This window comes from Panthera uncia (assembly GCF_023721935.1).
Source record: "Panthera uncia isolate 11264 chromosome A1 unlocalized genomic scaffold, Puncia_PCG_1.0 HiC_scaffold_16, whole genome shotgun sequence".
In the NCBI taxonomy this organism is placed as follows: domain Eukaryota; kingdom Metazoa; phylum Chordata; class Mammalia; order Carnivora; family Felidae; genus Panthera; species Panthera uncia.
Window position 1 is genome coordinate 50,584,036 of NW_026057576.1, and position 72,089 is coordinate 50,656,124.

Consider the following 72,089-nt stretch of genomic DNA (forward strand, 5'->3'; position numbering starts at 1 on the left):
AGGGACCCTGAAGCGTGCACAGGAGACAGGATTTCAAACAGCGCAGGTTAGGTGGACCTCCAGAGAGCGAGGCCAGCCCCTGAGTACCGGAAGCTCATCTCTGCTCACACTACCACCCTGGGAGGGCACCAGGAAATCCAGCAGGGAGACCCCCTGACGGAGATCAGAAGTTCACCGCTCCCACCCCCCAACCATCTCCTAGTTCACATTTCTTTGGACACCTTTCTTAAGACAACACCTAGGGGTGGGGCCAGACCTCTGCCCAGATTATCTCAGCTTTTCCTGGGGTTAGAAATAGGAGGGCTATAGGTTCAATTCCCAATCCAGCCCCCAACCAATGGACTGGAAGCCCATTTAGGGCACATCTGTGTCCACCATGGTACTTAGCAAGGTGTTTGTCACAGAGTAAAAACGCCCCATGAAATAATATGTGTGTCTGGGAAGGAAGAGAAGGCAGATGGAGGGGCAGGAGTAAAAGCCAGAGAATTCAACAAGCCAAGGTTAATGGGGTGGGGGGGAGAGCTAGAGGAAGATCACTGAAGGGTCTCCTCTCCTCCTAAAAAGGAGATGAAGACTGGGCCAGAGGGGTGTGTTGTCCCCACACAGAGCTGTAAATCTGGATAGCAGCTTGTTCTTTTTTTGGAGTTCAATTATTTCATCTCTCCCTCATTTACTTTCTACTTTCCTTTCCTTCCTCAAATGCTTGGTAATCACCAGTCGGGGCCAGGGCAAGACACTGGAGAGAAAATGAGGTATAAAATATGGGTATCTGCCCTCCAGGAGGTGGCAGTCTAGGAGAGTGGGGCAGCCCTAGGTGAAGAGGTGTTTGTGGTATAGGTGTGACAGGTACAACGAGAGGGCGTTGTACAGAAATATGGGACAAGTTGGGAGATGATGCTGGGATACTTATCTTGCCACATCCCTGCCGGGCCTCAGCTCCAGGCTAGAGAATGGGGCATAGTGGCAGGTCTGCAGGCAGTTCCTTGGTCCTTCTCTACTTACCCCAAGGCTGAAAGAAAAGGGTGGTGGACTGGGGCTCACCAATATGTTACTGCTTTGTTTTCCTGGATTGGCAAGCTCAGTAACTAGCTGGCCCCTGCCTGTGCTAATGATGCCCACATGGGGTCTGAGCCTTGGCATAGATTCCTGGAAAGATTCCCCCCACCTTCCTTCTCCTTGTTTAATGACCACCACAGATTCTCCCCTCCCCCTAGCTCATAGCTTTGCATTTTATCAAGAGGGGGATAATGAATGCACAGCTATTGATTTCCAAGGAATTTCCGCCCCCAGGGATAGGGAGTCTATCATCTGGATCAGAGACACATTTCTTTCCCTCATTAATTAATTTTCTCCTCCTCCTTTGGCAGGCCCCACTTCACATCTCCTTTGGCAGCTCCTTCCTCCCCCCCCCCCCCCCCCCACCAGCTCAGAGAGCAGAGATTCCTTGGTTGGAGTGAGGGCCAGCACTGCTGGGAGTGAACTCTCCTAGCCTTGGACACCCACGCACCCACCCACCCACCTCTCCAGCTCTGGAGAGAACGCCTGACAGCTGCTGCCCGCTGGGGCTACCTTTCTCCTTCCAAAGGGGTACGGGGAAAATTAGCACTGGACTCCGCAGCCACTACCTGCACGCATACACACACCTATGGGATTGGACCCGAGTTATTTGTCCGGATTCAGGGACAGGGTTTTGGCCCTGAAGAATGTCTACTTAAGTGCGTGGAGGTTGTGTGTGTATAGGGAGGAGAGGATCGGGCCCCGGGTTCTAGCGTGAACCCAGAGATCTGGCGCTACCTGCAGGACGGCCACCTCGGGTTCTGGCGCCTGGAGCAGGAGCTCTGCACCTGCCAGATTCGGGGAGCCACGTTTCCCGCGGGCACTTGCCCAGTTTTGAAACTAGGCACATTGCACAGCGCAGTCAGCACTCTGCTCGCAGAGAAAGCCCCCAGAGCCCAAAGCTGGCCGGTTGCAGAGGCCGCTTGGGTTGTTTTTAAGCAGTGTGAAGGGGCAGGCAGGGGAGGAGCAGGCCCAGAGTAGGGGCGGGGGTCGGTTCTCCGAAGAGGAGCTGCACTTGGGTGGGCCCTGCACCCTCTTGCGCCGACACTTTCTGTCTGAAGGGTAGAATGGAGGAGCTGCTGGTGACTGTACTTTCGCTTCCTCTCCCGGCCGTCTTCCCGGGCCAAGCCTGGGCTGCCTCTCAGCGCTTCCCTCGCGCACGCCGGTCGCGTCTCTCCTGCTGGCAGGGGCCCGGGATCCTCGCGGGTCCTGCCGGCGTCCTCAGACCTCCTCCACGCAGACCGCAAGGCCGCAGCACCCACCGGGGCCGGCGCTTGGCGGTGGCCCTACCCTCTCTGCCAGCTCCAGGGCCCAGCTCTGCCCCAGCAGCGAGTTCAGAGTCACGTCCTTGCTGGCGGGAGCTCGGAGATTTCCTGAAGGCCCTGTCCTCCCTTTCGCGCCCGGCCCGCGCCCGGCCTGCACCCTGGGCTGCTTGTCTTACCCCCAAAGCTGAAGGGGGCGAGTTATTGAGGCCCACGGTGATCTCCCGTAAGGATCCCGCCCCGCGTTCAGACCGGATTCCAGATGGGACCTGAGGAGAAGGTTCTTGAGGGAGCCGGTCGAAAACCTACTGTTTTCTTTCTTCTGGCCGTTTAATTCAAGTGCAACTTCCGTTGGGAACATTTTCCTGGATGTCGACCACCCCACCCCGAGATGATGCGCCCCCAGTAAAGTTCACTGCCGGTCACTATCACTCTTGGCGTTACACGTGGAGATTATCTGTGTTTCTCTGTATCTATCTATCCATCCATCAGCTCCACCTTAATCTTAATCTCTCTGTGGACTTAAAACCAACCTACCTTGAAAGATCTGCGGGTGAGGCCGGACAACTACATCTCCATCCTAACAGGGGCATGGCCTCCCCCGCCCGCTAGCTGCCAGAACCAGTTACGCTGTCCGTGTGAACAATGTTGTATCACTAAACGTGGCCACGCGCCCATGTGGTCTAGATCCCAAGAGGAGGCAAGTCGCCCCCGCCCCACCCAGGCTCTTTCAAAACTGGAAGAGCGCGCTGGTCAGAGAAGGGGTTCGAGGTCCCCGGGTTAAAAACCACAACGAACGAACCAACTCTACAGCAGGCACTCCCGCCAGTGACCCTATGCGACGAGATGGAAATTCTGTCGCCTTCCCTCTGCTCAGCCGCCTGCCCACCGCTGCGACTCGGACGCACGCAGGCCCCAGGTGGAGGGAGCTCCGCTGGCGCAAGTGGACAGCAGAGGACCCCCGGCCCTCCACGAGTGCGGTTCCGGGGACCCGGAGGCTGGCGCCCATCGCCCTCCGCAGGCTCAGCTCTGCCTGCTGGAGCAGGATCCCTAGGAGAGCCGGGAGCCGCCGAGGAAAGCGCGAAGCCGCGAGTCCAAGCGCCAGAAGTGGGGAGTTGGGTCCTGTCGCCGGGCTCCAGCGCTCGCCGGCGCCGCCGCCAGCCGCCCCTCCTCCTCGCCGCCCGCACAAATCAAAGCCCCTTGCGAGGGACTGGGAAATAGTTGCCTTGTCATGTAACACATTGCCCTGATTTATTATAAAATTTTAACGAAATCATGCATATTTTAACAGCCTTTAATCACTGCATGAAAATTTAATTCATGGACTGTAGCGCGTTTAAATAAATGAAGTGTTAATTCATTAGGATTAATTAATTTGTTAAAGGATTGTGTGCAAGGTTAAGGTGGAAAGAAAACTCTTTGTTGGTTTCGCGTCTTAATCGCCAGGTTTCGGGAGTGGTAATAAAATGAAAGGAAACCTCAAAGCAAGTCGTTTCTTCGGGTGGGGTCTGGGCGGGACCAGCTGACAGCGCTCTCGAGAGCGCGGGATATTCCGGCCCGAGGGGCCTGGGCGGGTGGGTCCCCCCCCCCCCGGGGCACTGGGGGGCCGGGGGTTGAGGGAAGAGCAGCACTGGCTGCGGAAATCCCGGAAGGTTGGGTTCCTTGGAATCAGAGAGAGGAAAGGGGGCTCAGAGCCGAGGCTAGCGGGCTAGACCTCACCTCCCCACCTTCAGCACAAAGATGACCCTGTGAGTGAAGCGAGGTCGCGCCTTCCGGCCCTCGAAGCGCAAAGCCTCGGCTTAATGGACAGATGATGGGCCAGCCCTGCCACCTCCTGAGCCTTCCAGCGCCCAGGGAGTCACTGTCTCGCCATCAGGCCGCCGGCCCTGGCGGCGAGGGCGAGCTTAGAGCCTCAGGAGACGCTTGGAAAGAGGAGGCGGAGCAAAGCCAAACTTGCAAGCTCAGGCTGGAGCAATCTAGAAACCTTTCTCAATCAGGAGCCTTGACATCAGAGAATGGGTCCTTCAGCATCTCTTCTGAGACGTCTGCTAAACAGGTGCTCCTTCAAGGATAGCGGACGAGCAAGGGACGTTCTTTTCCGCACCGAGCTCTTATTCATCCTTAAAGACCCAAAGCTAACAGCACTTCCGGTAAGATGCCTGATTTCCTCCCTGCTCCAACCTACCCCCAACACCGACTTTTTCTACTCACCACGTTATTAGAATCAAAAAGGGACACAACTAGCTCCTGTCCTCATAGAAAGTCTCATTTACATGCCTAAATTATTGCCCTTGGGAACTGGATCTTTACACCCCCGAATTACAAGTGTCACACAAGGCACACACTTCTTTCTCCACAGTTGGTTGATCCAAGGACCATTTCTTAGAGGGGGGTCTGCTCCCTGATAAGACACAGCAAGCCTAAAAATCTACCGTTTCATGAAGTGGAACTTCAAGGTATTTCTAGGCTGCATCTGTCACATAAAACTGAAGATCACCCTAGCTTGAGCTCCAGAAGGGTTCTTCTTAAAAGAAATCTGCATCTTAATAGATGTTTCCTCACTCAGAGTGGGGTTCCGAGAATTAGGCAATAAATGTTCACTATGCACTCTGAGATCATTGCTTAAAAGGTTTTCTCTCTGCCAAGTATTATTAAAAGGGTAGGGTTACATCATCACAGGCAAAGACAGTGTTGTAGGACTCGCACAAATAGGAATGAAAGACCTTATGAGGCTTTGGGAAATACTTTTAATCTAATAAGCCACATTCCATAAAAGTTAAACTGTTATCTCAGTTTGATGTTCTACAAGTGTCATTCACAGGTACAAAATCTAGTGTATGTATTACACTTTGAATAACTGAAAACCATTCAAGTATTAGAAACAAGTTTCTGAAACATCTTAGGGTGTAAGACCAAAGTTCTTCCCTTGTTCAGTGGTACCTTTAGTTTTGAACCAAATGTAGATACAAAAGAGATTATAGAAATACAAAGTACATTTGAAATTTAAGGGACTATAAATCTTAAAGTCTCCCATTTTCAGTTTTAGTCTCAACTGATCCATTAAAACAGGAAAAAGACAGTCATTATGGATAGAATTAAGATTTTGAAAATTAAAAGATGAACACTAAAGGTCATGTCAGAACAAAATCTAGCATCATGTCACATTTCCTTAGCCATTACATTTTAGGTGAGCAATCAAAAGATGCTGTTTTTATAGACATGAACTGTGTCTGCTTCTCTTATCAAGAGTGCATCTTTTTCTAACATCGCCTCTCAGTAGGGAGAGGCTACATGTCAGAGTTAATGTGAATCTTTCTACACTTAAAAGTGGCACACAACTCCCATCCTTGAGCTTCTACCTTAGTAGTGGAGTTAGACCCTGGAACACTGGCAGGAATTAAATGCTACTTGAAAAGAAACATGCTAATACTTCTAAAGTAGTACTTTAAAAAGAATCCGTGGAAATTTCAATTCCATTCACCCTTTGGCCTACAATTGCGAACTCTCATGCATGGGGGAGGAAGAGTACAAGGTCTGGAGTCAGAGGCCCAGCTCTAAGACATGGTTCTGTCCCATTCCAGCCATGTAATCACTAATCTTCAATTCACTTATTTGTAAGGTGGGGATAAGAGTTCTTGACTCACAGAGTTTGAAAAGAGGATTATTAGGAAATAAAATTTAGCAAAGTACTTGCTTTCAATAGAAGTTTTTGTTTTGTGTTTACAGTGTGCATATAATAGATGTACTTGAAAATACAAAACCACTGTACTTATTATGATATATCAGATTATGGTAAAAGAGTACAAATGAGAATATGTGATTAAAATAAAATCCTGCAGGGGTGGCTGAGTCGCCCAGTTGGTTAAGTTTCTGACTTCAGCTCAGGTCATGATCTTGTGGTTTGTGAGTCTGAGCCCCACATTGGGCTCTGTGCTGACAGAGCTCAAAGCCTGCTTCAGATCCTCTGTCTCCCTCTTTCTCCACCCTCCCCCTCCCCTCATTCTCTCTCCCTCTCTCTCTCAAAAAAAAAAACATTAAAAAAATAAAATCCTGGAGGTTATTACCTTCAACTGAAAAAGTCACAGGTTTAATTTAATACATGAAATATTGTTTTAGGAAGGATGGAGCAAGGTTTCTGAAGCAGCTGGGAAATACTCTGGTCCAATATAGACACTAACCCTGATTAGGCATTAGTAAATCAGGTTACACATTCTGGATTGCCATGGCACACTGTCAGTTTATACTGGATTAATGAATTAAAAACTGACACATTCATAGTAAAGAAGAGTTACAGACAGAATTAGAGTGAGGCTTACCCCCAAGTTTACTCTGTGATTACTGAGAAAAATTGTAGGTTTTTATATTTAGTGAAATTTCAAATATATTTACCACATTGTCAAAGACACCTAAACTATTAATATCTCTAAGAGTATCATTAACATATCAAAAGAAAAAATACCACACAAATACTTATTGGAAAACATACATGATAAAATAAAAATGATGCTTTACATTAGCTTTTCTTTTTGGCCCTTATTATTTCCAAAAGTGGAGGGCATGATTCTTCAAATCATAAAACTGATTTGTTATACTTTTATGGTTTTATTGAATCTTTAGAATCTATTATAACAGGGGTCAGCAAATTCTTCTGTAAAAGGCCAAACAGTAAATATTTTAGGCTTTGTGGGCCATACGGTCTCAGTGGCAACTATTCAACTCTGCCACTGCAATGCAAAAGCAGTTACAGATATTACGTAAACAAATGAGTGTAGCTATGTTCTAATAAAGACTTTATTTAGAAACACTGAAATTTGAATTTTATATCATTTTTCTGTATTAGGAAGTATTTTGGATTTTCAAAGACCATCAAAAAGCGCAAAAACCATTTTTATAGTTCACAGAACTTCCTTCCACAAAAAACAGGTATAGGCCAGATTTGGTCCATGCTCCATAGTTTGTCAACCCCTATATTATCATGACCAATTAAAAATTACAAGTTTTACTGGTCTTTATAGGCTAATTCAATATCTGAGACACCATCAAGGATTACAGTGCTTATGACATCCTTTATTCAATTCACATAGAAAAGCATGCAGTATTAATGTAAAACAGTACAGTATTAATGTAAAATGTTCAGTGCACATTAGATAAACAAGTCATTAGCATACAAACCATTTTGAAAGGCCTATATAGGCATACCAAACATGTTTAGAATATACTTTTTCGGAGCCCAAATTAAAAATTGTGCTTAGCTCACCTATTCTCATCTCCTTAACATTCTTCATGAAAAAAATTTTTATCCTACATAAAAGATATTCTATTAGCCAACTAAAACTTTTTTTTCTTAAGGAAAACAGTGCAAGCAAGAATGCTACCATGCATACAGAGTTTCCACAAAGAATAGTAACATGCAAACAAGAACTTGATCACTCCAAAAAAAGCTCCACCAGGATAAAAGTGGATCAAGAACTTGGCAAAGGGCAGTTCCGCACCTGTGTATCTGGAACAATAAAGCTACCATGTTTAGGATCCTCCAAACCCAACCGTTCTGTGCCTTCTTTCCAAAGTAGGCTCAATTTCTGATTTTCGACGCACACAAAGAGATGAGCAAATGAAAGCTACCCGATATAAAACAAATATTTTCATATACAAAATGTATTCTTTCATACTAGCAAAATGTTTTCACAAAAACTGGACAAAACACAATGTTAAAAATGCAAACATACATAAAACCTGAAAAAAAAAAAAAGCAAATGAATACTGGACTAAGCTTAGAGTGCTATTTTTCCACCATGGCCTTGCCTAAAAGTTGGGCCATCACTAAACATAAATAAAAAGGGGCAGGCAAAATAACTTCCACCCAAGGAAAGCTTTAAAGAAACTCAAGTGTCTTATAAGCAGTGTGTAGACAATATGAAAAGTTTTATTTAAGAAATCCACGTTCTGAAGACAACTGAGGCTCATTTACAGGCCACTGTATCTAACAGCTAAATCAAGACTCAAGAAAACAAAATACACCCAAACCAGATACATACAATATTCATTAAAAGAAACCCTCTCCCTACCTCTTCTGATTAAAAAGATCCCCAAATGAAAATGAAAAAGGACAAATTCTTTAAAAGTATTCTGGGTACAGGCTAATTCACCATTCTGACTTGACACTTGACTACAGATTATCAATTCAAAATTGTACAGAACTTTTATGAGGGAAAAAGTAACTTTAAAAACTTATATTCCTCTCAGGACGAAAACACAAATGACACCTTTCTAATGAGTCAACTTTTCGTTGCTTTTGATGGGCTGGCATTGGAAAGACTGCTCTGGATTTTTCTTTTCGTTGACTGATTGATATTTTTATTCCTCTTTTCAGGCACAAAAGAAGTAGACCAAGGAGACTGAAGGTGGTTATGAAGACCATGCATCTCTGAGGTCATCTTAAACAAAGATGATCCAAACCTCTGATCTTCAAATAGCCGGTGTGAACTGCTTAACAAAACACCCTGGGAAAACTCAGTCTGAAACAAACAGCTCGGTGGTTTGATTTCATTAGTTCCTGGGTTAGAACTGGTATGGAGTGAAAAATCTTCATTCATTTCTTGGTCAGATGGAGAGAGGAGAAAAAAAGAAGTGGGTTTCCATTCATTTCCATTTTCTAACTGATCAGTAGTTAGAGAACCTTTGGAAAGGTTTGGCTTAGTTCTTTCATCCAACTTATCTGGTTCCTCAAGAAATTCACTGCCTTGAGAGGACTTTGATAACCCATCCAAATCTACTGACTTAAAACCGTTATTACAAGGGCTCTTGCTGTTGTCTGACTCCGACATCATTGAATCCAACTCAGATATTTTGTCAAGGTAAGCTGCGTCCATTGATGCTTCACTGGATGTTCTTGTCCGATTCATTTCAAAACAGCGAATAGAATTCAACCTCTTGGATATGCATGAGCCTGATTTCTCACTTAATTTTAAAGAAATTTCTCCAACAGAATTTGCTATTGTGTTTCCCTCTGAGCTTTCAAAATCCAAGCTCTGGGCATAGCTCGTGGAACAACAATCCCAAAACCCTGTCTTTGAGGAAGTAAAACATTCTGATTTCTTTTCATTTTCACTTCTGTCATCTTCTGATGAGTCTTTAGTACAAACATTCGAAGAATCACAAAAATCATCAAACACCAATTTTCTGAGATGGTTTGAGTGCTTTTTGGAACCCACTGCTTTGACCACAGAGCTCTCTCTATTTTCTGGAGTACTGAGCTGAAGGCAACTAAGGGACAGAGGAGTACAAGGAGCTGGAAGATCATAAAGTTCTTCATCTTTGTAGGGTATACAATCACTTGGCTTATTACCCCATTCTCTTTCCAAGTAAGTATCCATACTTGTATCTGTCACATCTAACATTATTTCCACCCGTTTCTGATACAGGTCTTTGTTCTTAGAACAATTTGGTTCTGTTTTGCTGGTGCTTTCCTGCCTGGCAGAACTGCTGGAAGGCTTTGGCAGGTGAGAACTTGAGGTGGATGAGCCAAGCTGCTTTCTGGCACCATCACCTTGATTCTTTGATGCCATATCCTCCTCACCGCCTAGGCTCCCCTTGCCATCTGTAGAAAGTGCTCTCTGGCAAATGGAATTTATAGCTTCCTTCTCTTCGCTTGAATTTTTTAGCTGTGCAATTTGAGATTCTAGTTCCTCTATATATTTATCACTTCGTTCCAGGGCTTTCTTGAGGCGATTGGTTTCACGTTCATGCTGTTCTACTTTGGACTGAAGAGCAGCTACTGTAAACCTTCCAAACCTGCAAGGAATGGAAGGATAGTTAACTTTACAGTTCAAGCTTTTTTCTTTCTTTTTCAAAGTTAAGGGTGCAAACTATGTCAGCCCATTCTAATCTCACATACCAGTGACCTTTCAGACCAGTCGATGGAACAGTTCAAAAGCAATACCAGACAGATGTAGTATCTTCAACAAAGAGTTTCTGCACTGTATGTAATAATATGCATATGATAATACTGGCAAAGATCTCGTAGGATACTTTTGTGGTCAAATAAGACTAGTAATGGCAGAGAGGCAGAAACTTCACTGCTGACTTCCCTTCCAAGAGCTAGCTCTATCAATTCAGCTCATATATGCATGCAGGGTTATCCCCTAAAACAATGGCAAAGATTTATGATAACATTTGAACAGTGGTCCACATCTTGAAATATTTACATTCAATCATTTTCCTATCGTACAGCAGTGTTTTACAATACATTTCTTGTACAATGTCACCTTGTCAAACATAAAATGCCAATTTGAAATTCAGAAATCTTAGCAGTCCCAGCAGGGGTGGTTTTAAATACTTATTTGGACCCTTTCAATTATAGCCACCCTTGATCTGAAGCTTTTACTTGGCCTTCTGAACACTGGGCTTTAATTCATTTCATTTCTACTTATTTTTGGCATTTTACAACTGTGTGGGACATCAATCTCATTTCTTCCAACTTTGAAATACAAAGGCAGTACCTGTGGTTCCAATATATTACGCATAAAAACATTTTTACATTTCCTGGAAAGGAACATTTTGGAGAGTAAATGAAAAAGAACACATCAAAAATTCACTTCTTTTACTCAGCATTATCTTGTTTTCATTATTCCCTTAAGAATGGGTACTGGGTTCAGCTCAGAAAACGCTTCTGAGCACCTAGTATAGGCTCATGGTATTATCCAGAGTGGGGGATACAAAGATCAATAAGACTGTCCCAGCTCCAATGGATATAAAATGCCTACCTTAAATTCCATCTGAACACCAAAGAAAATTCCATCTTTCAAGAAAACTGCTTCTTACAAGCCAATAAACGTAAGCCTTACATTCTAACCCCATGAAAAATATTTCTTGCCACAGAAGTTTTTAAAAAGCCTCCTTTTAATCATCTTTTTCATGACTTAAATATTGATCCGTCTTGAAGAATTCACGGATTGTCTGGAGGGAAGTATTTGAGAAGGTAACAACAACTCCTCCCCCTCCCCCTCCCCCTCCCCCTCCCCCTCCTCCTTCTTCTTCTTCTTCTTCTTCTTCTTCTTCTTCTTCTTCTTTTCAGTTTACTTACTTATTTTGAGTGAGCGACAGAGAGTGCATCTGCATGCGAGCAAGTTAGGGAAGGCCAGAGAGAGAGGGAGGGAGAATCCCAAGCAGGCTCCAGGCTGTTAGCACAGAGCCCTATGTGGGGGCTTGAATCCACGAACTGTGAGATCATAACCTGAGCCAAAATCGAGTCAGATATTTAACCAACTGAGCCACCCAGGTGCCCCAACAAGGTAACTTCTAAAAATTGTTTCTACCTATGGGTTTATCTTTTTCTTCCTTTTCCCCCTAATTATAAAAGTATTACAAGTAAGAAAATGTACTAGATATTTAAAAAAAAAAAAAAAAAACATAAAGGAGAGGAAATCCACAGCAACTACCTTTTAGAGTCAACCACTACATGTTGTATGCCTCTCACTCAATGCCCAACACCTTCTCCTACATACAGCCCAATTCATGCTGTAGTTCACTCCGACACAATCCCTGCTCTGGCTGGTCACTAAGAGTAAAAAGTGGGTGGGGCGCCTGGGTGGCCAGTCGGTTAAGCGTCCGACTTCAGCCAGGTCACGATCTCGCGGTCCGTGAGTTCGAGCCCCGCGTCAGGCTCTGGGCTGATGGCTCGGAGCCTGGAGCCTGTTTCCGATTCTGTGTCTCCCTCTCTCTCTGCCCCTCCCCCGTTCATGCTCTGTCTCTCTCTGTCCCAAAAATAAATAAAAAACGTTGAAAAAAAAAAAAAGTGGGGCAAAGGTAAATATAGATTCATAAAATCTCAGAGTTAGAAAGGGCCTTAAAAGACACGGTACTGAATATTGATCTACTCATTGCAACTAACTGAACTCCCGGAAAGAGCACACTCCCTTCTAAAAAACAAAGCAAAAACCACAGGTATAACAAAAACAAAACCAAATACAATAATAAGCCTCCCTATTTTAAAGACAAAGTTTACTACTATGAATATCTGGTTAAATGAATGCTAGTAGTTTTTCTTTCTTTGTTAGAGACAAATGTTTGGTTTGTAAATGCTATAGTTGAAAGAGCTGTAGTTTCTGTGAGAGAATTTTAAAGAGTGAACAAAGATCTTAAGGACATCAGCAAAAATGTTAGTGAGTTCTTGACTGTAACCACTGTGGCATAATCAAATAACCCACATATTTTTAAATGGAAAAATTGTGTATCATGTTTTTTTAATGCGAACGGCAAAAGTGACAGCCTTAAAATTAGCTTATCAAAAATTTTTTTCTTAAGTGCAACTTTTACAATAAAGGTAAACTCAAATGAAAAAAATCAAATGATTTAAAATCGAATAATGTTACTAGATAGTAAGTCAGCTATTACCAAAGGATGTCCTTGGGAACTCAGAGGCTTACCTAAGGAAAGACAAGTGACAAATAAGAAATATTTCCCAAAATATTTATAGTTTCTTATTCTAGGTTTCAGCCTGGAATTTCAAATATAATGTCACTTTAAGACGCTACATTTGCCCCTCTGTTTATTTTTAAATTATGTTTTGAAAAGAAGCAAGTTAATAAATGGTTCTGAGTTGAAGTCAAAAGGACAGCCCTAACCATGTATTGTGTTACTTCAGAGAGAAAGCTGAAGTGCCATGAGAACCAACAACAAAGGCCAGCAATGGAGCACATATGACAGGGACAAGCAAGCAGAAGTCACTGATGGAGCTGGCGGTTTTCTAAAAGGTCACTGCCCTCAATTCCCCAAAGTTCCATTTCAATACTTTACAAGTCTATAATACTCTGAGTGATCAGACCTTTTTACCATGCTAATAAGAGGCTTGTACTGGTGGGCAAACTAACAGAAATGTACAGTGAAAGCCATGGAACTGATCAATTAATTAATCAATCAATGTAATTTGTTTTTGTCTCTCTCTCTCTCCAATTAAAGTATAAGCTCCAGGAAAGCAGGGAGTTTGGCCATCTTATGTTTACTGCTAGTCCCCTAGAACAACTCTTGGTATACGGTAGTCCTCATTAAATACTTCTTGAATAAATGTTATTTTCTTACTTTAAGATGCATCAATGCCTGACACAGCAAGACAGAGCCAACACCGCAGGACAGGATGGGCCGAAGGGTCCATGGGCCTCTATTACATGTAAGTATTATGAGTTGTTATATTACTAAATTGAATGTTTCATACTTTGGACTGTTTTTCTTTTTTTTTTTTTTCACTGACACCAAAGAAAGCAACAGAGGACAACATATACACAGTACAGTTTTGTGGGTTTTTTATTTTGTTTTTTACTACAGGTTTGCCATCTTATACTGCTCCTTCCAAAAACAAAAACAAAAAAAAAAACTTGCACTTCAACCTTAGCAAAAGAATGGAAACATAAGACTTTGACATAGTTATTAGGAATTTTTAGCTCACAAAGGTATCTATATTAAATTTGGCAAAGAGAAATTAATCAAGTCATATAGAAATAACAATTAGGACTGCATATCTGATGCGATAATTCCATAAAAGAAGACAATGAAGATAATGGCTTATTTAACTTTGGGTTTTAATACTCTGATTCACACTAATTCCAGATATTTCCAGAGTACATAACATTAAATGAATCAATGCCAAGGCAAGCCAGAGGGAATTCTAACATCATTTACCATACTTCCTTTTCCTGAGCAAATTTCAAAATGGAGTATTTTTATAAACATTCCATTAGAGACCAAAAGGCTTTGATTTTCAAAGTAGCAGTGATGGCCAAAGGCTTCATTATGTCAGAGAAAACCTCGTAAAGCAGTGTGGGAGCTGCAACTGATATACCAGAAGTATGTTCTGCTAGAATCTAGGAGAAGCTTAAAGGATTTTTCAGCTTGCAATGTTAACTGATATATACATTCTGGATTAGGGCTCCTTGTCCAAAAAGCTACAGAGGTGCAAGATTGTTCCTGTCCCTATTAGCAGTAAGAGAGATGAAAGTCCTATTGGTTTGACCTCTGAGGTATTATAGAGTAGAGCGTCTTTAACAATGAAAAGTTCCTCAGTCCGCATTTTCTCATAGCCCATCACACAGGAGTAGTAAGATGTGCTCAAAGTACCAAAAGACCTAACCTCTAGTGCTATGCTGCCATTAACTATTTGTGAAAACTTGAGCAATTAACTTTGTGTCTCTAGTTCTCAATGGCATCCCCACAAAAGGGATAAATGCATCAAGCCCAGTGGGTTGCTGAGACCACTAAACTTCAGAAACATCTTCAGGACACAGGGTGACACCAGGGAGGTGAATCTACCTGCCTCCCATGTATCTGATTTCACATCTTTCCCTTACTTGCTCGCTGAGGTAGTAACTGTAAAAGAAAGTGAAAGCAATCTTTGGATCTGGATCAGCTTTTATAATCTGGCCTACGTGACAGTTTTCCAGCATAGATATCCTTGCTGTACATGGTTCTTATATGCGTAAATTTCAGTTGCCACAGTTCAGTTAAGTAACCCCAGTCACTTAACAATGTGGTTCACACTTACCACATTATATCAGCTGTGACTAACTGCATGAAACTGCATAAAATAAAAATCTCACTACTCGCTTTTCAGTTCACAAAACACTACATAAATAACAGATGTGCATCAGTGACCAATCAGGTCACTTCTTTCAAAGTCTGAAAGTGATTGGTCAGTCTGCATCTGTTATTCAGTTCACAGACAGACAGTAAAACATGTAGTGCTGCCACATACATTTTACAAGGATGAATAATCAAAAGACAGAACTGGCCAACAAAAACGGTGGACCAAAGAAATGTAAAGTGATCAATGCTAGAAGTAAAACTGGATCCATTTGTAAATGTAGTTACTGAAGATCTGACCACAGAAATGTTGAAACTGTCACTATTTGAGAGACCCTAGCAATGCCAGAGGAACTTGGGAGCGGCAAACTTATTGACATAAATAAGAGAAGTAGTTGTGATGAAAAGAATAAAGATGTCTAGAGGAAGTGACAGGCTGGTAAAAAAACTTCACATTAAGGCAATATGGAGATATTTCATGACATTGAAAACATTAAGGATAAAATGTTGGGAGCTGATGCAAACTTAGGAGTATGGCAATTCGTCAAGGCATCAGAAAAGATACTGGCTTCATATCGTAAGTTATGATACAAAGACAAGCACTATTCAGATTATTCTCCACAGGTTTTTTCACAAAGAAATACCTTAATTTGCAATGTTTCTAATGTTTTAAATTGTACTGTGTAAATATTAACACACTAATTAGTTTTACTGTTTATTTCCATATACATTTATAACTGATAACAAGAGATTTAATGTTTTGACAAAAATTATCAAAGTTTATAAAGCAACTTGGTTTACTCATTGATGATTAAGATTGCTTTTCATGGTTTTAACCTGAATAGCCTTTTTAGGGTCATACACAACTGTGCAAAGTGAGGATCACCTATACTAAAGGAACAGTTGATATGTAAGAAAACCAAGTAAACTTATGAGTCTTGAAATTTTTTTTTGATTTATTTATTTTTGATAGAGAGCACAAGTGAGGGAGGGGCAGAGACAGAAGGAGACACAGAATCTGAAGCAGGCTCCAGGCTCCGAGCTGTCAGCACAGAGCCCGATGTGGGGCTCGAACTCACAAACTGTGAGATCATGACCTGAGCTGAAGTCGAACACTCAACCGACTGAGCCACCCAGGCGCCCCAGTCTCGAAATTTTTTTAAAATAACTACCACTTACTTACCCTAAAAAAGAATAACCCATTCACAGGGGGAATTTTATTGTAGAGTTGCCTGTCTATATAACTGCCAATTGCATATCTGCTCATTCTGAGTTTTAGATATTAGAAAAATATCTTACTTTAAACAGAGGAGAGGTAGGGTTTGGAAGGGAAGAACATCCCATTATTTCTTTCCCATTCCTAAGTATTTTCTTCTAAAGCAAAATTCACCAGTGAGAGATTCCTTAAATTTGCAAACTCCTGTTTTTGATTACACATAACTTAAGTGAGTAGCTTGTAACATGAGCTCTTCAGGAACATGAGTTTTGACAGGAGTGGGAAGAACAGGGAGAGGCCCAAGTACTGTGTTCTGCCTTGTGCTTATGTGTGCAGGGTGGGTAAAGGGGCATATTTCAAGGAAAGAGGGCAGAGAGGACCAGGACTGTAAGAAGCTCAAAACTGTATTTGGTGGTAGGGGCCTTTGTCTCATCTGCTTCCAAAGGGTCATCTCTGTGTTCACCCATATCTATCTAACTCTTGTGTATGTGTCAGGAGGACGGTGGGGAGCATTCGGTCTTTAAACTACTAGGGATGGTGGGGGGCGCCTGGGTGGCTCAGTTGGTTAAATGTCCGACTTCGGCTCAGGTCATGATCTCGCAGTTTGTGAGTTCAAGCCCCGTGTCAGGCTCTGTGCTGACAGCAAGCTCAGAGCCTGGAGGCTGCTCTGGATTCTGTCTCCCTTTCTCTCTGCCCCTCCCGTGCTCACACTCTGTCTCTCTCTCAATAATAAATAAACATTAAAAAAATTTTTTTAAACTACTAGGGAAGGGGCGCCTGGCTCAGTCGGCTAAGTGTCTGACTTCAGCTCAGATCATGATTTCATGGTTTGTGGTTCGAGCCCTGTGCCGGGCTCTGTGCTAACAGCTCAGAGTCTGGAGCCTGCTTTGGATTGTGTGTCTCCCTCTCTCTCTGTCCCTCCCCCACTCGTACTCTGTCTCTGTCTCTCAAAAATAAACATTAAAAAAATTTTTTTTAAATACAATAAACTACTAGGGAAGCTCTGGGAAGTGGCCTATGCATTTTTATCTGCTGCTGAGCTGTGTGACTTGCCAGTATTTCTTCAAGAGTTTTCTTTTTAAAGTTAAATACTCCGTTATGAAAATGCTATATTCTTAGAGAATTTATTCATCATAAAAGTATGGTCTATGGCCAATCCTAGACACACAAGTTGGTCCCACAAAAATACATTAAAAATATGAGGCAGACTGAGAGAACAGGAAGCATTCTTCCCTCCAGAAGACTCAAGACAACATTTCTGTTTTCTGGACCATCATCAAATAAAGAAAGAAAGAAACAGCCCATCATCAAATAAATAAATAAATGAAGTGAACTTTTATGATGGAATTTACCAAGAGTAAATGTAATTATAGTAATTATTTAACACTAGCCTGATGACTACTGACAATGATGGTGACAAAAATAACAGCAGCAGCCACTATTTACTAAATGTTTACTTGCATCAAGCACATTGCTATATGCTTGTTATAGAAGATCTTTTTTTTTAATGTTTATTTATTTATTTTGAGAAAAAAAGAGAGGTAGAGAGAACATGAAGTAGAGGGGCAGAGAGAAAGAGAAAGAGAAAGAGAAAGAGAGAGAGAGAGAGAGAGAGAGAGAGACTCCCAAGCAGGTTCTCTGCTCTCGGTGCAGAGCCTGATGTGGGGCTCGATCTCATGAACTGTGAGATCATGACCTGAGTCAAAATCAAGAGTCTGGCACTTAACCAACTGAGCCACCCAGAAGCCCCAATCTTTTTAATTGAATTGTTATGTCAACCTTGTGAAAAATGATGTTATTTTGATTTTAAAGATAAGAAATGAGAAGCTTAAAAAGACTGTCTCTTGTTCAAGGATAGGATTTGAATTCAAGTCTGAGTCCAAATACCATGTCTGAAATCACATGAAGTGCTTGAACATGAGATTCCTTCTTAAGTAATATAAGCACCTGTTTATGTTATAAAGTAATGTAAAACACAAGCTAGGTTTGCTGAGCAGTTTGTATGTACAGTTAAGAACATTGCTGTAATATTTATTAATACATGCATTTTCTAATAAAACATGGTGACGAAATACGGAAAGATACAGGAAGTCATGCAGATATGTATGCACAAAATTTATAAATATTTATCAAACACCGACCATGTTCTAGATACACGCTCAAGAATATTTTGTAACTTCCAAAGATCATTCGTTAAAGTGGCCTTTCAGGAAACTATAGCACAGACATCACCCTGGCAAATGCCAACCCAAAGACAGTGGCTATTTTTTTTTTTAAGTTTATTTATTTATTTTGAGAGACAAAAAGAGAGACAGAGACAAAGAACCCCAAACAGGCTCTGCGCTGACAGCGCAGAGCCCAATGCAGGGCTCAATTTCACGAACCTTGAGATCATGATCTGAGGCGAAACCAAGAGTCGGACACTTAACCGACTGAGCTACTCAGGTTCCCAAAAGAGGGTGGCTATTTTAACCTGAGATGTGAAGACTAAGTCTGAACCAGAACCACAAATTTAAAAGCTCCATCTTTAAGTGTGCTAACTACAGAAAGTATACATGATCATCTTTCTACCTCATGCATAATCAGCAGGCATCTTCAACTGTAAGGAAACAATGCTACTTATGTGAAATGAGCAAAATTTTAAATGAAAAATTTTAGGGCCCAAACATCACATAGGTACTGGTCTCAGGGTCTAATATCGAGGCATTAAAAAAAAAAAAATACAAACTATATTATTCTGCATCTTAGTTTTAGCACAGAATAGAAAGTGCTTCAACATTTGCAAGAATAAAGAAGTCACAATTTCCCCCTTAAAGAGGTGACATGGAAAGTGGAACCAGATAAAGAAATAAGGCCTGTGCAGCCATCCTTCTTCCCTTTACCTCCCAAAAGTACTGTTTAAAGATTAAGGCACAGTCTGCTTTGTAAGCTTTCAAACAGAGAGCAGAGTTTTGAAATAACAGCTCATATTATTAACACAATTTTAAAGGAAGTTTCGTGTGTGCATGTTTATTAAACTAACCATGCATTTGTAGTTAAAAATCGTGATGCTGAAAATTCTTGCTGAGATACCTAGAAATTCTTAACACAAACAATCCTAGTGTTGAGCTGCATACGTAAATTGAAGAGGAACAGAGTCCCTTTTGTAGTCTTTAGAAAGGGCTGACCCATATATATTTAACTGCCTGTGTTGGATAAAACTACTCTTTTTACTGTGGAGTAAATTCCATTTTATTTAGCAAATATATTTCATTTCAATTCCACACAGAAATGCCCCAATTTTCTGCCCCAAAGGAAAAGATCAGCCTTGAAGTTTACGGGACATCAATGGGGATCCCAATCTTTTGTGGAAGGAAACAACCTACGACATGCTATTTCCTAGCTTGTTACAGTTCTAAAAGGAGTAAAGGACTTATATCTTTTCTCAAAATGTAATAACCTTAACAACAGCAAAATTTCAATAGTATAAGAGAACAACTATTGTTACATGAAAAAAGCATAATCAAAAATCTCTGGACTAGTCTATACATTTTTCACTACAGTTAAATAGTTAAATCATTCTCTCACCAGGAGGAACAATCTAAAACAAAATAAAACAACACAAAAAACTGTGATCCAGCCGCCTTGTAATTATTATTCATTCTGACGACAGTTACTGAGGACTAAAGTATGCTGAAGGGCCACGAGAAAGGAAAACAAAAGGAGCCGAAGACGTTCTCCTTGTTCTCAAGCATTTCACAATCTTCCTGACAACCTTACTGCTTAGTCATTAGCATGCATTGCAGGCTCCTAAAATATCTTATCAATACAATAAAGACAAGTTGACAGAAAACTGCAGTAACTGTCCATCCCCAATTAGCTGAGTACCCAGAGAAGGGCCCCTCAGGCAGCTGAGGGGCCTGAGCACACCTGGCTGTCACAGTCTGGCCCCAGGGTATCATCAGGCTCCCATGACAGTCTACAAGCTCCCCTTCCGGGAAAACCAAAGGGCATAGCAGAATCAGTCATCAGATCAGGCTAGGGTCAAATACCAGGAATCATGGTGTTTGTCAGAGCAGAATCATGAGAAGCAAAAAAGGCCAGAATAGGTCAAGAAGGGACAATAGCCAAGGCCAATAAGACCAGAGGTGTTGCTGAGGAAGCCGAAAGGCAGGAGAAATCTGAGTGGTACTGGCATGTCTGGAGACAGTTTAGGAAGAGCAGAACTGTGAACCAAAAAGGAGCCTCAGCTCAGAGTCAGCATGGAGACAGGTTGGATATGCTCAGTTCAAGTTCAGAGACTCAAACAAATCTTGTCCAGGAGCCCAGCAACATGGCCTCCTCCTTTCCCCTTTCTTACTCCCAATCTCTAGTACAACTTTGGAGAACTTCAGGAAATCCTTCTGCTCTCCCCATTTGGAGAAAATGCCAAGAATCTTGGATTTCCTATCCTTATAAACTCTTTGTACTTTAAGCTTCAAGAAAGCTCAAAATCTTAATTCCCTGGTTAGTTCCCTCCAAGATGCAGATGGAATATTACAGTATAAGGACTCCTTCCATCTGCCAGGCTCCACAGAAGGACACACACACACACACATACACACACACACACACACACACACACACACACACACACATCTTCACATACATGTATTTTACACAGATACATATATGCGTGCATTTTTAAAAATATGTTTTAGCTTTAAGAAGCTAAGCAGTAGAGGGGCGCCTGGGTGACTCAGTCGGTTGAGTGTCTGACTTTGGCCCAGGTCATGATCCCGCACTTCGTGGGCTCTACCCCTACGTCAGGCTCTGTGCCTACAGCTCAGAGCCTGGAGTCTGCTTCAGATTCTGTGTCTCCCTCTTTCTCTGTCCCTCTCCCACTCTATCTATCTGTCTCCCCAAAATAAATAAACATTAAAAAAAAAAAAAAAAAAAAGAAGCTAGGTGGTAGATTAACAGCATGCCAGTCATGGAACTGCTTAGTACGCCATGTGATCCCTAATAATATAAGAAGAATGGGAATATGTTAGGAAATCATGGAGGGCTTCAGAGACAGAGTGACAACTGGGGAGGAATTAACCAGGCAGAATGAAAAAGGAGAGACTAATGGGAAGGACCAGTGAAGGTAAAGGAAAAGGCATGAGCAAAGCTGCAAGGCTATGTCACACCATGGTGAATCTGGGCCCGGTGAGTAATTCAGCATGGACAAAGGCTGGAGAGGACAGAAAAAGGCCAAAGCTCAAGTCATATTGTAAAGAGCCTCACATACTTACTAAGAAATTTGAGGACAATGGGGAATCATCAAAGGTTATTACGCAAGGGAGTGAGGTGATCAAATTTATATTCTCGAATTCTAGCAACAAAAAGGCAGATGATTGAGAGTTGAGAGTGGAAAGAAGAGCAATCAGTTGGAATGTTGTTTAAAATAGGCTAAGCAAGAAATCAGGTGGATCTAAACTAGCAGGATGAGGAGATGGATTACATAGACATTTAAGAGGTAGCCTAGAAAGAATATACTGAACAATTAGGCGTAGGATGAGGAGACAGGGTAGAGAAACATAGAGGGCTGAAGTTTTTATCTTAGGCTACCAGATAAGTAGTAAAGCCGTTAAGGAGGATAGGAAGAAAGTAAGAGGATAAACCATCTTTTGAGTGAATGGATAATGGATACAATTATCTAGACACATACCTCTATTAGTTCTTGGTGCTACATATTGTTTCAAGGCCATAAAATTATTTCTGTTAATCCTCCCAAGAACACATCACCCACATTTTACATAAAGAAAATGATGGCTCCAAGGGATTAAGTAATTTATTGAACGTTATTTACCTATTCATTTAATTATTCAACAAATATTTATCAGGCACCTTTTAGGTGCTGGCGTTTGCAAGTGAAGGAAATAGGCAGCAGAGCTTAGAGTTTAGAATGGAGGAGACAGACAACAAACAGACCAAGCAAGTAAACAAACAAGATAAATTCAGGCTGATAAGGGCTAGGAAGACAAAAATTCTATAACCTTGGTTCAGCATTAGCTGTGGGCTCTGTTACAAGGGCATTTCAAGTTTTAATTCATTTAACCCTTACTACAACCTATAAGATCAGTACTACTATTGGCCTCATTTCACAGAAGACAAAAAATGGAACTACAAAAAGGTTAACTATCTTCCCCCAAATCACAAAGCTAGTAAGTAGACAAAACCAGAGTTCAATCCTAGGGAGTCTGGTTCTGGAGCCTGTGCTCATAATCACATGCTATCCTGCTTCACCATGCCATGACTGTATTACTATGGTATCCCAATAAGACAGGGTAAGGAAGTAGAAGGTACAAAAGCAGAATGCTTCTTTAGAATGAATGATCAGGAAAGGCCTCTCTGAATCTGATGACAGAATGAGTCAGCCATATAAAGATCTGAAAACAGAACATTCTAAGCAGAGAGAAAAAGTCCAGCATGTTTCAGAAACACAAAAAGGCCAAAATGGCTGGAGCAGGATGAGCTGGGGGAATGGGAATGAGAATGAGAAGCAGAACAGGCAAACATTGACTAGTTTGTGAAGAAACGGATTGTATTTCAGGAAAAAACTGGACAGTTTTAGGTAGGAGACTTATATAATTTGATTTATATTTTATAAAAAGACAATTTCAAGTATGGTGAAAATGAATTGGGTAGGGAAAGGAGGGGCAGAGTGGAAATAGGGAAATCTGGAGCCACGTAATCTGTCTCCAGAACTAAGCATTTATTTAAACACTATGCTTTCTGGTGAATTTAAGGTATAGGATCTTGGGTGAAGGTACAAAATAGACAGATGGGAATACGCATGTACAGCTAAGGAAAAAAGTTGAGGCCAAACAAAGATTAGATTTTATTTTATAATCTCTGACATACAGGTAGATGATTATTAAAGCCATGGGTGTAAATGAGATGACTCAAGGAACACAAATACAGCAAAATGGGAAGAAAGCCCAGGTCATCATCTGTGAAATCTATTCTTTCCTCTTCAGAGCATTTTTTTCCTTATACTAATAACAGGAAATACTGCTCACTATCCAGAGAGTGTCTGGAGCCTTTATCTTCCCTCAGGAGGAGCAGGGGCATGGGGGAAGATTGGTCCACAATGACAAGCCTTGGGGTTGCTATGCAGTAAAAGAGCTGCATGCAGGGAAACTTTATCAAATCCATAGATCTCACTAAAGACACAATGACAAGAACACATAACATTCCTGAATACATATTTATAGAAAGGAAAGCAATTAATCCAATTATAACCAAGTTTTATATTAATGACCTATGGAGTTTTAAAGTAAGTTAGGAGCTGAGGGCAAGAACTGGTGCTCCACTAAAGCCTCATACTAGTGGGCACAACCTCTGCCTAGTGTGCCTAGAGGGGGGAAAAAAAAGGCACAACTGAACAGAGAGATCTCAGAGAGCGGGCATGAAACTTTCAAATGCTCTACAAGTCAATTTTTCATATCTCTTCAAGCTAAAAAAAAAAAACAAAAAACATTAAGGAACTCCTAACTCTATCAAGGACAACTCTCCATTTCTGGGCACGGTTTAGGGACAGTAACTGAAGCCAAGGAATTTAGGAACATGAGAAATGTAACACTAAGGTTTTCCCTTCAGCTTCTTCTCATTCTTGTTATTTCTTACCACGTAGAGGTGTGACACTCTTGGTGTTCCCCACTAATTAGGAGACTAAGAACAGGCCTTTCTGTTTAAAGCAGAGAGTGATGGATATAGTGGAGTCATGCTAACCAGCTATTTAAGTGGGGGTGATGACAGTCGCAATGACAAGATGTGCAAATTACATACCTCTACACCTTCTGCTCTGGTAAGTTTGAGAACGAAGCCACCATGCTTCTTGAGCGTAATTGCAGCCACTACTGGAGACAAGGGACTGGAGCTAAAGGGACTACTTAATATTCCTAACAGCTCAAGCTGTTTCCTCTAGCTCAGAATGCCTTCCTCCACACGGAACTCTCCATCCTTCAAAGTTGGCTCAAGTCCTGTCTCTCTGATAAAGACTCACCCACTGCTGTCTCATATTTTTTTAACTCATATTGCTGTCTTTGCTATTTGGTTTAGTATGTTCAGTCTTTATTCATTTCACGTATTTTTGTTTCTTGCCTTTATTAGATTATGAGCTTCCTAGAGGCAGGGACCAGGTTTCATTGGTTTTATTTACTTATTTTTTTATTGTAACAATGGTCAGGCATTCACAGAAGTAGACAGAATAATATAACCAATCCCCACATACTCATCACTTACATTCAACAGTTATCAAGATTTTGCCTCACTCCCCTTATTTATACATCCCTTTTTCCTGCTATTAAAATATTCTATAGTCTGTTATTTTAGTGTGCTTTTCTTCCTTTTTTTTTTTTTTAATTTAAGAAAGCTCCATGCCCAGCATGGAGCCCAACATGGGGGTTGAAGTCACGACCCCTAAGTTCAAGACCTGAGCTGAGATCAAGTGTAGGCTGCTTAACCGACTGAGCCACCAAGGCACTCCTAGTATGCTTTTCTAAAAGAAAATACAGACATTTTCTTAAGTAACCACAATACCTAAACAAAATTAACAGCAACCCCTTGGTATTACTGAATATCTAGTTCGTACTCAAATTTACCCAACTGCCTCAAAAATGTCTTGTTATTAATCAATATCCAAACAAGATCCATATACTGCATCTAATTATTATATGAGGCAGACCCCCCCCTTCTTATTTTGCCAATGATTTTTTTTTAAGTTTATTTGTTTTTGAGAGAGAAAGAGAGGACGTGTGAGTGGGGGAGGGGCACTGAGACAGGGGACAGAAGATCTGAAGCAGACTCCATGCTGAGAGCAGAGAGACCGACACAGGGCTAGAACTCATAAACTATGACACCATGACCTAAGCCGAAGTAGGACGCTTAACCAACTGAGTCCCCCAAGCACCACCCCCACATTGCCAATGATTTAATGAAGAAACCTAACCGTTTTTCCTCCTGAATGTACCACATTCTGGATTCATCGTTTCCTCATAGTCTTAAGAGTTATGTTTTTCATCTACTGACTCAACAAATATGTATTAGGAGCAGAATATGAGTAAGAACTCTATAAAATGTAGTGGCTACAATAGCGAACACATCTACAGTCCTGCCTCAAACAAAAGAAAGCCATGAAACAAATAGTTATACAAAATATTAATTATTAGCAATTATGATATGTGCTACAAAGGGAAAGTACGAAGTCTTAAGAGAAATTACGACAAGGGAGCCTAACCTAATTTAGGGGTCAGGAAAAGTATTTATTTTGTGTAGTTAAAGCACCTTGTACAGTGTTAAGTACATAAACACTCAGTGCTTGTGGGTTGGCTGGGAGAGCAAGTTTTCTTCAGATTATCAGCCTTGTAAACTAAAGGGACACATCACCACCTCTGGAGTTCTGAACATCAAATCTGATTCTCTTAGAAGCCCATGTTAAAGAAAGCTGAAAGGGAAAATAAAAGGTTTTCCCCAGGTGAATTCTCCAAACAATTTTGGAAGATAAGAAAAATTTAGGAAGTGGCTATATAAAGTCAAAGAAAAAGATCACATTTTTCTGGACCATCAGTTTAGATATTAGGGCAATGAATTTTTGACAAGTAACAGCATGGGTATTATTGAAACCTGGAAGATCACGCTTAGTAGAATATCTACCATACTGCTCAAAAAGGCTTGGAGATTAAAGAAGAGAAAAGAAAAATATCCAGGTACACTTTAAGAGTGGATACACTGGATGGTAACAGACAGAACAGAAAAACAGTAACACAGGAGATAAACGATAATCCAGATTTTCATTTTAGAAGGCTACATAGCACTTTAAAGTATTATAAAATGCATCACTTTTATATGGCACTATCTACTTGAGACCAATGTAAATGTTTAAGTCCCCCTTGTTCACACCAGATGTCAGTCTAATTTGGGGGCAATAACATGATTTGAGTGTCTTAAAAAGAAATACTTTCTGCCATGGATTGAACTGTATTCTCTACTCACAGTCAAATAAATTCATATACTGAAGCCCTAACCCTCAATGTGGTGATATATAGGGATAGAGTCTTTAGGAGGAAATTAAGGTTAAATGAGATCATAAGGATGAGGCCTTAGTCTGATAAGGTATCAGACTAAGGACACCTTATTAGACTTGGTGTCCTTACAAGAAGAGGAAGAGAGACCAAAACTCTCTTTCTTTCAGATATGTGAAGACATAGAAAGTGGTTGTCTGCAAGTTAAGAAGAGAGCTCTTGTCAGAAATTAAAACTGGGGTTGATTAAAACCCCTTGATCTGGGGTTTCTAGCCTCCAAAACTGTGAGAAAATATTCAATGTTTAAGCCACCCCATCTATAGTATTTTGATATGACCACCCAAGCTGACAAATTCACTTTCCTAAATTCTTTCCTCTCTAGGGTCTAAATTTTAAAGCTCTCTCTTCTGCATGATTTGTAGAATATGTCTGTGCAACTTGAAGGATACATCAGAAACTAAAGCTGTGTGTTTAAAAAGCATACCTTGACACCTAACCAAGTAGACCAAAGAAAAATAATTGGTCAAAGCACTTCTAGTCAAGGGAACAAAATGGAACAGATGGTTTTATTTGTTTGCACTTACTTTTAAACTCTTGAAATTTCATATTTTTTCAATACAAATAGGAGCTCTCCTCAGGTGAACCAGATCTGGGTATTTTCAGCTGTGGTCAGCTTCTCTCTGAATCCCACTAGGGTTTGGTGATGCAGAGTAAACAAGGCTATAAATCAAGTGCAATGCATTTAATACCTCAATGCATTGCAAATTGATCTAGAATAGGGGTCAGTTCAAATTGTTTTTTAAGTGAAACTGTTCCCTTCCCCTGAAGGGAAAGAGTGGAAGTTAGAGCAAATCCTGAAGTTATATGGGATTTAGAAGTGTGGTTGCTTGTTAGCACAGACAGAGGCCAGGTTTCGTCAGGCGAGATTCTTCCGTGGTTTATCAGGCTGGAGCCATGGATATTTAAAAACACATCCTGGTGGCTGGCATTAAATCTGAAATCTGGTGGGCAACTTTTCAAGAAATAAAAGCTACAAACAAAACAGCTTTAGTTCCATTCAGCATGCTGTGGGAAATACAGCTAATGGACAAGCATTACTATGACTGGCAAGGCGAGGTGCCAACAAATGAGAGGAGCAGAGTTTCAAACCACCACATAACAGCAACATTTCCTAAGCTTATTTCACTAATTTGTCAAAGCAGAACATTATCTGAAGTGAAAGAAAAATGAGGTTGGAATGCACAGGGGAAGGAACTATTTAAAAGTAAAAGCTATGCTTCTTTCTCTATCAGTTAGTTATCTCTGCTTTGAGTAATCATCGTTTACTTCTACCATTTTCTGATACCACACTTGGTTTGACTAAAGGCAATGTTTTCTCCTTTTCATATGATAAGCAGACAGCAACTTCTAGTAGGATAAATTTCCACTGCTGGCTTATGTCTGCCTTGCCTTTTCCACTGGGAAGAAATGAAGTCTAGTGGTTAAAACAGAAAAGTGTGGAGTTCTGATATGCCACTCCTCAGGGAGGGATGGAGGGCCATATTCCCTGCTTACTGTGTTTTTTTCTTTTCCCCCTAAAGAAGAAAAACTTCAAGTGCTACCTTCCATCCTTTCTCCATCTTTAATTCTCAACTCTCAATTGTATCTTATAATTTTAAACAAACTGTTAAGCAGGTCGCTATTTGTACTCTCTTACTCGGAATAGAATGAATACTATCCCATCATAAAGAAAGAATAAATTTACTTAACTTTATAATTAAAATAGTCTAAAATTCAACAAATGATGCCTTAAATTCTATTTCAGATAGGCTTTTCACTATAATGGTTAATGTAATAGTGTAATGGTCCTCAGTGTAACATAATAGAGGATGTACTCCAGGGCTGGACTACCTGGGTTCAAATCCTATTTCCACCACTTACTAGCTATAGCTGTGCAGATTTAGATAAATGAATTTCATCTCTCTAAGCCTCTGTTTCCTCATCTGTAAATGGAGAACACTAATAGGATACCGCAGGTTGTTGTACCTGGCAAACCGGAAGCATTATACACATGTTAACTACTATTAAGATTGCTTCAGAGAACATCTAAAGGGCATTATGTTAATCCCCCTATTCTCTGTTAGTACTATTAAAGTTATATGTAAAACCAAGTGAAAGTTCTCCAGTCTTAGGTCACATAAAACAATCTTCTTGCTGATCAGGTAAGAATGAAATCCCTTCTCCAAAATTCGCCCTAACTGATACAAAGATTTCACCAATAACATAAGCATACACTTGACTTTTAGAGGCAAGACATTCTATTCAAACCTACAGGTTTCGTTGAAAAGAGTCAAATGAAAAGCACATACAATCATAGCACCTAAAATACTGACACAATCTGAAACACTGCTCTATAAGCAAAATACTTACTTCTGGGGTGATCTGTTATCAACTTCAGCCTTCAGTCGTAAATTCTCCCTCACCAGGCCACCATTTTCCAATTTCAATTTTTTATTTGCCTTTAAAAAAAGAGTTGAAAATAATTAAGCATGAGCTAAAACAACTGCTTTGTAAAAATTATGTCATGAGCCATCTGTATTTTTTAGAGTGATATCAGAAAACTGAATACTAGAACATGGCCTTCAGAAACTTAAAATCACCACTGGGAATGACTTGTGAATCTGTGAACACAACCAAGCATTTTTAATCCATATTCCCCAAGCACTCTCCAATTCTCCTATCCAGGGAAATAAACAGAGCTATGTTAGTTAGCTTAGAGTCATTAAGGGACTATACTAATGGCAAATATGTTTTTTTTTTTTTCCCTTTTTCACATAACTGAATACTCTAAGCATGGTAACACTATACCACATGCAATTATTTGCAAAACTAATGCTAAGAGTTAATTCTCATGAATTATGAGCTATGAGATTGATTTTTGGTTGCTCTTTAAAAATAGCTTTTTAGGGGCGCCTGGGTGGCGCAGTCGGTTAAGCGTCCGACTTCAGCCGGGTCACGATCTCGCGGTCCGTGAGTTCCAGCCCCGCGTCAGGCTCTGGGCTGACGGCTCGGAGCCTGGAGCCTGTTTCCGATTCTGTGTCTCCCTCTCTCTCTGCCCCTCCCCCGTTCATGCTCTGTCTCTCTCTGTCCCAAAAATAAATAAAAAACATTGAAAAAAAAAAATTTAAAAAAATAAAAAATAAAAAATAAAAAAAAAAATAGCTTTTTAGTGATAACAAATCTAATATAATTAAACCACTTGCTTTCTTTCTTCTAAAGGCTTTCCCGAATGCCCTGACTCACAACTTCTGGGACTCTCAAAATTGGGTCAATATTTTCTTTTTTTTCTTTTTTTTTTTTTTTTTAAAGTTTTATTTATTTTTGAGACAGGGAGAGACAGAGCATGAACAGGGGAGGGTCAGAGAGAGGGAGACACAGAACAGGCTCCAGGCTCTGCGCTGTCAGCACAGAGCCTGATGCGGGGCTCGAACTCACAGACCGCGAGATCATGACCTGAGCCGAAGTCGGCCGCTTAACCGACTGAGCCATTGGGTCAATATTTTCTAATAAATTCTATGGCTTCTCTTGATTAAAAAAATCCCACTATTATTTTCTTTTTTGAATTGTCTACTACCTAAAACTTGTCTGACAAAACATCAATTGCTAGAAAATTTAGAAGTTGAATATTGATTTTGGACAGGCGAAAAACTAGTGTGCCTCAATTTTAGAGTCTTTTTCAAAGCTATTTAAATTCCTCAGTTATAGCATTTTTAATTCCAAAGAATAACAACACTCCCTAGCCTAGAAACTAATCTCACTAACTTGGCAAGAGAAAAATCTTTGACCAGAACATTAATATTTAAAACATTTTAAGGTAAATGGATCATAAAAACTACTGTCAACAAAAAGGTTTAAACCAGATTTCAAAAATTTGACCCATGCTTTTGGCTAATTTCTAGAACTTCTGACTATATTACTTGTCCATCCACACACAAATGCCCCAAGAGGATGACGAGGTAAGAAGGGCAAAAAACATTCTTCTAGGTACAAAGCCTAGCTCTTTTACTTAGGTTCACTGAGGTTCTCTCTGGACTCTGAGCAGCTCCTTCCCTTCACTGTCACAAACCAACCAGAACCATGGAGGGTTAATTCTTTAAGTGACTGACAAACACTACTGCCCCCTCTGAAGATATAAGGAAAGTCATTTACTTCCTCAAACACAGACAGAGAATGAAGCTCTCAAGGATAGCACCATAAGAGGAGGCACCTAGTGAATGCTTTTTGATGATGATGACAAGCTTAAATCTGAAACTCATTTGATTTCTTTCCCCCATTCCTTCATCTGTATCGCTACATTTCAAGGTCTTTCTCCAGTCTTGTGGCTAATATTCTCATTATGGGCTGGCTGGTTCTTCAACTATCAGAGGTATTTTCAAGTTCAGGAGGTTCAGGTGAGTGAAGATTACAAAGGGCAAAGTTCTGCCTATTTGTTGCACCAGAAGAGTAATGAGGACTTTGGCTAACTATTTTACATTTGCAACACTGACTGGGTAATGATACTGGCCTCATAATGGTTTCAAAACTCACTTAGTCCTGGAAACATCAGAAAACAAGTCCATGTCACTCATTCTAAGTAGACTGAATCTTCTGTACTCCTATATTTGATTTATAGTATGTTATTATTTTGTGTTTCACATCCAAAGTTTACTCCTATATTTGATTTATAGTATGTTTTTATTTTGTACTTCACATCCAAATTTTGCTTCCATGTGTTTTAATTCATTTGTGTCCCAGTTTATTGCCTCATACTCTCTAATACCACCACGAGGCATCCAAAATGAGCTTATTAAATATCCCAAATAATTCTGAGGTTTCAATGTGCTTTGGGTATTGAATTTAACATGTGACCTTTAAAAGAACAAAGAAAAACTGTGTTTTATGGAACTCTTTTTTTTCATAGACTCCCTACACCACTCTTATGAGTAATGTTTTCATATAGATCTTCATCTTCAAAGAAGCATTTATTGAAATGAAAATTTAAATGAAACTTAACAACTATAAAGGAGACCATGTAGAACCTAATTATGGCTCAAGAAGATAAAGGGAAGTTAAAAGGGACATGGTAGATTGATAAATACTATAACTTTCCAGCTGTCTTTCCTTTTCATATCCTCTTCTTACACAAACCAACAGGCTAATGTTGGCCTTCAATATCTAAAGAAACTACACACTTTCCCTAAATTTGTAACAAACTCAGTACCATTGTATCTGTAGTTTATTTTTTCTCTAAAAGCACTAAGTTCCCTTCTTTCTCTCATTTTGGCCTTTGTTGAGCCCAAACAACATTTATTTTATACGTGGGTATGTGAAGATGGTTTAGTATTTACACTAAGTTGCAGACTTCAATGCTACTTAACTTCGCTGAGGATCTGAGGGTAGTAGGTGATGGTACTTTTTAAAAATATCATATGGAGCTCATTAATGATTTCAAGGAGGCAGGATTCAGTAATTCGGCACAGTAACAATATTTTAAGGGAATGCAGATAGGTTAAATGGGTGGTTGTAGACATGGATACCACAAAACCATCTCAATTCAGACCAACAAAACTCCACTGTGGATATACTTGAAATCAAAGTCAAAGGCTGGTCCCTTTGGCCAACAAAACTCTACAGCACTCAATTATAACCTCTTGTACTAATGGCATGGATCTCATCTCCTTTCCTAGAGGTATGCCTTTTTCACCTGTGCTTTTATCTCGTTGGATGAACGGAAGAATAATTGAAGAAAAATGAACCCACATCATAAGCTTTAATACTCCTCTGCACGGAGTATTCTAAAGCAGGTGCTCACAGCTTCCTTGGAATTAGTCATTAAGCCTAACTACTAACAATCTTAAAAATAAGAGGATGGTAGTACTAGAAAATATATAATCCAAACTTTTCTTTTTATAGGTAGGGAAATGGATACATGTTTGTTTTTATGCATTCAGGCCAGTCACTGACATAAGCTTAAGAAAAATTAAGCCAAACCACGAAGAGGGGAAATAGAAACACATCCTTTAAACTGATGTCACTTGTCTACAAGAAGATGCAAACTCATATAGAAGCACTAGAGTGTCTCCAATTATAGTCACAAATGGAACCGCCTGATATTTCTTGGCAGCTAATGACATTTAAGGAGGAAAGAGTTTTCCTATTGCTTATAAATGCTCATCCAGAGATTTTTGTCCTTCTCCCACAATCTTCTAATGAGTCAAGATAATATGGCTATTTATACTTTTGAAGGTACTCATAATACAGAATTTTAAAAACAACTGTAATAGAATTTTTAAAAACCACAACTTACTTCCTTTAACTTATCCACATCATCTTTCACTTTTTCATAGATTTCGTTCGCTGTTCTAAGTTTTTTCTTCCACTCTGCTACAGTTTCTGGGTCAATTTTATTTGGATTGTCTGCAATTGGATGTTTGTCTTCAGTTTGGCTGCTTTGCATCAAGGTTAAAGGATCCAGAATAGTCTTGATTTGTGACTCCAAGCTGAGATTTTTACTCTTAAGGTCTTCTACCTCTTTCTGCAGACAATCTATTTCATCCTGATAAAGAAGTGCATATCCATTAGATAGACACAGATACTGAACACATATGTATGCTAAACGGAGATCAATGTGTTTTTAAATTTTATACTCAAAATTCTGTAGATACACAGATTAGTTATGCATCAGAATAGTTCTGTAGGCAGAAAGTCACGTACAGTTGAAATTCTCAAAATAAAACTGGCATTTCCACTGCTTTAATTCAGTGATAGTTTGTGGTTAAAAAAATAAAAATGTCAAATCTTTGATTTTATTGAAGATATCCAGAATGACAAGTCACATGAATTCAACAAGGAACCCATTTCCTTCCACTTTCCATTTCAGAATAATTTGTGTCATTTTTAGTTATACTTTTAACTTTTCTACATTCTGGTTCTTCCATTACCACTATGACTATTTCAAGTATTAGTTTTCCCCATCTGGAACTGCTTATTATCTTAAACCCAGTTACTAAACATTTGATCTAGAACTCTTTTTTGTGATACCATTTATTAATCTATAATAGATATTTCATCTTAAACTAAGACTGTTAGAAATTCTGTTGTTAGATGGATGGAACTGGAGAGTGTGATGCTAAGTGAAATAAGCCATACAGAGAAAGACAGATACCATATGGTTTCACTCTTATGTGGATCCTGAGAAACATAACAGAAACCCATGGGGGAGGGGAAGGAAAAAAAAAAAAAAAAAAAAAAGAGGTTAGAGTGGGAGAGAGCCAAAGCATAAGAGACTGTTAAAAACTGAGAACAAACTGAGGGTTGATGGGGGGTGGGAGGGAGGGCAGGGTGGGTGATGGGTATTGAGGAGGGCACCTTTTGGGATGAGCACTGGGTGTTGTATGGAAACCAATTTGACAGTAAATTTCATATATTAAAAAAAAAAAAAAAAAAATAGCAAAAAAAAAAAAAGAAATTCTGTTGTTAGAAAATAAACTGGCAAGTAGCTCAATAAGCCAGAACTCTTAAAGGATTAATCTGATTAGGACCTAAGTATGATAAATATTAAGTATTTAAGAATACATTTTAGAATTAATATAGATAGTACTATTGCATTATAAGAAAATCACTTTATTTGTTGGAATTAATATATTAATGAACAAATAAGAATAGGAAAACATATATGAATCAACATTTATACAATCATTTATTTATGTCCCACTTTATTTCAAAAGTTTTTGAGGCAACTGAAGCAGTTTCCATGCATATACTTCAAAATATTTTGTGTCAAGGGGCGCCTGGGTGGCTCAGTCGGTTAAGCATCCAACTTCGGCTCAGCTCATGATCTCACGATTCATGGGTTTGAGCCCTGCATCGGGCTCTGTGCTGACAGCGCAGAGCCTAGAGCCTGCTTCAGATTCTGTGTCTCCCTCTCTCTCTCTGCCCCTCTCCTGCTCGTGCTCTGTCTCTCAAAAATAAATAAATGTTAAAAAAAAATTTTTTTAATAAACATTAAAAAAAATAATAATTTAAAAAAAATATTTTGTGTCAAAATAAGAGATTAATAATATCCCCTCCTTAGTCAACATAAAATAACAACTGGGCTTAATGGTTACTATTCAAGAACATATAAATGCCATAAGCATGAAACTAATTTGGAAAATTTCCATTCCCATGTCAAATCACCTTCATAAGAAATAAAACTACCGCATGATCCTACTTATATGTGGTATCTAAAAATGCTGAATACATACAAGCAGACAGTTAAACAGTGGTTATCTAGGGTAGGGAGGTAGGGCACATGGGGAGGTGGGAAAAACAAGATGGGTCAATATATACAAAGTTGTAGGATGAGTAAGTCTAGAGATCTAATGTACAGCATGAGAACTACAGTTAATACTGTAGGCCGAATATCAGAATATTGTAGTACTGAATACTAGAAATTTGCTAGCAGGGCATATTTCAGATGTTCACAGCACAAAAATAAAAAAGCATATGATGAGATGGCTATGTTTATTAACTTGACTAATGCAATCATTCACAATGGATATGTATATCAAAACATCATGTTGTGCCCCTTAAATACATGCAATTTTTATTTTAAAAAAATCACTGGTTAACATGCAAAAAAAAAAAAAAAAAAAAAAAAGAAAATAGCATATTTCACGCCAAAATCTCTTTGCTGGTAGCTGACATAAGTATATTTACTTTACCAAAACTAATGAGCATAAATTATCAGTGAGTTAATAGACAAACCAAATGGAATGAAGGTTATAGTCACTGTTTACCAGAGCATTCATAATGCCTTGTGGGGGCTGGAAGACTGACTTTAACAAGTGAGTTTCCTTTGTTTCCCAACTTCTTGAGGGAGCAAATACTTATAAAATGATGTCTGTTGACAAATTTGAAATTAAAGAAAGGAAAAAAGAAATGCTTGTATTTGTTGCTGTCTTCTATTTGAAATAGAAAAGGAAAAAAGAAAAAAAGTTCATCAAATAAGGTATTTTTTTTTGGTAGGCTCCCTACCCAACATGGGGCTTGAACTTACAACCCTGAGATCAAGAGTCGCATGCCTTACTGACTGAGGCAGTCAGGCGCCCCTCAAATAAGATATATTTAAATTGGCATCTAAAACAAGATTTCGGGCACCTGGGTGGCTCAGTTAGTTAAGTGTCTGACTTCAGCTCAGGTCATAATCTCACAGTTTGTGGGTTCTAGTCCACGTTGGGCTCTGTGCTGACAGCTCGGAGCCTAGAGCCTGCTTCAGATTCTGTGTCTTCCTCTCTCTCTGCCCCTCCCCTGCTCGTGCTCTGTCTCTCTCTCTCTCAGAAATAAACATTAAAAAATAATAAGATAAAATAAGATTTCATTGGATGTTTACTCTAAGAAGTCCAGAGACTGAGATAGCTCAGTTTTACCTTGAATTCAATGCTGTCCTCATTTTAAATTGTAAGTATTATTTACCTCATATTCTTTGTGGAGTAACTCAAGTCTAGTTTTCCGAAGGTGCTTCCTGACTGTATGGCTTAGCATAGGTTCACTTTCACTTGTCCCTCCTACAGGACAAAAAAAAAAAAATGTAACTTTCTTTGTGATTTAAACGGTATGAAAACAAAGATAAACTTTTTTCTTATTGTTTTATATGGTTCTCCAGCTTAATTTCTTCATACTTGGGGCTGCGACTTAGGCCTTTTCTCTATCTTGATCTTGAGAAAAGATAAATATCAAATAATGCCACAAGAAATACCTTCAATAAAATATCATGTGTGTTTACTTACCTGTGTATCTTATTATAGTAAATTCAATGAAAGCAAAGGCTATATTTTGTTGTCACATTTGTACTACTGCAAAATTTGAATACAAGACAAATGTTAAATAATATAAAGCCAATGGTTATATTTATATTTAACCAAAAATTATGTAATATATTATCCATATTACCAATTTAAATTTCATACAATTATCAAATGTTTACCTATATACATCATATATAATCATATAGGATATAAATATTATTATAACCAATGTATTCAAACATACCTAGTTACTGGTAACACAAAAAAAAGATTAATGTGTCTTTTTACTGAATCTAATAACCCAGTTACAATGGATTATGAATAACAGCATTAACTGTATGCGCATAACTCAATACAAGTACACTCAAAATGAATTCTTCCTGAGAGCTCTTTACTTATGCTATGGTTATTTTCTTTGTACTTCTTAGTATCATGATAGCAAAGGCATTTTACAGATGTTGTTTTTCAGGACATTCTATCCAAATACAAGGATGCCTGAACTATTTTACTTGAGAGAATTTATGAAGTATCACTTATATAAGAATGAATAAAGGCAGGAGAGGGACGTGAAGAGAAGCTGGGGAAATACATTCAAATTATTTTCATCAACAAAATTCACAGCAGAAAAATACTCCTCTACCAGATTTTACCCAGGTACCCAAGAAATTAACCTTGGAACAATCTCTGATTCTTCTTCAGATTTCTTAGTTCCAAGTCCTACTAGTACTTTGATAATGGCAAAATGACATCAGTGAAAACTGTCTATTTTCGTCTTCCTCCAAATATACACTATTTAGAGATTGTTTCAAATCTGTTTCTATATGTTTATAAAATAGGCCCTTACCGATAATCTCTTTGCAAGGATTTTCAGGAGTGATGGGGACTCTGCAAGCTGGACACTGGCTATTATTCTTCAACCACAAATCGATACAAATTGAACAAAATACATGGTTGTTGATGCATATGACAGGCTGGCGTACCTTTGAAAACAGAAACATTACTTTTAGCACAGGGCAACAGTCATAACTAGAATCCCAATAGGTTTAGTTTAGAGCAAAAAAATTGCTTCTCTAGAATACAGTAGAGTAGGTGTTTTAAAAGGAAATTATCTAGGATTTATAAAAAACATTGGTTTATAATTTAAACAGCAAACAGTGCTGATGGAAATACGGACATACACTAAACACACAAATCTCTGACTCCATTTAAACAAGCACAAATACTAATACTTTACATTTATGTCGTCTTATATTTTACAAAGGGCTTTCACATGCACTTTCTGTTTTTGTTTTGTTTTAAATAATCCTGTGAAGTAAACACAGGAAACATACATCACAAATGAGGTAACCAAAGTGTGAAGCAATTAGGTGGCTCAGTCAGGATTAACTATGTGTTTTGACTGTGTGAGTTGTTTTATAAGACAGAATATAGAAGAGAGAAATTACTTCAGTTTTCTACCTGATACTAGTTTGTTTACGTATTTATTGTCTATCTCTTCCATTAGAAAGGAAGCTGCATGAGAGCAAGAACTTCCTTCGTCTCATTCATGCCTAAATCCCTGATGCCTAGAAGGCAGCCTAATACACAGTAGGTACTCAAAAAAATGTGTTAGATTAAGTAACTGTTATTAAGACAGTATTTAACATTAATTAGGTAGGGAACTTACCAGAGGGAATAAAGACTTAATATTCTTCAACCAGCAAAAATTTTAAAACAGAAACCAAAATAACACCAAAATGCTTAGGCTTTCACTTGATTTACAAAGAAATGTTACTGTGGGACTCAAAACACTTTACAGCATTTTCAATATTTTCCTGTTCTAATCATAAAAATACCATTTGAGAGTCCTGCACTAGAGACCAGAAGATCAAGAGAAAGCAGAGGAAGTAGAGAGATAAGGAAGAGACAGAACCACCACAAAACACTTTCTGCAGAGGAAACGCTTGTGCTGTCCTATATCTGCCTCAGAAAGACACTATGAGTATTCGTTCATTTGAAAGGGGTCTCCGCCCTCAAAGAAATCACAGGTGTACGGCAGTTCAAGATAGGCAGGTAATCATTTTCAGTCTCACTGTGAAGAACTCTCTGGTTGGGGTGCCTGGGTGGCTCAGCTGGCTAAGTGTCAGACTCTTGGTTTCGGCTCAGGCCACGATCTCACGATTCTTGAGTTCAAGCCCCCCATCGGGCTTTGCGCTGACAGCATGAAGCCTACTTGGGATTCTCTCTTTCCTTTTCTCCCTGCCCCTCCCCAGCTCAGGGAAGGAAGGAGGGAAGGAGGGAAGGAGGGAAGGAGGGAAGGAAGGAAGGAAGGAAGGAAGGAAGGAAGGAAGGACTCACTCACTCTCTGGTCTTTGTCTGGCTTTCCAAACGTTTAGATGCTCCCTTGATTATGAACACTAACATATGAAAACTAAATAAGAGAAGATAAATTCAGCATGCATTTAGACTTCCTTTTAGAGAAACCAATTCTAATTCATTCAGTTCAAATGATTAGACAGGACTGATCTGAGTGAATGAATGAGACCATAAAGGACAGCTTCTCAAACTCTTCTTCTAAAGTGAGCCCACCTACAGAGCAAGGAGTGAATGTTTATCTAGGACGTATTCTTGGTCAGAGTCTCAAGAGGCAGACAAGTTGGAACTTCCTTTGCAGGTTCTGTTTTTTCCTAAAAAGTCAAGTGATGCGTCCGAGTCCAGACCATTATATATTTTTGGGTGTTTTAATTTCATCTTTAAGTCATGAAATGTTTTAAGAAGAAAAAATTTCTCAAACTACATACCAAAAAGATATTGCCTTATCTATCCTGTAGCTTCCTGCAACACACACACACCTACACACACACCACATTCCTGCAATACTCCTAGAAGTACATATACCCCTAAATTAAGAAACTCAGCTAATGAAAGAAAACTTATCTTCTTGGGCTTTTAAAGCAACGATTTAATGTTTTTTTTTTTAAGTCATGAACTCATCTAAAATGGATGAAGCCAATGGTCAAAACATAAAACTGCACATTTAAGGAGATTCAAGATGGTCTCCTACTCACTACAGGCTTCCCTCATTAGAAGCTCATTTAAAGGCCATCAGTATTTTTTTTTTTTTTATTGTAGAGATAGAACATGAGCAGGGGAGAGGGGTACAGGGAGGGAGGGGGACAGAGAGAGAGAGAGAAAAAGAGGGGGGGTGGGGAGAAAGGGAAAGAGAATTTTAAGCAGACGCCACACTCAGTGCGCAGCCTGATGCGGGGCTCCATCCCACAATCCTGGGATCATAACCTAGGCCCAAATCAAGAGTCAAATGCTCAACCGACTGCGCCACCCAGGCACTCCATAAAAGCAATCAGTATTTTCTCTGTAACTGCTCCCACAACTAAGGTTAAATACCTCCCCAATCTAAAAAAAGGTTTTGGACATCACAATGGTTGGTGCTATCATTAACTAAGGTGAGAAAAGCGGAGGAATAGGAGTCTTATAAGTGGTGGAAATCAAGAACTCTGTTTTGGCTATATTAAATCTGTGATGCCAGGGTGACTTTTAAATGGACAAGGCAGAGTCTGAGAATCACTGGCATAAAAAATTAAAGCTACAGGACTGGAGGAGATCCCTTCCATGGGCAGAGTAGCTGGAGACAAGGCATTCCAGGAAGCAGAGGAAGGAAAAAAAAGGAGCAACAGCAAAGGGAACTAGTCTTACAGAAGCCAAGAAAAGTTTTTCAAGAGGAAGACAGTAGCCAAGCATGTCAAATAAGAAGAAAATGAGCTTGATATGGACAGAGAAATGACTATGGGATTTAATTACATGGAAGTCATTGTGATGTGTTACTGACAAGCACTGTTTCAGTGAATGATAGGGGTGGAAACTTGATTGAAGTCTGAGAGACAGAGAAGGTGAAGTGATGACAGAATATAGACAATTCTTTCATGTTTTGCTGTAAAGGAGTGAGCATAAAAATAAGACCATGATAAGAAATGCCAATGGGAATGTTATGGTAAGGAGGGAATATTAATGATGAAGGAAGAAAAGCAGGGATCAGAGCCATAGGCAGCAAAGTCCCTAAGAAGTCAAGAGGTAATGAAATCCAAAGCACAAAGGAGAGGTTTGGCTTTTATGGGATTGAGGATCTGTCTTTCATTGTAACAAAAGGGAAGGCTGAGGGTGTGAGAACAAATGCAAAGGTTGGAAGATCTGCTGATGGAAATGAGAGAACTCATATCTAACTATTCCAAATGCCTATGTTTCATCATCAAATACGAGGTGAGGTTACCAATTGAGAGTGAGAAGTTGGGTAGGGATATCAACTTGAGAAAACAGGATAAAAGCAGTTATTTTGAAAAGTGAAAAAGTAAACTTACTAGTAATTTTGGCAGGATTGCCAAACATTGTTGAGTTCCTATTTGAGATCTGTGGTTTTGACTATAAACTAAGACCAATTGAACATAGATGTGTATTTTTCTTACCAATTTTTACCTGTTCAGTTTCAGGCAGGAAGCAAATGAGTAGTACAGTTTACTCAGAGTTGGATTTTTGCCAAGGAGAAAGAGCGAGACAAAGGAATGATGACCATAAATGTCCACGGCTAACAAGGGACATGAGTGTATGAATGGTAATGATGACGGTGAAAAAGCGATGTTCATAGAGTCAATGAACTGGTCTTGATAAGGCTGAAGTAATGCTGGAGAGGAGTCACAATGAAAAGAGGATCAGAGAGTAAGTTGCTTCTAAGCAAAATACCAGAGGTGGTAGAGCTGCTTTCTCTAATGTTTTTTCCTGGGCCATCTTATCTGGCATAGTTCTATTTCCTCTCTTAATCTCATGTATCACATGATGTTAACATCTTTCCTATGACAACTCCTGAGAACCCTCTGTAACTGGACCTCAGTAAGTGGCAGAGCTTAGGCTTTGAGAGATAAACCTGGGGCCAACTCCAGCTCTGCCATTTGAGCTGTTTGATCTTGGGCAAGCCCTTTAGTGACAATGAGCTTCTGCCTCTGAAAACAGTGGTTTAACTCAGTATACTTTTCATTCAGGCATTAAGATTTAGAAATGTAAAGATGTAAATACAGAGAATACCACAAAACAATCCTAAAAAAAAGAGAGAAAGAAAGAGAAAAGAAAAGAAAAGAAAAGAAAAGAAAAGAAAAGAAAAGAAAAGAAAAGCTAATAACATTACCATCTCCGTATGCTTAGGAGCTAACACCATGGAAGGATCTTGTAGCTGCCTCAACCACAGCATGTTCAAAACCGAACTTGGCCTCCTCCACACATTTGCTCCTCCTGCTGCATTCCTCATCTAAGTTCATGGCAGTACTGCCTCATTACTTGGGCTAAAGCACTCAGAGCTATCTCTGACTCACTTATCCTCACCATCCAATCTTTCACCAAATTCCGGTATCATGTATCAAGTCTAAGAAGCCAGAGACTTTAAGATGCACCAATATTTTATGTGCCACTAAGAAAACAGAATGGAAAATACAACTGTAATATGCCATCACTTGTAAGATACAGTCAGGTTTCAAAAAGTTATGATGTGAAGGGGCGCCTGGGTGGCTCAGTTGGTTAAGTGTCCGACTTCGGCTCAGGTCATAATCTCATGGTTTGTGGGTTCGAGCCCCGCGTCAAGTTGTGTGCTGACAGCTCAGAGCCTGGAGCCTGCTTCGGATTCTGTGTCTCCCTCTCTGCCCTCCCCGCTCGCACTCTCTCTCTCTCCCTCAAAATAAACATTAAAAAAAATTTTTTTTTCAGTTATAATGTGAAAAAAGTCCATCCCAGAATGTCAAAATATGGCAAATCTACCTCCAAGTGTTTTTTGTTTTGTTTTATTTTTACCTATCATGTATCCCTTCTTTTCCATCTTCACCTCAATGAGTTCAGGTTCTCATTCCTTTACCCTTGGATCTACTGCAATGACCTACCTCCTCACAACCTTCCTGGCTTCCAAATATTCAGTTCTGTCCACCTTTCATACTGATGCCAGAGCTACCTTTCTAAAATAAGGATCAGTAGCTTTCACTGCTCGCCTGCAAAACAGCAATGATTTTTCCCTGTTCACAGTTTTAAATATAGCATTCAAAGAACAACATAATCTGGTTCTTAAGTAGCCATTTCGTTATTTCGATACTGATCTTCTATTTCAATACTTGATATAACCTGCACTTCAAGCACACAGATCTACTTGATGTTCACCAAATTAATAGGCACATTGGAGGCTCCCTGTTTATTGTGCTCTCATTTCTTAGCTTGATATATCCTGCTGGCCTCCAGCTTCCCCAATGAAAATAGACTCCCTTCCAGCTTTTAAGATGAAGATCAACTGCTACCTCTTCTGCAAGGCCTTCATTAATCCTTTTTAGAATTAACCGGGTCTTTGTCTGATTTTCCTAAGGGTACTCCTTATGCATTGATTTAATGTTCACTTCTATCTGCATTGTGCTTTACTTAGAAAATTGTTTACATTCTGTTCTCCCTGTTAGATTTCAGGCTCCTTGGGGGCAGGAGAGGGGCATGCTCATCTTTATATCCACCTATAGCACTTGCTATAATGCCTGGCACACTCTAAGATTAATAAAAGTGAATTTTTATGTATTAAAATGAAAGGCTGAGATAACATTCCTTTAAGTGTCTCAAGAAGCAAAAGGTCAATGGCCACTGCCAAACTGTGAAACAGCAAAAGTTTAACTTTCCATTTAATACACCAAATTATATAGAACAACCACAGGCAGACGACTTGACTCTGTCTGCTAAGCGCCACTGGCAATGCCACCCACAGGAGAATTATTTTCACTGTTTGATACCTGGTATTGTCACTCTCATTGGGTTGGAGTTTTGGAACGTTGACTAATTCACTTCTTTGGACCAAGTACTTATCAGATGATTATTTATAAACAATGGTTTAAATTTACCTTAGGAGAATAGAAACCTATAAATAAGAAAGAACTACTAAAACAAATTACTTGTTATTTATTTGACTGTAACCTATAAGAGCAAACTACAAAGCATCTAGCCCTACCACAATTCCTGTCCACCCATCTTCCTCTACCAAGATCCTGGTATATACAGTATCAAAATATGCATATAATTTTCTTCAATAAAATCTTTCTGAGATAAAGAAATAGTCATAATTTGCCTATATTATTAAACTTTCCATCCAATTTACTCTCAAATGAGATCTGTGGCAGTAAAACAGTATTCTTATGAAATAAAAATGTAAGACAACAATGGCAAGTGACATGTACAATTCCAAACTCATCTAGAGTAAGGATGTTGAAATGATAGTCTAGGAATGCACCCTGAGGGTGGTGAGGAGGAGGAGGAATGGAAGAGAAAGCAAGGTATGAAAAGCGGGCTCTTTGGGGCACCTGGGTGGCTCAGTCGGTTGAGCATCTGACTTCAGCTCAGGTCATGATCTCACTGCTTGTGAGTTCGAGCCCCACGTCGGGCTCTGTGCTGACAGCTCAGAGCATGGAGCCTGCTTCAGATTTTGTGTCTCCGTCTCTCTGCTTCTCCCCTACTTGCACTCTGTCTGTCTCTCTCTCTCTAAAATAAACATTAAAAAAATTAAAAAAAAAAAAAAAAAGAAAAGTGGGCTCTTATCACTGAAATGGGCCTGAGAGGGCAATCCTAGATGCAGAAAAGATTAACCCTAAATCTGCAATTCTACTACACAGTTGTCATTTCTTTTATTTGAAGATGTTTCAATTTTAAGAGACCACTCTACCACCAAAGCTCCTTTCTTAAAAAATAGATGTACCTGAGAAAAGTCATGTCAAAATGGGTTATTCATTAATATCCATATCATCCTGGACTCACCTACTAGGAGTTATTATACACTGGTTTAGGACAAGGTTTCCCAAATTCAGCACTACTGACATTCTGGACTGAAGAACTCTTTTTTTTTTTTTTTAAGTTTATTTATTTTGAGAGTGTGCATGCAAGTGCGGGAGGGGCAGAGAGAGAGGGAGGGAAGGCCAAGCAGGCACCACACTGTCAGCTGGACCAGGGGCTCAAACCCACAAACCAAACCATGAGATCATGACCCAAGCCAAAACCAAGAGTCTGACGCTCAACCAACTGAGCTACCCAGGGGCCCCTGGACTGAAGAACTTTTTGATATAGGGATCTGTCCTGTATATTGTAGGATGTTTAGCTAGCAACATCCCTGGGCTCTACCCAGTAGACGCAAGTAGCACACCCCTGGAGACAATCAGAGGCGTCTCTAGGCACTGCCAAATGTCCCTGCAGGATGAAATCCACTCCCAACCCTTTCAGAACCACTGGTGTAAACTATTCACATATTTCCCTAACAACCTAATGGGGTTGGTAGTATCTAATTCATTATCAGCTGTGGAAACTGAGTCTCAAGGAAAAAATAACACAGGTTATAAGTGGCAGAACCAGTATTTAACCATCATTCAATGTGATCCAACTGCAAATTGAGTGCTCTTTCAACTAAGAAATAGTTTTTTCTTCCTTAGTACAGAGTTAGTGAACAATAATCTGGGAGTAAGAAATAGAGAGCACATGCCTGAAAGAAGCAAGAAATTTGGATCAAGACTTTGGGGTCAATAGGGGCTGTAGAAAAAGGCCACTGAGAGAAGTGATGGGAAGGAACAGCAACTTAACTGGCCTGGCAATTACACTTCAAGTCGGTTCCTGTGCCTTTTATCATCTTTGCTAGAGACTCGAGTTCATTTTTCTTCAAATAATATTCTTTCTTGCACCTATGTCAGAATTTTATGGGTTTCACTAGGGAAGACCTAGAAAGACTGAAAAAGAAGGCTGAGGTATAAAAATGATGGGTAATAATAACTCCTCTGCCTCAATTTGGGGATTTTGGAAATTTTTCAAAATGAAATTTCTGGATTGTTCTTGCTATGTTTCAAGAAATCTTTGGCTCTGGGCCAAAACTTAGATCCTAGAACTTTAATAAAACTATGTGATCCTGAGAACTAAGCTGCTTAATACCTATTGGTTTAGGTCTCCATTTCTTTCTAGGTAAAAGAAGAAATAATATATCTTGCCTCCCCCACCTTCATCACTACCTAGAATGCTTTCAAGGATCATATTTCTTTAGTAAATATGTCAGCTCTTACACACCAATCTTAAAATTATTAGGATACATCAATACTTTTTTTTTAGTAATTTTTAAATTATGTCCTAAGTACATAAAAACATAATACTGTATTTTTTGAAAGTGTCTGCATTCTTCAAACTTAATTTGGAAAGGAAAAAAATGTAGTCCATATGGCTTTTGTCAAAGTAAATTACTTGTGACAATTACGTACAATCCACTCTTGGGAACTGAAGAGTCAAGGTCGATAACATGCTGGCCAATCAACAGCCCCTGATGAACACTGATTAATTAGTTTAGTTGCATAAGGCTTCTTACCTAGCCTTACCTTGTCAACATTTTTAATCAACAATATGGGTGGAATGCAAGGCCTCCCTCAAAGAAGGGATTCTTCCTGTAGTATTCCTAGCTTGAAATAGTCCACCCTACTTTGGACACTGCAAGAGACAGATACCCCATATCCTAAGGAAGCTGATTTCGTTTTGGATTATTTCAGCCACAGGGCTTGCCCTTACATAAGTACAAATCTTAATACTGTAGAGCTACACAAAGCTTGATTCCCTTCCAAATGAAAAATAGTCTGTATTTAAAAATTTGCTATTATGTCCATTCATTCCAACACAATTCCATTCCACATATTCGAACCTCAATTTCAACTCCTTTCTAAATTTCAAAATACTCTAGTTTTTTTATATTGAAGTCTCAAACTGGACTTATACTCAAGTGACGAATAACTGAATATGATACACTAACGTTGAAGAGCACCAGAAGTCTAGTTGCTTGTCACTTCACTTCAGAACCTCCTTCACCTTTCATTAAACTAACTATAGTCTACATTGGGAGACATGTTACTCACGGAAAAATGCAGACTTAGTCAAAAACATGCAACAATAATTTGATTTTGCAGCTGGAATCCTAATTGATGAGAAAAATGACTGGAATTATCTAGAGATAAACTGGTCTGTAGCAATCTGGTACCAGGACCTAAATGTCACTTAACTGATATCCTGAACCTGTATTTCTGCTTGCTGGCCCACTAGTTCTAGGCAAAAAGAAAAAATTAAGGAGGAATAGGCAAGAAAATATATTACACATAACTCATCCCACAGGATGTGTATCTAACTTCTTCAAACACATAGAGCTCTTGAGATATTGGCAAGGTTGCTAAACATTATTAAGCAGAAAGAATCCACCTTTAAGGCTAAGGCAGAGAAAGGCAGAAAATGCAAAATGTCTAAACTGTCCAATTTTAAGTACATTTGTATCCAAAAGACAAAGTATTGACAGTGTGCATACTTAGGCTATCTCCACTACTCTTATGTCTCTATTCTTCCCCATCCCTGTCAGCATCTATATTATCTATTCGGATTTAAGGTCTCTCCCACCCCCAACTCTTCCTTTAAGGTAATATGCACTTTTTTTTCTTTTTTTTTTTTATTTTTTTAACAGTGACCTCTCAGGGATAATGGCTCCTAATTCTGTTGAACAATCAAAAGAAAAGAATCTTGCTAATGGTGAGATTTTTGGACAAATAATGAGGGCAGCAAAAGAATGGTTATCTGAGAGAAGGCTAGTCAAAAAGGACCTTACCGCAGATCTCAGAGGTGGCCAGAGGTGTGTGTCAGGGAGGTGGACGCGGCATTGGAAACATGGTACTACCCCAGGTTATGCTATCTCCAGTACTCCACAATTACCGTTATGTGGTGAGGGTTAAGTGGCCCAAACAGATCAGATTTCCTTTAACTGTACAAAAGGCAGCAGTTATACGGAACCAGTTAAAACCTGGATGTACTGCGGCAATTTGTAGAACAAACAGGTCCCACTCCATTGGGAAAGCAAATCTTCATAGAATGAGTGCACTTCCTCAGGAAGCAACTGGGAAGAACAGTTACTAGAAAGGCTGGTTTCCTCATTTGAGGGCCTGTCTCAGTGCCCACACTAAAGTTTAATATTTATTGAATATTATTATGCCCCAGACCTTATGCTAAACACTACAATTTAATTACTTCATTTAATTGTGCCCAGAATGCAAGAAAGAGTGTTGCTTCTATTACCATTCCCATCTCACAGACAAGGAAACTGTTCTGAGACAGGTTAAGTAACTTGTGTAAGGTCACAGAACTAGTAAATGGAAGAAGCTAAAACTCATAGTCTGAACACAGAACTCAGGCCTTCATACATTTATGCTTCCACAGTAGACAGAAGAAGATGCCTGTTTACAAACCATTAATCTTTTATTAGATTTCATTTTAGAACACAGCTAAGCAATACAGGAAAAAAAGAGAGAAAGGGATGGAGGGGAGGAGGCACACTACAAGAGTGTCTGCTATCACAGATGAGCTCACGTGAGTTTTTAGGAAGAATTTACTGAAGACACAAATGATAACAGAGGTTCAAGCCAGAGACTCTAAGCCTTAGCTTTCTTATGTCAAAAAAAAATGGGGCAACCAGCCCTATCTATTTCACAGCACTGGTGAAATGAGTAAATGAAGTAATTAAATGCATACAAGAGCATTCTGTAAACTGCAAATCACTGTATTCTACTAGGTATCCTTTTTTGTTAAACACAAAAAGCACAGGTATGGAAAATCAACCAGGCAGAACACATTGTCAACACAACTGCAAAAGAGCCTGTTAACTAATGGAAACTAGATATAATGTGTACAACTAAGACCAAAGGAAAATTATTTCCCAAGATATTTTTATCAGCTTTTAATGCTACTGTTGAGAGTAAATGCACTCAGAACTTAACCCGTACTTGTGGCAACTTCATGTCAGAGACCAAATGTAGACTAGCAAATATAAACATCATCTCCCCCTCCTCCCAGCTCTGTATGTAGGCAGTGGCAGCAAATACCAGCTCAAATACCACCCTCTACGCCACCATCCTTGATCTCTCCAGTCAGAATTGATCAAGCCATCCCCTGTATGCGCTCACAGCACATTTGCTATTTCCTTGGCATTTCATTCTGACTGATACCAAGAGTTACCAGTTGCTTCCAAGCCTGACTTCCTACTACTGCTTGAACTCAGTAAATTCACACAGAACCCCAAACACCTAAGGCAGATGATCATACTGGCTGGCACTCCAATGTTTGCTCTATGAAGTTTCTAGGTCTCAATTCCACGCAGGAGGCTGTAGTTTCAGTCTGCACTTGAGGGTAAACAGACACATCACAAATGTAAAAGCAATTCGGGGTGGGAAAAAAGTCTGACTGCTCATACATAGGATCTTCTTTCTTGATCTATGCGTTAAAGAAAAGCTCTTTTAAAAACCAAGTGGGAGGCACAAACGGAAATGAAAGAAGAGACGAATGCATCAGACTCTTCAAAATTCTGTTTCTAATTCAGAACTACTTTATCTAGCTTCACAAACACGTTAGACACCTCTTGCAACACAAAGAGCGGGGATTCCATCTCATAGCTGAATGGTTCCAAAAGACCATGCCTCTCATTCTAAATACCACTCAGGGGTGGGTACTATTCACCTTTCAAATTCTGAACCCAGAGCAAAGGACATTCTAAAGGCAGGGTTAAGCAAAGGAAAGGATGTTGGAAATGGAAAAGACTCTCCAATTAACACAGCGGGCAGGCCCAAGGACAAGAACATTCCACTTGTGTAGGGGACGAAGGAATCTTGGGCAAGACTCCCAGGAAACGTGCTTTAACGGGCTTCATACACGCCACACACGTGGCAAAGGGGCGTAAAATACTGTTGCGATTCCTTACTGACGAGGCCTCCTTCGACGTCGGAGTCGGCCGGCCGGGTGAGGCCGGCGGAGCTAACAGAGCCGCCTGGCCGCCCTTCCTTCAGACCCCAGGCCGCTGTCATCCCCCTCCAAAAGGCGCAGAGGATGAACCCAGCAACCACGACGCGTTCCTTTCGTCCCCCAGGACGCGGCCTCCCAGCGCCTGAGGAGAACGCGGGTAAGCGTCTGCACCCATCTCCCCGTCCCCGCCACACACGGAGACCGCCCTCGGCTCCGGCGGGCGACTTCATACCCGACCCTGTTTCGAGAAGTGCCCAGAATCACCCATTACCTTCCCCAAGCAAATGTGGCACGTGATGGGCAGAGTGAGCGACAATGTAACGTTCTGCACGGTCTGAGCCATGGCAGCGTTCAGAATCCCGCCAACACGGAAGTCCCGCCGACGGCGGCTCCTAGCCGCGACTGGGGCCGCGCGAGGCCGGCTACGGCAGCCTGGCAGGGCCACAGCCCGCCGGGAGAGGAAACGAAAACGCGCTTTTGAAACGTGCGGCCGACACGGCTTTTCCTTTCCTTCCTTCCTCCCTCCCTCCCTCCGGAGCTTCCTTCCTTTCCTCCCTTTCTTCCTTTCATTCAAAAAAAAAAAAAAAAAAAAAAAAAGGCCCCGGGTTCGGAAGCTGCAAGATTCTTGAGAATGAGGAGGAAGGCGGTTTACTATGGGCATCGATGGAGGATCTTGAAAGTTTAAATGAAAGAGTAGCAGTGCAGAGCAGAGAGGAAGATGGGGAAAGCGATTTTAAATGCCTTACTCTTTCCCGGAGGGTGGATGGGAGTTTTCTGCCTAAAAAACCCCACACAGTCTGCAAACGCAGGGCGCAGTCAAAACAGGAAGAGATAAAATGTTATGTATACATTTTAATTTTAAAAAAAAAAAAAAAAAAAAACCTTTCTGCCGCTCTCAGATCTTTTTCCATTCTGAAATGATGCGATGTTCCTTAAAAACAACAAATAGTGATTGTCTCTTGATCTCTTTCTGAGACGATTTGGATACATTTAATCGCAGGTTTCCTTGAAGGCTTGCTTTTCGTTGGCCTTTCTGTGGTTTCCAACGGAGACTAAAGGGTCAGGGCCACGAACTCTGCTTTACACGTCCAAGTGAGAAAGCTGCAAACAGTGCCAGCCGTCCATCCTCTGGAAAGCACTTGAACAAGCCTGTGAAGCCTTCATTTCAGGTGCGTGGTTTGGATAAGCTAGGTAACGTTGGGCTGTAGAACTCGGAAGGAGAATGTGTGAGGTTCTAAGTTAGCATTTCCTACTAGTGAAAAAGAAAAACTCTAAAAGTTCCTTCATGAATCTTGAATGTAACAGATTTGGAATTTAATTGCAACTTACTTTAAGTGAGGGCCAATGTGATTAATTTATGCAAACATACAATTGTGAGTAGAGAGATTAAAAACAAAACCAATGGAACTACTTCTACCGATCTTTGGGAAAACGACACAGAGACAGTATAATTAGAAGCAGCAGGTGGTCAAAGGAAAGGGTTTCTGGATCTGTATGGGACGGTAGAAATCACTGTCCCAACAACTTTCTGGCTCTACTGGCTTCAGATAATTTATTTGACCTTTCTGCTTCTTAGCTTCCTTCTTGGTAAAGTGTGTGTGTGTGTGTGTGTGTGTGTGTGTGTGTGTGTGCGCGCGCGTGCGCATTAAAAGAGGTCAATGTATGTTTACTATCATGTCTCAAAGAAACAGACAATAATGAGACTGGACCAGCCGGAAGAAACCTAAGTCCAGTTCAAAATCTGCTCACAGGTGACAGTGAAAATTCTTTGAAACATCTCAATAACTTCATTTCCTGGGAATTGGAGGCCATCATGCGTTTGGAATTGGAGAACTAGGGAAAACTGCCTGGTTATTGGCCACTTTTTCAAAATGCCTGGCATAAAGTCACTTGGTTTGGCTATTTTTTGGCTTTTTGAAGTCATATTTTTATGGAGTCTGGAATGCACATGTTCTCCTAATGCATCATTCCTGGCCAAGAGTGTAGATGTTAGGCTTCAGAATGAGACAGCTCCAGGTCGATACCCACTGTCATTCAAGTTTCACCTTGTCCCCAGCCTGCTGTGTTCTTCCTGTTCTCACCTCACTGATAGCTAAGATGGTATGTTAGGACCTGTCATTCCCACCCTTTGAGTAGGATGTAGGACTGAGAATGTTTTGCCTTTCACATCCATCCTAGAAACTGCAGCAGGGAGACATGTTGAAGACATTTTTTTGTGGTTGTTTTTTTAGTTATTGGGGCAAATTCTTGTTAATTTCATTTCTTGTTAATCACCTCAATGATTGGTGTTAATACTCAGTCACAAAGCTGAGTTTAAAAAATCATACCCTACCTTTTAGGTAAAATGTCAAAACCTAGACTCTTCCCAACATCTCTTTCCACATTCACTATCATTGTCACGGCTTCTTGGTGCTTAGTGCTTTGTCCACATAGTTATTTCTGTGTTGATCACGCTGTATTATATTTGGTTATGTGTTTGCCCCCACAATAGACTGTTTCTTGAGGTCAGAGATTGTGTATGATATCTAGTATCTGGTACTCGGTGACTGTTCCACAAAAGGTAATATTTTCTTTCGCTACAGACACAGGCTGCTGTAAACATTGCCTTTACTTGTTTTTCACTTCAAAATGGAAGACTTTTTAAAAATTTGGTTTTTGCTAATTATACATTTAATTTAAAATTTAAAATTAAATTATAATTTAAGAAATTAGCTTTTTGCTAATTATAAAAATAATAAGGCTCATCTTAAGAAAAGTAAGCCATTTTTAAATATATAAAATAATAAGCAGGGGTGCCCTGGGTGGCTCAGTCAGTTAAGCATCTGACTTCAGCTCAGGTCATGATTTCATGGTTTCTGAGTGCAAGCCCCACATTGGGATCTGTACTGACAGCGCAGAACCCGCTTCAGATCCTCTGTCTCTGTCTCTCTCTTTCTCTCTCTGCCCCTCCCCTGCTCACTTTCTCTCTCTCAAAAATAAATAAACAGGGGCGCCTGGGTGGCTCAGTCGGTGAAGCGTCCGACTTCAGCTCAGGTCACGATCTCGCGGTCTGTGAGTATCCGTGAGTTCGAGCCCCGCGTTGGGCTCTGGGCTGATGGCTCAGAGCCTGGAGCCTGCTTCCATTCTGTGTCTCCCTCTCTCTCTGCCCCTCCCCTGTTCATGCTCTGTCTCTCTCTGTCTCAAAAATAAATAAACGTTAAAAAATAAATAAATAAATAAATAAATAAATAAATAAACATTGAAATAATAATAAAATAAAATAATAAGCCAAATTTCTTTGGTACTAACGCCTCACTTTTCTATCCTGTGTGGTAATCACTGTTAAATTCTAGAACATATCCAAACATTTTAAGTCATGTATATGTGTATAACCACAAATAGGATCATACCATAACGTACCTGCTTTTTTTTTTTTTTTAACTAATGTTTGGTGGATAGGTACACACACGTACATATCTAAATAATACTGTTAGCAATACAGGTTGATTATGACTCCCTCTAGGCCCAAACTGATTGCATGCCAATTCCCAGGCTTTGCTTTTGATAATGCAAATGGTTTAAGGCTAGGAACTATCCTTTCCTTCTGCTCTATGAACAGCATTTCCTTTTGTTGACAAATCATGTTCTAAATAGATGTTATTTGGCCAATTTTGTTAAATTAACGCTATTACTCTAATAGAAAAACAAAGATTACTTGGCTCATTGACTTCCTGCTTAATCTCTTTCTGGACTTCCTAGTAGCCTTATGGAGAGTCCTGTGACCCAAGGAATTCTATCAGATATAACATCTGAGATGGGCTAAAGCCCCCTAAATTCTTAGAATTATAAACTTTTACAACTAGAAAGAATCTAGGGTTTGTGTTTTTTTTAGCAGGTTCTCCTTTCAGAGATGAAGATATTGAGACCTAGAGAGATAAACCACCAGGAAATGGTAGATTTAGAACTAAATCCTAGATCTCACTTGGATTCTCTGAGATTGTTGGCCCCATGCCTTAGTGTAAGTGCAAGATGTATTATTATTAATAAAGTAGTTCAGTAATAAAAAGTCAGTTATAATTGAATTTCTTTGCTAAGAAAACCATCAAATAGCTATGGAACACCTTTTACCCCTTGTTTAAATCAGATTCATTTTTATGATAAATTATTTAAAAGCAAGTTTAAAAAAATATAAAATCTTAAGTGCTATTAAAAATTGATTAGGCATGCATTATTCTTTCATTGACCCAGTTCAGATTGTTTTTTAATTTTTTTTGGTCAAAGCTAATAAATTTGAGTAGATGTTTCAGACAGACATTTTGTAATCATTTGGTCATCAGTCAATTAATCACAACTTCATAAATATTGATTTCAGATTATATTTATTTTTCATTCCTGAAAGACAATCTTTTTTGTTGTTGTTTGTTTTAAATTTATACTCCCCCACTTGGATTGTGGTTAACACTGAGGAAACTCATAAAAGTTGGATTAATTTAAGCATAGGTGCTGGCCCAGCCGCATGGACGTCAAGAATGGTACTGCCTTCTCACAGGCTGCAAATTCTGAACTAAAATGTCTCAAGATAGTGGCATGAAAGATGCTTGTTACTACTATAGCAAAAGAACTTGGGTTTTTCTTGCAAGGTTTTTGTTTTTGTTTTTGTTTTTTTAAAGAAAAGACTACTAAAAGTTAGCCTGCGTTCATTTAATGTACTTCTATTAAAAACATTAAGGAACAATGAATTCAGACAATGTTCTGCCTCATGGAGCTTTCATTCTAGTGGGAAGGTTCTCCAAGCATTGGCTTGGAGCCAAATCTTTACCTCTTGAGTAGCAGTTGAGGTTTTAATGCTGAATTTGCATATCAAGTTTGTATGTAAATCACAATATAAGTGATTGCGAAATGAATGAATGAATGAATGAATAAATAAATAAATAAATAAATAAATAAATAAATAAAATTAGTTATCTGTTGTTCCATCAATATTTAAAAATTTTAAATGGCTTTTTAAAAATGTTTATTTAATTTTGAGAGAGAGAGAGAGAGTGTGTGTGTGTGTGTGTGTGTGTGTGAGCGGGGGAGGGTCAGAGAGAGAGGGAGACAACAGAATCAGAAGCAGGCTCCAGGCTCCGAGCCGTCAGCACAGACCCCGATGTGGGGCCCAAATCCACAAGCTGTGAGATCATGACCTGAGCCGAAGTCGGACGCTTAACCGACTGAGCCACCCAGGAGCCCCTAATTTTTTTTTTTTTATATGCCAGGCACTGGTCTAAAAGTTGGGTATACAGCTGTGAATGCCTGCCTACTTTTATTCATTCAACAACCACTTCACTGACTACCATTGACATGCCAGCCACTGTGCTATTAATGAGCCATTTTATAAATGGAACCACTGAGCCCAGCTCTTCTATTCTACCATAAAAATGCCTATTTCTACAGTAATTTCTCTTCCGGATGTGCTTATTGTCAGTTAGCCTCTGGCATTGTGACACAGCAAGTTATCGTTTTAAATATTTTAAAATGTTGCAAATTGGGTGATTGTTTTAAATTAGGTAATTTTTAAAAGAATATTTTAGTTCCACCTAAGGCTAAGTGGTACTTCACAAATGTTTGTTGAATGCAAGAGAATAAATAAAGGAAATGTTATCTCTGGGAATATTGTAACAGATTTTAACAGGAACCAGAAGACGGAAAAGCAGTGGGATTTGCCACAGTAGCAGAATCCGGAACCCAGTTCTGAGATCCTGACTGCTTTTGTCTTTAAATTGCCCGCAGAGCACTTCTTTTTCTTTTTGCCCTTTGTTTAGGGGTTAGCAGAACTTCCAAGGTAAGATCCTCCCATAAGAACTTAAAGCCAGGCCCTTGTTTTCATGTTATTTACTTAAGCCCTATAAATAATGGCACTCCATCTGAGGACACCTCTCTTACAAAGGCATCCTGCACTTGGCCATGGAGTCATCAGCGGCTGGCTGCAGCCTTGCCAAGTTGCTTTAGGTAAAGCATCAACACCTCCTTTACACACTCAACACTCCCCGTCATTGTTTTAGCAGCTGAGTCATTTACTACAAGTGTTATTTAAGATATGGCTCTATTTCCCCATATCACCATCTTCACCTCTCTGATCTGTGATTTTTACTTCTTTTTCTCCCCACACCACTCACTACGACAAGTCTCAACTTTTGTCTCTTTCATGAGGCTTTTCTTGCATGCCCGAGCCTCCTCATAACCCTCTTGCCTTTCAAATTCTGTATCACTTCTAATCTATATCAACCAATTTTGTACCTCATGAATGTATTCTCCAAGCCCCTATTGAACACCTACTATGGCTCAAGCACAATGACAAATGCTAAAGCTAAAAAGCTGAAAGACTGGCTGGAAGTCTGAGATCAAGGTGTCATAGGCTTGCTGCCTTCCGAGGGCGATGAAGATGAATCTGTTCCATGCCTGGCTCCCAGCTTCTGGCGGTTTTCTGGCATTCTTTGGTGTTCCTTGCTTGTAGAAGCATCACTAAGATGCCTACCTTCATATTTATGTGGCTTTCTCCCTGTGTGCATGTCTGTGTTCTAATTTCCCCTTTTTATAAGGTTGGCAGCATGGATTAAGGGCCCGCCCTACTTCATTACCACCTCATCTTGCTTAATTAGTTATATCTGTGATGACCTTCTTTCCAAAGAAGGTCACATTCTGACATAATGGGCTTAAGACTTCAAAATATGAATGGGGGGTGCACAACTCAACTTGTAACAGTATCTGTGAACACTATTTAAAATGATGTCCAACTCCCTACCTTCAGGGCACATGGTTGGTCTGCTAGGCCTTGCCCTCCTGTCTGTGGTGGGAGCCTGGGTCTAGTTTAGCAAATAACATACAAGTAGAGGTAATATGGTTACTTCTTGGCTGGAGCATTTCATTGTCTGTTTGAGGTTCCTGAGAGCTCTCTTTCCCTCTGCCGTGGTGACCATCTAGCATGTAAGATGGAACATATACGGAAAGCAACATGGAACGAGCTTTGACTCTTGATCGGCAAATAGCCTGAAAGAAAACTGAACCTTTATTATTATGAGTGACTAATTTGTGTTACTATATCATAACCTAGTCTTTCCTGTTACAATAACTTTGAGGAATATGATTTATTTGTATTTTGCTAAGGGCTGAATTGTGTCTCCCCAGAATTTATATGATGAAGCCTACACTCTCAATGTGACTGTATCTGGAAATAGGGTCTTCAGTAGGTAATTAAGGCTAACAGAGATCATGAAGATGGGACCATAATCTCATTGGACTGTGGCCTTGTAAGAAGAGAAAGATCTCTCCTTCTCTTTCTCTCTCTCTCTCTCTTTCCCATCTCCCTATTTTTATTTCTTTCTGAATTTTCATTTCTCTCTTTCTCTCCACTCCCCTCCCCCACTTAGGGACACATGAAGACCAAGGCCGTCTGCAAGCCAGGAGGAGAACTCTCCTCAGAACCCGACCATCTGTGGCATTCTGATCTGGGACTGTCAGTCTCTGAACTGTGAGAAAATAAATGTCCGCCACTTCAGCCACCCCATCTGTGGTATTTTGTTAGGGCAACCTGAGCTGGCGAAGTCACTTTTTTTTCTTACTTATATTGATTTATATGTTTTCCTACTTATGCTTATTTAGACTCTCATAATTTTTTCTTGTGCTTTTTCTAATCTATGAAAAATATTAGTTTTATAATTATAAAAGATTTAACACTTAAAGAAAATTCCTTCAAAGCATGCATCATTATGCCACGTATTTTAGTAGATGTGCCACCCAGGTTATCTTTACAATGAACTAAATTCAAAGGAAAACCAAAATTCAATTCAAGTTCATAGAAATGTGTTGAAAGCCACAGCTCTCGTGGCCGCTGTCCTGAAGAGCCTCACACCAATCTCCTACCTCTCTTTCTGCAGATACAGACTTTTAATGATAACACAAACCATTTCTGTACTTCACGAACTGAAACGGCGATTTGTGGTGTGGCATCGTTCTCAGTCTTCCTCGAGTGTTCCCTGAGATGGAGGTAACTGTGATAAATCGTATAACTGTTCACCAAAATCGGCTTCCGCTCCACTTCCTGGACGAGGATTAGATTGTAGAGTTCCACCAGAGTTGGGCCAATGAAATGTGAGCAGAAGCGACATAGATCTCTTTCAACCCGAAGCTCTAAGAGCCCGTGCTTCCTTCCTCACTCCTCTCCCCCTCGCTCTGGGTACTGGCAGTCGCTCCCTATGCCTGGGTCACAGGGAAGACAACAGAGGGCAGAGCCTCAGGCCAAGTCCAGTAGACTTGAAACATGAGCTGGGAAGTCTGTTGTTATAAGCCACCACGATTCTGGAGCGTTTCTTTCTTAACAGCTACACATCCTAGCCCATCCTCACCTATACAACGTTGGGCACGCTGTGTGAGACTCGGTGTGTGGTGTCTGTGTCTGTACACATGGCACAGGTTAGCTTTTCCTTGGGACAACCTGTGTGACAGACACAGACATAAAGCACTCTGTTCTCCCTTTAGGGGAATCTTGGTGCTGCAGCAGTTGAGGGTATTGTCAGCAAACGTCCTTCAGTTCTCAGTCCTTCAGGGTCTGCCTCAGCTGCAGAGAACCATCTCTACCAACGTCATATCCTTCCTAGGCTGGCCCACATCTGGCAGCCGAGGGAGGTAGGGATGTAAAGGTCCGGCCAATGAAGGACAGGTCTGTTGGGTCTTTCAGCTCTAGAGCCCCCTGTGAAATCTGTCAGGTGTGGGTGGGCCCGCACCCCAGCCTGGATCCTTCCTTTGCCCAATCCAACTTCCTTCACTTCTTGTCCACAGGTGTCGACCACAAGGGCACTTCCTAACAAACCTTTTGCACATTCAGCTGTTTCAGAGTCTTCTTCCCAGAGAACCCAGTCTGCCCCCAACTTGCCTACCTTTAAAGAAAATGAGAGAAGTGAGTGTGTGTGTGTGTGCGTGTGTGTGTGTGTGTGTGTGTGTGTGTGTGTGTGTGTGTATACACACATATGCTGCCAGTGGGTCTCTGTGCCTCGTTGTCTCCCCCACTTTCCTCCTTTGGTGACCCATTTGTTCATAAATATGCCATTATTACTAATTAGCTGCAGCCAACCTCTGCTCCTGCGGGCCTCGGAGACTGTCTACCTTCCTCTAGCAGGTATGACAAATGTGCGAGCATAACTGGCAGAGTGTGACCTCGTTTCTTTGTTTAAAGTCGTTGGGAATAAGAAGGACCATTCAGAGGTCAAGAGGCTGGGCCACTTTAATTTTTGTGTTTTATTTATTTTTAGATTCTTCGGTATATTAAAAACTGAAAAAATGCCAAGTGTCACAAATTGTGTGGTGTATGCTGAATATTTACGTTTAACAGATTCATTCCTTTAGCCCAAAATACAAGGCAGTGTAATTACTTTCACATTGACCAAAATAATTATAGGATTTATCATAGCCTATGAACTCCTGGCACTACAGGTAGTACTGTCTTGTACAAGTTTGGGTTTGTTTCTGTTTGTTTCCAATCCATGGGTCACATCCCCATCGGCGGGCCATGAAATCAGTTAGTGGGTGAAGAACAGGGCAACCAAAGTGGAAAAAACTCCTTCACCCCCTGTCCCTCCAGCCAAGGTGAAGTAACTGAAAATTTTTATGTGGGATTTGTGACTGTCCCCTTCTAGCTGATGCAGTCTCCTCATTTATCCCGACTTTCTCCACTTTCCCCAGACCTTCTCCTTCACCTCCATCTGTCCTGATTGCAACCAACACTTTAAGAACCTTCCAGTTGCACACAATGGAACATAAATACACGTTACATTGCATGTGGTAATGGTAAAAGTATTATTTGTTCTGGGTGGTGATGTAAAGTAGATTTCTTACCGAGGCAAGTATTAAAATGTTTGAGAACTAGTATCTTAATGTATATATTTGGGCCGAGTGTTGGATGTCTCCTTTTAATATCATCAGTGTGCCTCTATGATAGAGTATTTATATTCTTTTTTTTTTAATTTTTTAAAAGTTTTATTTATTTTTGAGAGAGAGACAGAGAGAGGGTGCGAGTGGGGGAAGGGCACAGAGAGGAGGAGACACAGAATCCGAAGCAGGCTCCAGGCTCTGAGCTGACAGCACAGAGCCCGACACGGGGCTCAAAGTCACAAACTGTGAGATCATGACCTGAGCCGAAGTCAATGTTTAACCGACTGAGCCACCCAGGCGCCCCTATATTCTTTTTGAGATGATGTTAAAAGTCAAATTTTGAGTCAGCTGATAAAGGTAAGACTTGGGGCAAAAGAATCTAGTTCTCTTCCAAAAGAGGCTTCTTTGCCCCCGTTGCCTGTTCTTCTTACTCCTTCGCCGAAGCATAAAGTTACACGTTATATGGTTTCAAGGAATAGTCTAAACCTCGTTGCTGTGACTTTACAAAAACTGCGGAGAAGCAAAAGGAAAGGGTCTTTTATTGCAATTTATTTCTCAGACACATAACCCTAGCAGAGCGGCTAAAGGTAACTCAGTGAGAATGGTGGTTCAGTGCTGCAGATCCTTCTGGTGGACATACTGGTAAATAGCTTGCCATTCTTCCTGTTGTATAGTTAGAAAATTGAGGTTCAGAGAGGTAACGAAACCGCATAGGTATTAAATGCCATAAATAGATTTTCTGACTTGTATTCCAATGGCTGTTTATTCAACAATAATTTGTCAAGGATGCGCTATGTTCTGGAAAATATGTGTTAGGCCTGAAGGATATTGAACTGAGAGAGACATGGTGTCTGCCTTCAAGGAGCTTAATCACTCTGGTACTAAAAGTACCTTTAAAACTCAATCAAAATATAGTAAGATAATATAGCCATAACAGCTACCACTTATAGAGCACTTATTCTGGGGGCAGGTGTGACATCTTGCACAGTGCTGTGGAGACCCTGAGGAGAAAGTCTCTTTCAGGGTAGGGATCAGGTAAGCTTTTGCATTCCTGGGAAAGGATAGTTGGAATGTCCAGTAGCCAGAGGAGACAGCACGGGCCCTCAGAACAGTGGGAACTGTGTGTGCAGAGGAAATGGCTGGGTGACAGAGAGCCTTCTGTTACCAGGATGCATGCACGACTTTGGCTATGCAGTAGGGGAAGGAAATCAGGAATATTCCGGAATTTCTACTTGGACAGCAAGGTGGGAGGTGGGATGGAGGCAATTACTGAACTTGAGAAGTTTGTTTAAGATTCAGTGTTGGGATCTTTAAATGGATATTCACTGTCCAGAAGAATTAGCACGTTCTAAACTGTTAGGTTTGTATTTGTCATAAATGACTAGGTTGTAGGAAAAGCTGGTTAAAGTCAGGTTTTTTTGTTGTGACTGGCTTTGCAGGATTTATTTGGAAAAGAAGAATATATCTTGGGATACTTCAATATGCAAACTTTTCCATGAAGGGCTCTTGTCTCTTGATTTAAATTCTATAGCTAAAAGATTGAGGAAATAAGAGAACTCAGTTTTAAAATGTTTATATAAATATAAGAAACCAATGCAATAGATGGACAATGGACAGGTAGTTACCAGAAGATGCAGTCTTGTTGAATGAAAACAGGATACAGTTGAAAATAAAATTTGTATTCAATGATGCTTGAATAACTCTGTCATTACTTTGTTATGTTAGTCATTATTTGGGTGGATCTACAAGGGATATAACATCATTACATAAAAATAAATTTTTATTTACTTCAAAGATTTCATTTTTAAGCAATCTCTACATCCAAAGTGGGGCTCGAACTCACAACCCTGAGATTAAGACTCACATGCTCCACCGACTGAGCTAGCCAAGCTCACCTAAAAATAAATTTTCATGAGTATGAAAGTATAAATCTGGAGGACGCCTGGGTGGCTCAGTCGGGTAGGTGTCCAACCAGCTCAGGTCATGATCTCATGGTTCCTGAGTTCAAGCTCTGCATTGGGCTCTCTGCTGTCAGTGCAGGGCCCGCTTGGGATCCTTCATTCCCACTGTCTCTGCCCCTCCCCCGCATGCGCTCTCTCTCTCTCTCTCTCTCTCTCTCTCTCTCTCTCAAAAACAAATAAACGTTAAATAAAAGTATAAGTCTGTAGGAGTCAAAACATGTGCTAAATGGGATCAAAAATTCAATTACTGACTAAAGCCCTTTTCATTATTTTTTTTACTATATTTTTAATGTTTATTTACTTTGAGAGAGAGAGAGAGAGAGAGAGAGAGAGCATACTGGGCAGAGAGAGAGGGGGAGAGAGAGAATCCCAAGCAGGCTTCACGCTCAGCGCAGAGCACAACATGCGGCTCAATCTCATGACTGTGAGATCATGACCTGAGCTGAAATCAGGAGTTGGGCCTTTAACCAACTGAGCCACCCAGGTGCCCCAAGCCCTTTTGTAAACTGGTGAAAATAGAGTATGCTGTGCTTTTTAGAGAACAAATGGAGGTAATATTTTGGAAAAGGAAAGCAAGGCAGGAAGGAAATGTATACACACTGTGTTCCTGCCGTATGTGTATCGACATACTTCCTCTCCACATACTGCCTTCATATGCAACTATAAAGCAAATATCTGTTATGCAGAATTCAAACGACCAGAGATCTTAGATAACCGGTATCACTACTACACAAATATAATTGGAATTCTTAATGATGATTCTGTGACTCTGAAGGATCTTGCCATGCCTCTGGGATCCTCAAGGCTGTATTATTAAATTATGTCAAGGTCCATATTAGTGTTAATTATGTTTTATTATATTATTTGAATATTGGTTATCCTTCTGTGCTATACATTGTTACCCTACTTTGACCTGATAGCTAATTAACTATGTTTTAATTTGCTGTGTGTAAATTTTGTGAAAAAAGTACATTAACATGCACATTTGATTTCATAACTGATCTTTAGCTGTGAGTGTAAATGTGGCATTTGATAAAACATGCCACTAATATGAAAAGAATATAACCTAGATGCACTATTACTGTCTTATATATATGTTTTCTTCTACATTACCTTCTTGAGGCATTTGGCAGGAAAAAGGTGGTTTTTTTTTTTTGGTTTACAAAAAAATCAAGATATAATGTTAGTATATGGCATCAGTGAGCCCTGGTCACTGTCTGGTTTACTATTCTGTTCTCTAGCTTATGCTCTGTAGCTCTGTTTATCTCTTTAGTTCCAAGTTTGATCTTTGGTGATAATACCAAAGACATGTCTCAGAACAATCAACATTTGGCAGAATGTGCTTTCTAATTCTAAGTCTGCAGACCATAATAACCAAGGTAGGGTGTTCAAGTCAGGGAACCCATCCTTTTGGAGCCCTCTCCTCTAAACTAGCTCCAATTTGAAGGAATGATAAGAGGTTTGTTTTCAGGATAGTAATAATGGCCAGCTGCTTACTGGACTCCACTTACTGGATTTCAGTCAGTCGTAAGAGCTTTAAGTGCTTCTGCTCATTTAATTCACAGTACAACCCTGTGAGATTGTTACTGTTTTACTTTTGAGAAAACTGTGGTTCATTCGTTCATTTAGCAAGTGCATATGGAACACATACTATCTGCCAGGCACCAGTCTAGGTTTGGGCCTAGCAAAGAGTAAAATAGACACAGAGTTCCCACCTTCTTAGAGTCTACATTTGCTGTAGCCTCCAAAAAGGTTTTGAGAACTTGGGAACCTCAAGCTAGAGTGCCTTTTGAACTCTAAGCCAAAATGTCACAGAATCTATTTCGCTCAGCGAGGGTTTCTGAGTGTCTACTGTGCATGCTCAATGGGAACAGCCTAAGACTGAGAGTCAGACATCCTCACGATGTGTCTTTGGGGCAAGTTCCCAAGCTTCTCTGACTGTATGGGTACTAGATGAGGTATCACTGAGTTACTCTATTTTTGTAATGATTCTTTGTGCCTAAAACCTTTGGATACAGTCTATAAAAATATATGTACTCCAGAAACATTTGTAGATGCTGACTTTGAGGAATGTAAACCTTCTGTAGGATTATGTAGTTTGAAAGTTTATTATTAAGCTTTGGATTAATAATTAGAAAAATTGGAAAGATGCTATTATTTCAGTTTTACATTTGTGAAAACTGAGGTGAAGTGGCTTGCCCTGGACACAGAAGGGACAAATATTGGGACAAAGATACAAATTCCTCTCTTCTTGGGTGTGCCTGGGTGGCTCAGTCAGTTAAGCGTCCAACTCTTGATTTCAGCTCAGGTCATGATCTCATGGTTTGTGAGTTCAAGCCCCACATGAGGCTCCATGCTCTCAGTGCAGAGCCTGCTTGGGATTCTCTCTCTCTTCCTCTGTCTGCCCCTCCCCTGCTCTCTCTCTCTCTCTCTCTCTGTCTCTCTCAAAATAAATGAATAAGCTTAAAAAAATCCTGTCTTCTCACAAATTCTGGCCCAGCTCTGTCTCTATTTGGAAGGTAAAACTGAGCTTGTCTTGGAAAGAATTATTAATCTTTTAGTATATTCAAGATACTGTGAACAAAGATAAATGGAATACGGACTCTACTTTGTAGCACTTGTAGTTCAGCAGTAGGGGAAACAGTTATACATAAAAACTTCTAAAAAGGAATAAAATGGTAAGAGTCTTAAGGAAGATTAAAATATGTGGCAATGGGAATTGGTTGGTGGGATAAATTATTTTAAGTGGGCATAAAAAAAGAGTACATAGAAAAACACCATTTAAGCTTGTCGTATATGAACATATGGAGTGTGTGTGTGGGGGGGGGTATTCTAAGTGATAGCCTAAGGTAAGTTATGGAAATAGGAAAGGATTAAGAAACAACTCAGAATTCAGTTTAGCCGGAGCATAAGCTGTGTGAGGGTAGCAGTAGAAAGGCCGGCGAGACAGGCTTGAGGCCACTGGTGAAGGTCCCCAGGAATTGGACTTTGCTTTGTAAGCTCTTAGGAGCCAAAGGACATTTTGAGCAAGGGAGTGTATGATCAGAGTTGTGCTTCAGGAAATCCAAACCATCAACAGTGTATAAAATGGATTGGATTATGGAAAAAAAGGCAGAGTGTTATGCATGCTCCATGGTGCCAGGAATAAGAGAGGTGGATCTATATAGACTGGAATACTGAAGGATTTCCTAGAGCAGGGATAACTTGGTCTGGGCTTCGAAGAATGGCCAGATCTGCTAGGGAGAGGTCTTGGTGGATGAGGATGAGCATTCATCCTTCTAGCATTCATTCTCATCAGGACTGTGGTCGTTTTAGGAATAAAAAGACATACGCCCTTTGAAGAGCAAAATGAATAAACAGAAGGGCCCCCCAGAGTGAATCCGAGGGTTCAGAAAGCTCTGGAATCAACCAAGGAAGTAGAGTCAGGGGCCAGAGATGCCTCTGGGGCTGCATGACCTAATCCTAGGGCAAGTTGAGGCCCCGAGACAGGAATTTGACTCTTAAGGGGAATGTGAGGCTTTATGGTATTCCCAATAGCATCAAAACTTAAACAGTCATCACTAGATTTATAGAGGATGGATGGACAAGATTAGACCAGGTGGCTGGACAAGACTCAGAAGCTCAGCCTGAAGCAATGCAGCTCTGCTAGGAACAGCTGGGAAACAGCTGCAGCCAACAGCCCCTGCTGGCAAGCTACTGCCAGCGACAGGCGTGCTCAGCACCAGGAGAAGTGACACGAAACCTGCAACATGAAGCACTGGGCATCAGACCTTCCAGGCCAAACCTGAGACACACATTAGGAGGCCTCTTTCTGCTGGTTGACTTACAGTATTTCACTTGCCCAGGGAGGAAAAATGCCAGTAGATTATCTTTCTTGCTTCAAAAGGAGACCAGGAACCTCCATTTTGAGTTTCTTAGGTCTTATATGTCATTGTTGTCTACACAGCAAGCCTCCTGAAACTGACAGACTTTAATGTGTTAGTGTGTTTGTGTTTACGAAATTGCCAGGATGTTGTCGGGCTGATTCATCATTTTACATTCCTACCAGCAGTGTATGGAAATTCCAGTTGGTCCACATCCTTTCCAACGGTTGGTATGGTTGGTTAGGCTTTAAAGGGTTAGTCATTCTAATAGGCGTATAGTGGTATCTATCATTGTGTTAATTCGAATTTCCCTAAAGGATCTTCTCATGTGCTTACTTGCCATCATATACCTTCTTCGATGAGGTGTCTGCTCAAATCTTTTGCCCGTTTTAAAAATTGGATTCTTGCCTTCTTTTTAGTTCTAAAGATTCCTCATATATTTTAGATACAAGTCTGTGATCAGACCTATACTTTGCAAATATTTTTTCCCAGTTTTTGGCTTCTCTTTTTATTTTCTTAACAGTATCTTTTAAGAGCAGAAGCTTTTTAATTTTGATGAAGTTTTTGCTTTCTCCTTCCTCCATCTCTCTGATTCTTTCCAATCCAAAAACAAGGCGGATTCTGTTGGCTCACCGTGGCTGATGTTTGAACAGGGCCATGCTGGGTCAAGTTGCACCTGAGTTTAGTTCAGGCATTCCCCCTTATATGTTTGTGATTCCATAGTTTTTGTGGCAAAGAGTACAGGAATTGAGTGAAAGAGGACCATGGAAGGTGAAGGTTTTGTGGGAACTCTCATCAGATCTTCAGTTTGCCCAAGAATGGCACTCAACCCATTCCAAAGGATTTTGAGGGAGTTTCTCTTATATTCATTAAAAGCAGATTCCTTGACAATTGTCTTTTTGGACATTTGGATCTGGTGCAAAATGTGACTTATGTAGGAAGGGAAGATTTGAGTCTGAGCCTTGTGACTTAGGGTGGTAGATTTCCTTGAAGGCCACTTCAAGTGACTTCAAAGTATTGACTTCTCCTGATATTTGAGTCATTCTCCAAACCCTTCAGAGGCAAAGTTGCTTCTTGTTAATAAATTTATTTATTTATTTATTTAGAGGGATAGAAAGTCAAGGCTAAGAACAGCTAGTCTTAATTTCCAGAAAAATATCTGGAATATCCTTTAAAAACTGTATTTCATGATCCTCTAAAAACTGTTTCTAAAAATGTGTTCCTATACCAGAACAGATAATTGTTTCCAACCCCGTACTTACTGAATCAGAACATCTAGTCTGCGGGTCTGCCTGTGATTCTTCTGTACATCCACACTTTAGAAATTAGGAAGAAATGGCTTTTCTTGTGTGTTTGATCAGTTATACAATGTGAATGCTGGCCTTTGTGCTGGGGCAAAAGGATCACAGGAAGGCAGACTTTATAACCAATTTCATGCTTTTTATAATCAAAATTGTGTACTTCTAGAGAAGGTGTAGGAAAGCAGGATGAGAATCCCACACCGACCCCTGGAGCAGAAGGGGTTAAGTTGCAGGATGCTAACTAGCAGGACTGGATTATTACCTGCTCTAGGCAGGAATGCACCTAAGTTTATTGGCTGCAGGCAACAGAGTCCCTAAGGGGTGTGGGGCAGAGGCATCTGTGGTTGGGAGGCATTATTTACTGCCTATTCTGTGGGGCTGAGAAAAGTGGATGTCATTTTATTGAAGTCAGAAGGAGTGGAGAATGGCAGAAGTCATTTCCTAGAGGTTTGGCATTTGGTTGCAGAGGTGTAATACATGTCAAAGAATGGCTTTTTATTTTCTTTCCTAACAAAATACAAACCTTCTTGTAATGCTAAAAAAGAAATGGTGTTTATCATGAAATACAAAAAGCTTCCGACAAGTATGACATCCCATTTATCTACGATGTGAGACCATCCAAAGCCAATAATAGAGCTTTCCACATATTGGATATACACTGTACTTTCCCACTTCCTCATGACTGTGTATGTATTTTCTCTTAACGCTTATCAACATTCTATCCATTTCCAAGGATAGACTTAAATGCCAAGTACCACCTGACTGTAGTCCCGCCCTAGCCACCCCCCCCCCCCCCCACCCCTCCCACCCCCCCCCATCCTCCACATCTTGCTGCTATATACTTTCAACTCTTCCTTCTGACAGGAGGTCATTGCCTTGCCCAGATTAAGTCTTCTCACCGTTCTTATAGTGCCAGGCACAGGATCTGTTTCAGTGCACTTGCCGTATTTTCCCCAACGTCTGAAATGTTTTTCCCCTCTCTGCTCTTTTAATACAACTCATATTTTAAGATCAGAATAAATCCCACACCTTTCTCAAGTTTTTGCTTGACCATGGAAGTCGATCATTATTTCTGCCTCCTCTGCTATTATAAGAATCTCTATCTCTGTACAGATCTGTATCTGTATCATTTTTCATGATTTGTATGATTTATTATCTTTTCATGAGTTTTATCTTTCCAACCAAATTTAAGTTTCTTGTAGGCTATACGTCTTCAGCTTCTTCATGTTCCTCCATAAGGCTGTCATAGAAATCTAGCAATTCTAATGTTTCCTGGTGAAATTCAATACAAAGATTAGATTCTAGAGGCTAGAGTGACACACACACACACACACACACACACACACACACACACACAGAGCTATGTTCTAATCTGCCATTTAGAACATATCTGAATCATACCTGTACTTCTCCTATCTCACCAGATGGTGAGCATCTAGGTGGCAAGGAATCTTGTGTATATCTTTAAATTCATAGTTGACAGTGAATTCATATTTGTTGAATTGATAATTAGAATGGACCTTTTTATGACACCAAAAAACATGATCTACCCTACTCTTACCTCTCAGCATTCTTTTTCTTTCTTTCTGTTTTCTTTCCTTCCTTCCTTCCTTCCTTCCTTTCTTCCTTCCTATGTGCTTTTAAAACTGTAATATCAATGAATAGAACTGCTTAGAATTGGATATAGTACCTTGCATATACCCTACTGTTTCACACCTCTGTGTCTTTGTTCAGAAAGTGAGTGCCCTCTGGAATGCTTTATCTTTATTTGGCCAACTTTATAATGTTCTTCAGGCCTCAGCTCAGAGTCTCCTCTAGGAAATCTGATCTGAACCCTTAAGAGTTACGTTGCTTTTCTGCTATGTTTCCAGAGCAACCTCTCCACACTTCTATTTTCACCCTATCATATACTGTGGAAATATTCTGTTCATGTGGCGGTCTCCCTGGTTAAACTCCACCCCTCCAGGTCCTAACTGTGTCATGTTTTGACACAGGTTATTTCTCAACCTGTTACCCATCTCCCACCCCTCATACACAGTCTGGTATAATATCATAGACATGCCATAAATGTTTGTTGAACTGTTGGCCCGGAATTCTCCACTGGGGGGAGGGTGATTTTATTCTCCAGAGTTTATTTGTCAGCATCTGAAGATATTTTTGATTGTCACAATGTGGGGGTGGTTAGTGTTGCTACTGGCATCTAGTCGGTAGAGGGTGGGGATGCTGATAAACATCTTACAATGCACAGTACAGTCTCTTGTCCCCCCCACGCCCCCCCACCCCACACCCTTCCCCAACCCCAGGAATTATCCAGTTCAGAATGCCAATATAGTGCAGAAGCTGAGAAATTCTGGCTTTCATATTGTGATATGAAAAATGTTTGCTAAAAGCAATGCTTTGGAAATTTTAGACGCTATGCTCTCAACTCTGTATTATTTGTCTTTCAGGAAGACTTTTAGATTTGCATTCACAGATGGGAATGAACTTACAATAGTAGCAACTTGTGATATGCTAGTGAAATAGCTTGGTTTCTAAGTGTGATCAATGTTGGAAATTAGGAGTTAAAAGCTTTTGTTCATGCAGGGTTCTGTAGGTTTACTAAAAAACTCTCTACGCAACTATTTGAATTAGTTTCAGGTGAATATTAAAAGATCGAATCTTTGTGTGTGAAAAATCAATCCCACAGGGATTCAGAATAGCTTCTCCTGGTCATTTATGAACTGAACTGGGGAACTTTTTGAATTTTATGTACTAAATGTAGCCATACTCCCACATAAAACTGCAGGGGGAACTGTACTTACGCAGGAGAGACTCTGGTATGTAACTGCACGCAAACATGGCTTTCAAATGACTTCAACTCACCTACTTAGACCAAAGAGGCTGTCAGTTAATTTAACAAACTATCCCTGTTCCCTGATCTTTGGGCCATAAAAATTGTTCATCTGCTCAGTCACAGGCCATTTAATTTTGGATGCATCGTTGCCAGTTGGTTACAGTAATTAGCATTCCCTATATTGTGGCAGCTTCCCTGAAGCTATGCTAAGTAGGGTTGCACTTTTGTGTGGAAACATAAGCTGGGTTGTGCAAATGAGCCTGGCCACCCATCTTAGAGACAGAAGCCCTAACTGCCATCTTCTTGGCTCGGGGTGCCTTCCAGGCCCACCTGCAGATCTTATTTACTGATTATTAATGACAAGAACTGTAGGCAGCTGTGAAAGGCACAGCATGGCAACTCAAAGCTGCAACTCAAAACTATCCTCCGTGGGACTGTAATTTTCTTGAATGACACCTGACTTCATTTTAATTTCTTTCTTTGCTCCAAATGCACTTGTGCTGGAGAAATGCAATAGAAATTCAATGAGCTTCATGTTTAATAGGCAGACTTGCAACATTTGTTGGTGCATCTGTTAGTTTCCTGGCAGAAGCGGGGCATTTGGAAAGGAAATATACATTTGTGTCTGTTCCAGAGTTGGCGCACAACCTGTAAGGCGATGATTCAGCAGGGCCCCTGGTGAGATACCAGAGAACAAGGTTACCTAGTGGTTCACTAGTTGCCAGTCTATGAAGATCATATATTATTTGGGTTTAAAAATCAAATTTGATTGAATAAATGTTAATTTCCGAATAACATCAACCTTCACGGTTAGGAGATCAGATTTTCATTCCAATTAAGAGGGACATGGTATTCTATGTATAACTCTGAAAATGAATTGGCTTCATTAGGAATGAAAGCTGGATATAGTTCTTTCAAATGCACACATCTGCATTTTAGTTTGTACATCTGCAGAGTTTTGGTTTCCCGGGAAACCACCATGCAAGTTTGTAAGAAGGTTCACCCATCGCACGTTGCTTTATATCCAGAGTGATTTTATTTCCTTTTCGAATACGCTAGAAAGTAATATTTCATCTGTGGAATTCATTTTCACGTGTTTAATTTTCAGATTAATAGGATGAACACCTTGAATGTAATTAAAAATAGGTTATGTTGTTTTCTTCCATTGACTGATGCTAATGCAAATATGGGGGCCTTAGCTCACATTAGTTGCCTTCTTGTCTTTTACTGCAAGGCTGAATTGTTCCAATGAATAAAGGCATCTGAAGTTGAAATTTTGGGGGTGAGGAACTTATAAATTTTATGACGGATTGGCCATTTTGCTGTCCTCTTTAATCATCATATTCTCTAAGCACAGTGAACTCTGCTAATTAAAAAATGATCTACGTAGTCTGGGTGCAATTAATCTTTATTTGCATAAGTTCTGAGGAAAAATAAAGTAAATATTGCAAGTATGGAAAAGAGCTACTTTCGGTATTTGGCGATTGTGCACGCGGTGGGAAACAGTGATGGTGACCACCAAGATGAGGACCAGGAACGCGTTTGCTAGTGTAGTTGCCTCACACTACCTTCTAAAACGTAAGTCCACAAAGGATCATTTTCATAAAATGCCAACATCAGCTCAGGAATCCAAGAACAATGGATGTGCGGGGGGGGGGGGGGGACAGGACGGAGCCCAAGTCCAGGAATTTCTCATTTTGTTACAAACAAACAAACAAACAAAAACATGAAACGCTCAACAGAATAGCCACAGCAGGGGAAGCCAGGAGCAAAAGGACTTCAGAACCCCAATTTAGAAATTCTTTTAGACCACATCACAAGAGCTACAGTAGGAGGAAAAAAATGGGACAAGTTCTCATTGTCCACGATGTATTTCTGTTAGAGCAGGTATCTTTTAAAACCATAGCAGGATCGAAAAGCTAAGGTCTGCTTCCACTCCTATTCATTTTTTAAGGTAACAAAAGTCGTCTTGCTTTTGCTAGGGGAGGAGGAAAGAATGTAAATACTTGTCTGAGAGTATTGTGGTGAATGGCCTTTGGAAAGCTTTATTGACAAGTGCAACCTCAATTATAAATGAAGGGAAAGGCAAGGTGTTTGTAAAGGCAGTCTTTTTATTGGGGTCTCCTAGCAGGTTATTCTGGTCAATGTCCAGAATGAATCAAGAAAGAGAAGAATTCAGAGTGACTAGAGTTCTGTTCTCCATTTTACCATCCTCGATGGCTGTAGGACATTGGGGAGACTCTGGAGGGTAAGCAATTTCTTAGGTGGTTGCAACGAAATTTTATTTTGGTCAGGAAGACCTCTTCTAGGGGAGCCAGTGATATAGAAGAAACGAAGCCCTAAGTTTTTGAACTTCACAAAGTTATTTCTTGTCCATAACAAATACACATATTTTGCTGAGTGCCATCTGTAAGTTCATACCTCCTAATGGTAATTCACCAAACTATGATAAGTAGTGAGAAAATAAAATGATGGTAATAGACATCAAATCATATAACTTAAAAACTGAAAGGAACCTTGAACATCACCAAAACACACAAAATAAATTAATAAGAAAAGAGTTTCCTCCCAGAAACAAAACAAAACAAAACATGATTTTTTGCTCCATTGTGGCCTATATTTAAAGCACTGGCCAGGCTTCCTCTTAACTCTTTGTATGCTGTTTGTTCTGCATTGTTATTGACTAACTGCAGGAAAATAAAGGGATAATTGTAAGATAATTGAGGCCAGGGTTTCAAAAATTCTCTGGAGTGGATACCCTCTCACAGCAGTTCAAAAGTGGGTGTAAACTTCGCCCAACTCTCCAGGTAGATGATATTCAACCCTGGAAGTTATCTTTGGGAAGCCCAATCAATTCTCTAGTAATTCTGGACATTCGTGTCTGGTACCAAGTAGATTTGGAGTGGAAGTGGGGAGGGGTTTATCGTTAAGGAATACATTTGTTCTCTGATGATGACATTTGGTTTATGGAAACTTAAGGGGGTATTCAGCCAAAAAAAAAAAAAAAAAAGCCATCTGGGACAGATTTGATTTGCTGACTGCATTAAAATGTACCCTAGAGGGGCGCCTGGGTGGCTCAGTCGGTTGAGCGTCCGACTTCGGCTCAGGTCATGATCTCGCGGTCCGTGAGTTCGAGCCCCGCGTCGGGCTCTGTCTGTGCTGACAGCCCAGAGCCTGGAGCCTGTTTCGGATTCTGTGTCTCCCTCTCTCTCTGCCCCTCCCCTGTTCACGCTCTGTCTCTCTCTGTTTCTCTCTGTCTCAAAAATAAAAATAAAAAACGTTAAAAAAAATTAAAAAAAAAATGTACCCTAGATTCGTTTTAATCAGGTGATGGTGATGCCAACAGATCAGGAGGCAACCGCCATCAAGGAACTAACTCATAGGTCCCTAGAAATAGGCATGGCCCATAGGGCCATATGGGAAGGCCCTATGGGAAGTAATCCATACCAGGTAGGTCAGGAGGCACAAGGG

At 40.1% G+C, this 72,089-nt stretch overlaps 1 protein-coding gene and 1 long non-coding RNA gene across 3 annotated transcripts; one reads left to right on the forward strand and one right to left on the reverse strand.

Moving 5' to 3' along the window:
* Window positions 1-6,369: 6,369 nt before the first annotated feature.
* OBI1 (ORC ubiquitin ligase 1) lies at window positions 6,370-49,158 on the reverse strand. Its single transcript, XM_049647111.1, has 6 exons — window positions 49,047-49,158; window positions 36,783-36,918; window positions 35,607-35,698; window positions 32,458-32,706; window positions 28,542-28,630; window positions 6,370-10,109 (listed from the first exon to the last, which is right to left on the reverse strand). The coding sequence occupies exons 1-6, from the start codon at window positions 49,116-49,118 to the stop codon at window positions 8,594-8,596; spliced, it is 2,154 nt and encodes a 717-aa protein (XP_049503068.1). The 5' UTR covers window positions 49,119-49,158; the 3' UTR covers window positions 6,370-8,593.
* On the forward strand, window positions 48,375-57,209 carry LOC125933889 (uncharacterized). 2 transcript variants are annotated; one of them, XR_007461140.1, is made up of 4 exons: window positions 48,375-48,932; window positions 49,776-49,944; window positions 56,164-56,264; window positions 56,671-57,209. It is a non-coding gene; the product is annotated as an uncharacterized LOC125933889 (long non-coding RNA). The 2 variants fall into 2 exon arrangements; XR_007461139.1 differs by lacking the exon at window positions 48,375-48,932 and having other exon boundaries at window positions 49,153-49,944.
* Window positions 57,210-72,089: the final 14,880 nt, after the last annotated feature.

Coding starts and splice junctions, on each gene's coding strand:
- OBI1 (XM_049647111.1), bottom strand. CDS start 49,118: ATGGCTCAGACCGTGCAGAACGTTACATTGTCGCTCACTCTGCCCATC. Junction 36,919..49,046: donor GCCACATTTGCTTGGGGAAG/GTAATGGGTGAT, acceptor CTGTTTTCAAAG/GTACGCCAGCCTGTCATATG. Junction 10,110..28,541: donor GATAACAGATCACCCCAGAA/GTAAGTATTTTG, acceptor CATTCCTTGCAG/GTTTGGAAGGTTTACAGTAG.